Genomic DNA, 69415 nt, shown 5'->3' on the forward strand with positions numbered 1-69415 from the left:
CAAGTAAACGAGAAAATAAATCACGTAAACGGTGTTGTTCATAAAATCGTCCACCGGATGGACATTTCAACTTTTGCAGCAAAGTAAAGGAGAAAATACATTACACGTAAACGGTGAAGTTCATAAAATCGTCCACAAGATGGCACGTTTCAACTTTTGCAGCAAAGTAAATGAGAAAATAAATTACATGTAATCGGTGTAGTTCATTAAATCGTCCACCAGATGGATATTTCAACTTTGAACAGTAAAGTAAAAGAGAAAATAAATGACACGTAAACGGTGTACTTCATAAAATCGTCCACCAGATGACACGTTTCAACTTTTGCAGCAAAGTAAATGAGAAAATAAATCACACGGAAATGGTGGAGTTCATAAAATCGTCCACCAGATGGACGTGTCAACGTTGAACAGTGGAGTAAAGGAGAAAATAAATCACGTAAACGGTGTAGTTCCTGAAATCGTTAACCAGATGGACATTTCAACTTTGAACAATAAAGCGAAGGAGAAAATAAATAACACGTAAACGAGAAAATAAATCACACGTAAACAGTGTCATTCATAAAATCGTCCACCAGGTGCATATTTCAACTTTGAACAGGAAAGCAAAGGAGAAAATAAATCACACGTAAACGGTGTAGTTCCTGAAATCGTCAACCGGATGGACATTTTAACTTTGAACAGGAGAGTAAAGGAGAAAATAAATCACACGTAAACGGTGGAGTTCCTGAAATCGTCAACCGGATGGACATTTCAACTTTGAACAGTAAAGTGAAGGAGAAAATAAATAACACGTAAACGAGAAAATAAATCACACGTAAACGGTGTCGTTTCTGAAATCGTCAACCGGATGGACATTTCAACTTTGAACAGGAAAGTAAAGCAGAAAATAAATCACAAGTAAACGAGAAAATAAATCACGTAAACGGTGTTGTTCAGAAAATCATCCACCGGATGGACATTTCAACTTTGAACAGTAAAGTAAAGGAGAAAATAAATCACACGTAAACGGTGTAGTTCATAAAATCGTCCACCGAATGGACATTACAACTTTTGCAGCAAAGTAAATGAGAAAAGAAATCACACGTAAATGGTGTAGTTCATAAAATCGTCCACTGGATGGACAATTGAACTTTGAACAGTAAAGTAAAGGAGAAAATAAATCACACGTAAACGGTGTAGTTCATAAAATCGTCCACTGGATGGACAATTGAACTTTGAACAGTAAAGTAAAGGAGAAAATAAATCACACGTAAACGGTGTAGTTCATAAAATCGTCCACCAGATGGACATTTCAACTTTGAACAGTAAAGTGAAGGAGAAAATAAATTACACGTAAACGGTGTAGTTCATAAAATCGTCCACCAGATGGCACGTTTCAACTTTTGCAGCAAAGTAAATGAGAAAATAAATTACACGTAAACGGTGTAGTTCATAAAATCGTCCACCAGATGACACATTTCAACTTTTGCAGCAAAGTAAATGAGAAAATAAATCACACGGAAATGGTGTAGTTCATAAAATCGTCCACCAGATGGACGTGTCAATGTTGAACAGTGGAATAAAGGAGAAAATAAATCACACGTAAACGGTGTAGTTCCTGAAATCGTCCACCAGATGGATATTTCAACTTTTTACAGCAAAGTAAAGCAGAAAATAAATCACACGTAAACGGTGTAGTTCATGAAATCGTCACCGGATGGATATTTCAACTTTTTACAGCAAAGTAAAGCAGAAAATAAATCACACGTAAACGGTATAGTTCCTGAAATCGTCAACCGGATGGACATTTCAACTTTGAACAGGAAAGTAAAGGAGAAAATAAATAACAAGTAAACGAGGAAATAAATCACGTAAACGGTGTTGTTCAGAAAATCATCCACCGGATGGACATTTCAACTTTGAACAGTAAAGTAAAGGAGAAAATAAATCACACGTAAACGGTGTCGTTCATAAAATTGTCCACCGAATGGACATTTCAACTTTTGCAGCAAAGTAAATGAGAAAAGAAATCACATGTAAATGGTGTAGTTCATAAAATCGTCCACCAGATGGACATTTCAACTTTGAACAGTAAAGTAAATGAGAAAAGAAATTACACGTAAACGGTGTAGTTCATAAAGTCATTCACCAGATGGACGTTTCAACTATTGCAGCAAAGTAAATGAGAAAATAAATTACACGTAAACGGTGTAGTTCATAAAATCGTCCACCAGATGGACATTTCAACTTTGAACAGTAAAGTAAATGAGAAAATAAATCACACGTAAACGGTGTAGTTCATAAAATCGTCCACGAGATGGCACATTTCAACTTTTACAGCAAAGTAAATGAGAAAAGAAATCACACGTAAATGGTGTAGTTCATAAAATCGTCCACTGGATGGACAATCGAACTTTGAACAGTAAAGTAAAGGAGAAAATAAATCACACGTAAACGGTGTAGTTCATAAAATCGTCCACCAGATGGACATTTCAACTTTGAACAGTAAAGTAAAGGAGAAAATAAATTACACGTAAACGGTGCAGTTCATAAAATCATACACCAGATGGACATTTGAACTTTGAACAATAAAGTAAAGGAGAAAATAAATTACACGTAAACGGTGTAGTTCATAAAATCGTCCACAAGATGGACATTTCAACTTTGAACAGTAAAGTGAAGGAGAAAATAAATTACACGTAAACGGTGTAGTTCATAAAATCGTCCACCAGATGGCACGTTTCAACTTTTGCAGCAAAGTAAATGAGAAAATAAATTACACGTAAACGGTGTAGTTCATAAAATCGTCCACCAGATGACACATTTCAACTTTTGCAGCAAAGTAAATGAGAAAATAAATCACACGGAAATGGTGTAGTTCATAAAATCGTCCACCAGATGGACGTGTCAACGTTGAACAGTGGAATAAAGGAGAAAATAAATCACACGTAAACGGTGTAGTTCCTGAAATCGTCCACCAGATGGATATTTCAACTGTTTTACAGCTAAGTAAAGCAGAAAATAAATCACACGTAAACGGTGTAGTTCATGAAATCGTCCACCGGATGGATATTTCAACTTTTTACAGCAAAGTAAAGCAGAAAATAAATCACACGTAAACGGTATAGTTCCTGAAATCGTTAACCAGATGGACATTTCAACTTTGAACAGTAAAGTGAAGGAGAAAATAAATAACACGTAAACGAGAAAATAAATCACACGTAAACAGTGTCGTTCCTGAAATCGTCAACCGGATGGACATTTCAACTTTGAACAGGAAAGTAAAGGAGAAAATAAATCACACTTAAACGGTGGAGTTCCTGAAATCGTCAACCGGATGGACATTTCAACTTTGAACAGGAAAATAAAGGAGAAAATAAATAACAAGTAAACGAGGAAATAAATCACGTAAACGGTGTTGTTCAGAAAATCATCCACCGGATGGACATTTCAACTTTGAACAGTAAAGTAAAGGAGAAAATAAATCACACGTAAACGGTGTCGTTCATAAAATTGTCCACCGAATGGACATTTCAACTTTTGCAGCAAAGTAAATGAGAAAAGAAATCACATGTAAATGGTGTAGTTCATAAAATCGTCCACCAGATGGACATTTCAACTTTGAACAGTAAAGTAAATGAGAAAAGAAATTACACGTAAACGGTGTAGTTCATAAAGTCATTCACCAGATGGACGTTTCAACTATTGCAGCAAAGTAAATGAGAAAATAAATTACACGTAAACGGTGTAGTTCATAAAATCGTCCACCAGATGGACATTTCAACTTTGAACAGTAAAGTAAATGAGAAAATAAATCACACGTAAACGGTGTAGTTCATAAAATCGTCCACCAGATGGCACATTTCAACTTTTACAGCAAAGTAAATGAGAAAAGAAATCACACGTAAATGGTGTAGCTCATAAAATCGTCCACTAGATGGCACATTTCAACTTTTGCAGCAAAGTAAATGAGAAAAGAAATCACACATAAATGGTGTCGTTCATAAAATCGTCCACCAGATCGACATTTCAACTTTGAACAGAAAAGTAAAGGAGAAAATAAATTACACGTAAACGGTGTAGTTCATAAAATTGTCCACCAGATGGACATTTCAACTTTGAACAGAAAAGTAAAGGAGAAAATAAATTCCACGTAAACGGTGTAGTTCATAAAATCGTCCACCAGATGGACATTTCAACTTTGAACAGAAAAGTAAAGGAGAAAATAAATTCCACGTAAATGGTGTAGTTCATAAAATCGTCCACAAGATGGACATTTGAACTTTGAACAGTAAAGTAAAGGAGAAAATAAATTACACGTAAACGGTGTAGTTCATAAAATCGTCCATAAGATGGACATTTGAACTTTGAACAGTAAAGTAAAGGAGAAAATAAATTACACGTAAACGGTGTAGTTCATAAAATAGTCCACCAGATGGCACGTTTCAACTTTTGCAGCAAATTAAATGAGAAAATAAATCACACGTAAACGGTGTAGTTCATAAAATCGTCCACTAGATGGCACATTTCAACTTTTGCAGCAAAGTAAATGAGAAAATAAATCACACGTAAACGGTGTAGTTCATAAAATAGTCCACCAGATGGCACGTTTCAACTTTTGCAGCAAATTAAATGAGAAAATAAATCACACGTAAACGGTGTAGTTCATAAAATAGTCCACCAGATGGCACGTTTCAACTTTTGCAGCAAATTAAATGAGAAAATAAATCACACGTAAACGGTGTAGTTCATAAAATCGTCCACTAGATGGCACATTTCAACTTTTGCAGCAAATTAAATGAGAAAATAAATCACACGTAAACGGTGTAGTTCATAAAATCGTCCACCAGATGGCACATTTCAACTTTGAACAGCAAAGTGAAAGAGAAATTAAATCACTGCAGGATTTGGTGCTTTGTGGTGCTTTCCCCTCAAAACGTCATCATACTGTACCGAGGGTGGTTAACTGGTATGAACTGTAAATTGCAGCACTGTACTTTACGACAGAGAGCCGCAAAGCAGAATTTGGTGCTTCAGTGTTCACAGTGAAAAGCGCCCTCCAGTGGATGATGGGAGGAAGTGCATCTGAACAAAGCAATTTTCATAACTCGGTAATTATTATTATTATGACAACACAAGGGATCACGAACTTTAGAATTTACTTGTTCGAGTTTGAAGCTCGTTGATGTTTTCCTTTGGAATGTTATTTCAGTGTTCACAGTGTAAAGCGCCCTCCGGTGGATGATGGCAGGAAGTGCATCCGAACAAAGCAATTTTCATGCCTCGGTAATTATTTTTATTATCATTACACAATGCATCACGAACTTTAGAATTGACCTGTTCGGGTTTGGTGCGTTTTGGAACTTTTTCGTCGGATCTGTCGGCATACTGTGCAGCATACTGTGCAAATATTGTGTATTTTAGCTTCAACTTCTCAAAACGATACATTGCTCTGCGTTTGCCTATCCATGTAAAGAAGGAGGTGGTGTCACTCCCAGTAAATGAATGAAACATTGCTGCTGCTGGACCTTTTGATGGACCCAATCCAGCAGCAATTTCATGTGATGCAATGTATCTGTGATGCTTCCCTGTACCAAATGATGTCCATATATCATTTGCTGGAATATTATGCAGGTTTGACACAATGAGTACCACCACATCCGTATCTGATGCTCTGACCGTGATATTTTAATGTCCTTCATGTGCGACGTCCAAAAGATGCAGCACCATCCTCGTGTCTGCTTCCTCGTGTGAGCAAGGTTCAATGAGATTTTTGTCATCTCTCACTGGTGATGAAAGTACTTGATCATCATAAGTGCTGTAAACCACTTTGCCTTGGAAATCAGTGCTTGTAATCTCTTTTGCCAGCATGTGAAAGAGCTCTGTTTTGTTCTCACTGACACCAAGAAAGCTTTGCCAGTTCGTTGGCACCTTTGATGAAACATGAATTCTCCTTACGTGTTATCTCACTTATCACTGGAATAGCACGTGATGTTCCTTCACTTTCAACTGATGGTTGTTGCATCATGGATATACCTGTCCCATGAAAAGAATCTTTGGCAGTTGTTGACCTCGGGTTGTGATCAATATTGTCCACTGCTGCCACAGTAAAGATGTTCCTTGCAAGTTTGGGGGGACAAACCCCCTCCTTCCTTATCATACATGGCACAAACTTTGTTAGTTATCTCGGTAGAAATTCCTCGGACACCATCATATGAGACACATAATCCCATGCTGTAGAGATTATCAACCAGACCTTTGTTTGTCGTTTCTCCATGGATATGGTTTCGTGATAGATAAAATGCCATCAGATGTCGATCAGAAAGTTCTGTAGCATACTTCCTTATTTTGAAGTTAACGTCAAATGAGGCAGCCTAATGAAGGCCGTCACGTCCAGCAGGATTGTTGCAGAAGATGCACAGATCTGGTCCTTTATTCTCTGAACAGGATCTTCTTGTTTTCACAGGACTTTGCTCTGGTGATTCCACAGTTTTTCTCTTGTGTGCTCTCTGAAACTTTTCATTACTGACTTTATTTCTGCACGACTTATGCCGGGCAGCACTATTTTTCTGTAATGTGTCTGCTAAGTTTGTGAAAATATTTAAGTGTTGTATATTCACACCATCGGGGATGGCATCAAGTTCCTTAATTTTCAGAAGATTTTCACCAACATATTTGTACCCAGCAGCAACATCCTCTCTTGTAGATTTTGCAGCACACTGCAATGGTGCAAAAGATTATTTCCTGCAAAGTTTGATAGTTGGATTGTTGGTGTCCTTGGAGGAGCTTGGCACCTCAATATCTACAATCTTGTATTTCTGCATCTCTACTCTTCGACTTGATGTTTGCTTCTCATAACCTGAAAGAAAAAATAATAATTAGTAAACACTAAGCTGCAAAACCAAAACAGTGTGTTATGTACTAATGCAATGCATAGATTGTAATTTTTATTGTTTGGAATGACTTCTGACCTCAAATCTATGCATTTAGAGACCAAGATGTTGATTCTAGGATGTATAGTTCAAAACATATGGACGTTCAGATTAACTCGGTGGCCATTTTTAAAAACCTTCAACAACAGCCACCAGGGGGCACTGCTGACCTGGATCCACATCTAAAAATAATCAGTTTGGGGCAACTTCATGTATGTACCAAGTTTCATGCTTTTAACCCAAAGTGCACCATTTTTGGCTTCTCCACCCCATTAATAGGTTACCTGGAGTTTTGAGGACCCCAAGGTGAGCTGGGATTATTTTCAACAAAATAAATCAATTTTAACCCTTCATAGGTAACCTGCAGTTTTGAGGACCCCAAGGTAAACTGGGTTTTTCAAAACAAAACAAAAAACATTTTTAAAGGTACATTTTTTTTAAAAGCCATGTTTTTTTCTAAAAATAATTTAAAAATAGTCATTAACAGTAGATTAATGTCGTTTCAATCTTAAACTATGGCAAAGGATTTCAATTTCATATGCACATCATGTTATTGTCATAAAATGATGAGAAAATTATTTCCCAAGGTGGGCTCCGAAAGACCCCAGGTTACCCAGATGTTACTACAGGATGAAGGTTACCTGTTAAGCATTAAATAAATGATTTCTTGAACGACCTTTGTTTGGAATATCTTCTGTTTGCAGTTGATTTTTAGAAGTAGGTGTGCACACCTCCGTGACCCAACTGGTATTTTCTTCTTTGGGCCCAGGGTCATCCCCCTCGAATACCGCACAGCAATCCTCCTCGAGTACCGAACAGCCAGAAATATATAAATGAGCGATTGCTGCCATGGTCGTTACCACACCTGTGTTTGTGTTGTTGAGTCACAGGTACTCTGTGAATGTTGATAAACACACAAAAATCTACACACACCCACTTATACACACAAATCTATGTACACACGCGTCCAATAAGAGAACAACCAAAGAAACAGGAAAGGTGACACATCTCCTGTACATGGATGATCTAAACTCCTTATAAACAAGTCAAAATCACAGATCATCAACCTGGCTCTTTTGCTCAGCGGTTAGAGCACTGGTCTTAACTGGTCTTATCAACCAGTGGTCGTGAATTCAAATCCCATACGAGCCTGTGTTTTATTTCTTGGTGACGTCATGCAGCAGGAACGTTGAATGTCTCCATTTGTTAAATTTATTGATGGAATTCGTTCTCTATTTGTATTATACCAGCTCTTTCAAATGCTCAAGATCCCTCCAGAGACCGCCCTGATCTCATGCTTTGCATTGAGGGCCTCCATCCGTTGCTGGAACAGCAAAAACAGCACGTCCAAGCTTCAACGACAAGGTCTGAATCGAAACTTATGATCTGAGATCAGCCGTTGGAGAAAAGATTTGATTTGGAGCCGAATGGTTTCAACTCCGACGTGAACAGCCAGAATTCTTGGTGCTTATGACGCGCGCGGGATTGAAAGCAGAGAAGGCGCTTACCTGAAGCGAAAACACACGGCTTTATTCTCGAACCCACAACGAATAAACGAACACAAATAAATTCAAAAATAATGGTTTAATGGAAATAAATCAACGAGGTGAAAATTAAAGGTGAAGTGAAACAAAAAACGAATTTGAGACGTCTGACCAAAAATACATCAGTCCAGAGATGTCTCCACGAAACACAGATAAGGGGAAAGATAAAATAAAAGAAAATCCCCCCTTCATGCCGGCACTCAGCTTCACGTCCAGAATTGGCCTTTGGGAGCCTGGTAGTCGTTGAACCTCGAAGTCACCACGCCGGAAGCTCACAATATGGCGCTGAGTCGCTCTCTGCGACACCACGTTCAGGAGGTAATTTGTGCGGGAGGTCCTCTTTAGCTCTCCAGTCCATCCGAAATGCCAAGAGCCCCACAAACCACTGCAAAACCTCCTCCTCACGATATCTCTCTCTCTATCTCTCTCTCACCCTCACCTTCTCTAACCTCCTTCTCTCTCTCTCACCCTCACCTTCTCTCTCTCTCACCCTCACCTTCTCACACCTCTCTCTCTCTCTCTCTCTCTCTCTCTCTCTCTCTCTCTCTCTCTCTCTCTCTCTCTCTCTCTCTCTCTCTCTCTCTCAGTACCAGGTCCACACAAACCAAAGATTGCCAACCTTCCTGATTGATGAAGAAAAACCCAAGCGACACTCTTTGTCCCAACCTCCCTCAAACCTTCTGCCTGATGTCACCCCAACCATTCATTAACCTCAGGGGCGTGGCCTGCTGATTATGATTCCTGGGAGGCGGGGTTTTGTCTGCTTGGGAATGTTCAGGTCCTGTGGGCAGTTGGGTCGGTTGTTGTAAAAACGTGTTTCTTTATGGCCGGACTAGTGAATGTAAAAACGCAGGAAAAGGTCACAGGGTGCAATCACATGTTGGGAGAAACTAGCCTTCGGCCCTACCGAGTTAACACAACACCACCCCTGTGTGGTGACACGACAACAATCTTTAGCTCACAGTTTTCCCAACTTAAATTACATTGAGATGTCTTCTACCCATCCACGGACCATGCTCTACTATACATTCCTATCTTCACTTAGGATTACTCCAACGACCCCCACAAACGTAACAGTATATTCATGCTCCACCTCATAGATATTCATGTTTTGCCTCATGCATGTTTCTGCTCTGCCAATGTCACGCCATCTCCGCTGTAAGCAGGTGAGAGCGGCGCTGCCCTGTCTGGCGGGTGGTGTGGTTTTATGTGAAGAAGGCACAGTTTTTCCCGTCGCACTTGGAGTGTTTTAAGTTAAAGGAAAAAGTGATTAAAATTTCGCAAGGGTTGGTTAACCTGCCAGAAGCATTCTCTATTCAAGAATCGGGCTACGTAGGCCGTTCCAGGATACCCGCCACCTTGTGCTGCATACGAACAAATTAGACGACACATGTTTCAATGCTCTATCTCATTGAGTTTATTCGTACCATTTCAACTGGATCAGAGTAAAGCTTCATCTTCATCTTTTGCACTTTATCACACGTACACACCATATTCTTCTATCCACTCTTCCGGAATGCACGCTTCTGATCAATGGAGAGTGGCATTGGGAATAAACAAAGGAAATAACTAAACTGTGTCTTGCAGCCATGGCAATGTAATGAGCTGTGATTCTTCAACGGTGGATGGCAGAGAAACAGACGGTGCAATAAGTCTTTCATCCTTTATTTTCTGCCTTATCTATACTCTTCAACGGCAATAGGCCACTATAACTGCAGCCACTACGACCACCACTGGTACTCCATTACGACGACCAATATATTACTTCAAACATCATTACGACTAACCATCTGCACAACCATCTGCACAACTAACATTACGAGTACCACTTGAACTAGCAGAACGCGTTCGGGAGGTTAACCTTCGATGCGGTACTCGAGCATCAGCTTTCATCAAAGTATGTCAATGACGATTCTGAAAGATGTGATATCTACCAAACCAAACAATGGAGGCCATGATTCCAAACAAGACCGCAGCACAGACTCATGGGGTCATCAAGGAAGGCAGACATCTTAGTTTGTACCTTCGCACAAAATCTTCCTGAGGGACACACAGAAAACCAAGTATAAATGTCATCTCTCCGTGGTGGTACCCCGGCTCCGAACTCGAACCCCTCTATTAGAGGACAGCCCGGATCAAACCGTCTTTAGAATCCCCACCAACACAGTCCGGTCTCTCAAACCGCTCGTGCAGAACGACTCAAGGACCAGAGTGACCCAGGCTCCCTATCTCGGGACTGGACCCACAACACCGGCTCGATGACTCACCCAACCGCCTCGTTCTCGAATCCAGTCCCCAAGGAGCTTCACCACGTATCGGCTCATCTCAAGGGACAACACCTCGGCTCGTTCGTCCACCGTTCCGAACTGGTCGTCCATTTCCTGAGCAACCGTGGCAAACAGGACGATGACGGCGACGAGGCGTCCCCAGTTCTCCTCATCATCGGAGAACACCACTTCTGCGACACGGGTCACCGTTCCTGCCACCAAGCTCGCGTTACTCAAATCGTGGGGGTTCAGGTAAAGCCGTCCCGCCATTTCCCCAAAGGTCTCACGGTATTTTGAAAACACCTCGTCACCGATCCGGATGAGAATCGATCCTGCTTGGTTGAGGGTCTGCGGCTCGTCCGGTACCACACGGTGCATCACGTAGGCCTTGATCAACGCCGTGGTCTCTTTCATTAACAGATCGTCTTCCATGGAGAAACACTCAGAAGACCTTGTCACAGGAACACAAGCTCGAGCAGCCTCGATCGGTGAGGCCGACAAACCTTCGGGATTCTTCCTCTTCTTCACTTTCAGGTGTTCAATGGTTGTTGTTTAATGACTGTTATTTCCTTCCACGCAGTTAAATTACAATTCAACATAAATTAACACATAACACCAACTTGTTTGTATCAATCGATAAAATAATTATTATACAACAACTATCAGAGATTTTACTCACAACAAAGAGAGGCCTTGGTGGGCGGGGCTAATATTACACACGTGATTCTTCTTCTTCAACATTATCGACTTCTTCTGTTGTTGTTTCAGATCGTGTTTCCGTCGATGCAGATTTATCAACATTCACTGAAAACGTAAAGCATTAAATAATTGAAATAAAATTGGTTCATATTTGGGATGTATGTTCGTTCAAAGTATTTATATATACTGGTACGGGCCCGCGTAGGGGCGGGCCCGTAGGGGCGTGCCAGTATGTGCAGCCCTCTCTCGCCCCCCCCACTCTCATCCCCCTCCTCTCAACCCCCTCTCTCTCCCTCCTCTCTTGTCCCCTCTCTCTCCCCCTCCTCTCCCCCCTAGTCTCACCCTTCCTCTCTCCCCCCTCCTCTCTCTCCCCTCTCTCTCGTCCCCACTCTCATCACCCCCTGTCCCGCCCCCTCTCTCGCAGATATTGGTCGACAGATAAATGGCCGTAACTTGGGAACCGCTCGTCCGATTAATATTGTTGCGAATTCGCGCCCGCCGGCGTGCGAGCGGCCACGTAACTCGAATCGCGGCACGTCGCCCACCGGACGGACAATTCTGTCGTGACCCTCTCGGACTAACGCCGGGAACTAGTCACGGGTGGGCCTTTCGGCCTCACCACGATCGTGCCAATCGGCCCCCCGCGTGGGATAGGGTTGTTCGCCAAATTCGACCGACCTAAGTACCCACACGGAGGGTAGACCGGGCGATCGCACCTCGCCGCAGGTCGACCCCGGACAAGGGCCACTTAAGCGACCCGTTCCGTACTATCGGGATAACCGAGCGGTGTTATCGTCGGCCTCGACGGTTCCGATTAATTATCGGGCGTATTAAGCCCACTACCAACCCTTTACGTGAAGCAAGATGGAGATTCAATTAAAGAAAAGACGAAGCGAAACGGGAAAAACAGTTCAACATAATGTGCATTTATTCCGCGGCACACGGAGAGCACACATATACAATTACAAAAATTACGCACCAAAAGCAGATGTTACAAAAGAAACACAACAATGCAGATCTACTACTGACTACGCATGCACACGGCAACACTTACACAGTTTTACTTTACAGACGGCGCCGACAACACATATACTCAAAAGCAAAAGAAAAGGGCCACCCTCAAAGACAAGGGGGCAGACGGGGCCTGTGGGCCGCGAGACCGGGTGGAGCCCACCCGTGTTTTGTGATGAGCCGCAAATGTGGCGGCGGTGCCCAGACTCCGCGCTCCTTCGCGGGTTTCGTTGGCACTGCTTGGAGTGGGGTGGGAATGGGGCCCCCTTTTCGCACTATCTCAGCGCGGGGGGGAAAAAGGGGGGAATTGTTCATGCTCTGGGGAAAGAGGATAGCTGGCTTGCTTGGGTCCCGCGACGAGCGACTCCACTGCGACGTCCACGCACGTGGTCCATGGCCACGGTGACGCTTAGAATGGCGGTGATGTGATGTTTGCGGGAGCGAGCTGTGAAGGTAAAGGTCGTGGTTGTTGGCGTTGTTGTTGTTGTTGTGAAGCGGCGTTGCGGTTGGTGGTTGTGTGATGGCGGTTGAGACGTGGTTGGTTCAAAATATGGATAGAAAAGAAAAACGGATATCTTAAAGGGTCGCAACCCGAATGAATCACATTTATTACCTCTAAACAACGGGTTTGGGGCTAACTACACATGTACTTAAAGAGATATCTCACCTACGGGACCTGAATGGTGGTTTGCGAATTTCCTCAACCACAACAATATCAAACCTCGAAAAGGCACATCCGCGGGTCCCCAGCAATATTCCTGGCAAGTTTCAATCAGATCAGACCGTCAATCGTGCAAGAAATAAATAAATAAATAAACATTAATTGTGATGTCATTCGTGACGTCATAGCACCGTGTCTTGTTATGAGTCGACAGATAAATGGCCGTAACTTGGGAACCGCTCGTCCGATTGACATCAAACCTCGAAAAGGCACATCTGCGGGGCCTCGGCAATATTCCTGGCAAGTTTCACTCTGATCGGACCGGCGGTTGTCGAGAAACGGCGGTCGCAGACAAACAAACAGACAGACAGACACACACAGAGATTGCTGGAATTATAGATAGACTAGTACGGGCCCGTAGGGTCGGGCCCGTAGGTGCGAAACGACGACTGGATTGGGGCATTATTTCAATTAGATTGGACCAACCATATCATAAATGGCCATAACTTGGGAAACATACTCAGGTCCCCAGCATCAATTGTGACGTCATATCAAATGAAGAAGAATTGTGTTGCCCCCTCTCTCTTGCCCCCCTCGCTCCCCCCTCGTCTCGCCCTTCCTTTCACCCCCTCCTCTCTCGCCCCTCTCCCTCGCCCCCACTCGCATCCTCCCCTCTCCCGTCCCCCCCTCTCGCAGATATTGGTCGACAGATAAATGGCCGTAACTTGGGAACCGCTCGTCCGATAAATATCAAACCTCGAAAAGGCACATCCGCGGGTCCCCAGCAATATTCCTGGCAAGATTCAATCAGATCGGATAGTCAATCGTGCAAAAAACAATATTAATAATAAACAAATACCTAAACATTAATTGTGACGTCATTCGTGACGTCATTGCACCGTGTCTTGTCATGAGTCGACAGATAAATGGCCATAACTTGTGAACTGCTAATCCGATTAATATCAAACCTTGAAAAGGCACATCCGCGGGTCCCCAGCAATATTCCTGGCAAGTTTCAATCAGATTGGACCGTCACTCATGCAAAAAAATAATAATAATAATAATAATAAACAAACATTTATTGTGACGTGATTCGTAACGTCATAGCACCATGTCTTGTCATCGGTCGACAGAGAAGTGGCCGTAACTTGGGAACCGCTCGTCCGATCGATATCAAACCTCGAAAAGGCACATCCGTGGGTCCCCGGCAATATTCCTGGCAAGTTTCAATCCGATCGGACTGGAGGTCGTCCGGTTATTAATAATTTGGGAAAGAAATTGGCATGATAAGGTCAGAAGGTGGAACGACACCTTCAGCTGCCATATATACACCTTTTCAACACTGAAAAAGCAGTAAAATGGCCGTAACTTGGGAACCGCTCGTCCGATCGATATCAAACCTCGAAAAGGCACATCCGTGGGTCCCCGGCAATACTCCTGGCAAGTTTCAATGAGATCGGACCGGCGGTCGCCGAGAAACGGCGGTCGTAGACAGACAGACAGATAGACAGACAGACAAACAGACAGACACACACACACACAGAGATTGCTGGAATTATAGAAAGATAGTTATATATTTTTTAATCCGATGATAACCTTCTTATCTGGAATTTTCTTTTTCAACATCGTTATTGAAGTTATATTGTTGCGAATTTGGTAGCTTACTGCCCACAACAGCCAGGTCCTCCAGATCAGCTATATCGGTAAGTATGTGTTTCACGTTCGGGTCCCATCCTATGCTTAATGGGTGATTAATTGTACATGCGCTGTAAGTTATTTTGATTGGATTTAAATAACTAACAACCACAACAACGACACCTGCCCTCGCTTCCTTCCAACATCATTCACCTGCACCATTGCACGCGTGCGTGTCAGCACATACGTGGGCGCGGAGTCCAGTGTGCTAGGCAGGGTTTCTCTGGACGTTGGTGTGCTGGCTTCGCCCCAAATATGGGCAAAAGTGTTGCGCTCTGGCTTCGCCCCAAATATGGGCAAAAGTGTTGCGCTCTGGCTTCGGCCCAAATATGGACACAAGCGGTTCGCTCTGGCTTCGCCCAAAATATGGGCAAAAGCGTTTCGTTCTGGCTTGGCCCCAAATATGGGCAGAGAGCGTTCTCTCTGCCCATTGAGGGAGTGCGAGCGTAGGATAAGAGAAGCGTGCGTGGGCCAAACGAGAGTTTTGTTGAGCGTTGTCTTCTGGTCTCGAGAGAATTGAATTTTGAGAATTATCTGCTGGCCTTCGGACGTCTGGTGGTCTTCTGAAGCCAGTCGTCGCCTTCCTGGGGTCCTGCCAACAGAGCGTCTTCTCTTGTGGCCTGTGCGCCTGTGAGACTGTCCCACGAGGATCCCCTGCCTGGGTTTGGAGCGGCATTGCGTGGTGGGTTGGAGTCCTGCTACACCGGATCGTCGAAGACCGTACGAGGTGGGAAAGTCCAAGAATAGGCAAGCAGGTGAGAGCGGCACTGCCCTGTCTGGCGGGTGGTGTGGTTGGATGTGGAGAAGGCACAGTTTTTTCCGTTGCACTTGGAGTGTTTTAAGAGAAAGGAAAAATTATTTAAATTTTTACAAGGGTTGGTTAACCCACCTGTAGCATTCTCTATTCAAGAATCGGGATACGTAGGCCGTTCCAGGATACACGCCACCTTGTGCTGCATACGAACAAAGAAGTGGACACATCTTTCATTGTTCTATCTTATTGAGTTTATTCGTAGCATTTCAACTGGATCAGAGTGAAGCTTCTTTATCACACGTACATACTACATTCTTCTCTCCACTCTTCCCAAATGCATGCTTCTGATCAATGGAGAGTGGCATTGGGAATGAACAAAGGAAAGAATCAAACTGTGTCTAGCAGCCATGGCAATGCAATGAGCTGTTATTCTTCAACGGTGGAAGGTGGAGTAACAGACGATGCGAGTCGTCGTTTATCCTTCATCTTCTACCTCATCTTTACTCTACAACGGCAAAAGGCCAAAATAACCACCACTCGTACTCCATTATTTCAACCATCACGACTTCTAACATGACCACTACCAACTTATAACTACCACAACTAACATTACGACTACCGCTTGTACGAACATTACTTTTACCACCACCAAAACTACCACTCCAACGAACATTACAACCATCATCACTATTACTAACATTACCACTACCACTATTACTAACAAAAGGTGTTCGGGAGTTTAACCTTCCACGTGGTACTCGAGCATCAGATTACCTCAAAGTATCTCAATGATGATTCTGGAGGATGTATTATCCCACAAAGTAAACAATGGAGACCATGATTCGAAGCAAGACCGCAGCACAGACTCATTGGGTCATCAAGGAAGGCAGACATCTTGGTTTGTGCCTTCGCACAAAATCTTCCTGAGGGAAACACAGAAAGTCTTCAGTTGAGGTAAACTCCCGCCATTTAACCATTACATCCACGGGACACGTTTGAGAGATACAGGTGCACGACCAAGACTAAATGTCATCTCTCCGTGGTGGTACCCCAGCCCCGAACTCTAACCCCTCTATTAGAGGACAGCCCGGATCGAACCGTCTTTAGGATCCCCACCAACACAGTCCGGTCTCTCAAACCGCTCGCGCAGAAAGACTAAAAGACGAGAGCAACCCAGGCTCCCTATCTCGGGACTCGACCCACAACACCGGCTCGATGACTCACCCAACCGCCTCGTTCTCGAATCCAGTTCCCATGGTGCTTCACCACGTATCGGCTCATCTCAAGGGACAACACCTCGGCTCGTTCGTCCACCATTCCGAACTGGTCGTCCATTTCCTGAGCGACCGTGGCCAACAGGACGATGACGATGACGAGGCTTCCCCAGGTCACCTCCTCATCGGAGAACACGGCTTTCACTACACGGGTCACCGTTCCTGCCATCGAGCTCACGTTACTCAAATCGCAGCGGTTCGTGTACAGCCGTCTCGCGATTTCCCCAAAGGTCTCACGGTATTTGGAAAACACCTCGTCACCGAGCCGGATGAGAACCGATTCTGCTTGGTTGAGGGTCTGCGGCTCCTCCGGTACCACATGGTGCATCACGTAGGCCTTGATCAGCGCCGTGGTCTCTTTCATTAACAGATCGTCTTCCATGGTGAAACACTCAGAAGACCTTGTCACAGGAACACAAGCTCGAGCAGCCTCGATCGGTGAGGCCAACAAACCGTGGGGATTCTTCTTCCTCTTCACTTTAAGCTGTTCAATGGTTGTTGTTTAATGACTGATATTTCCTTCCACGCAGTTAAATTACAATTCAACATAAATTCACACTTAGCACGAACTGGTTTGTATTAATCGATAAAATAATTATTATACAACAACTCTCAGAGATTTTACTCACAACAAAGAGAGGCCTTGGTGGGCGGGGCTAATATCAAACACGTGATTCTTCTTCTTCAACATTATCGACTTCTTCTGTTTCAGATCGTGTTTCCGTCGAAGCAGATTTATCAACAAACACTGAAAACGTAAAGCATGAAATAATTTAAATAAAATTAGTTCATATTTGGGATGTATGTTCGTTCAAAGTGTTTATATATTTTCGTTTTTATTTTATTTTATCCGATTATTGGATTTGCTATCTATGCAAGATATCCCTTATTGTCGGGTTTTCCGTGTGTGTGTGTGTGTGTGTGTGTGTGTGTGTGTGTGTGTGTGTGTGTGTGTGTGTGTGTGTGTGTGTGTGTGTGTGTGTGTGTGTGTGTGTGTGTGTGTGTGTGTGTGTGTCTGCAGCGCGAGGCTCCACAGCACGAACCAGCGAACCCATTTTGATGAAACTTTGCCAACAGGTGCCATATGGGCTGGGAATGTGCGTTTGAATTTCATTGCCGAGCAACCACCCGTTGCTCTGCAGCAGCCGAAAAACCGCGTACAGTATTTTCAATACTTGTCCTTCAGTTTTGAATGTAGAGAAACAAGACTTCGGAATTAAACACTTCGAGATATTTAGAAAATTTCACTCGAGCCGATTTTTGATTGAGGTTTTCTTTTTCGAATGGTCGTCCTTCAAAAATCGGGTGTCTATTTAACATCATTTAAGGTGTGTATATAGTGTTTGTAAGGAACTACACCATCGTTCCACCTTCGATCTCTCCTCGATCCAAACGTTATTGACCAAAGTGAAAAGGATCCAAAATAAATGGAATCACCAGCATTTCTGTCTTTGTGGATTTCTAATAATATTGTTGCGAATTCTGGCCCGCCCGGCGTGCGATCGGCCACGTGACTCGAATGGCGACCGCGTCGCCCACCGGAACGGTCAATTCAGTCGTGACCCTCTTGGAACAACGCCGGGAGCTAGTCACGGGTGGGGGTTTCACCTCACCACAACTCAGTCCGCATTCTACCCGCGCGAAACAGGGTCCGATCGCGAATGGTCGATTTACCTAAGTACCCGTGTGGATAGCGTAGCGAGGAGTTGTACCATGCCACAGGTCGACTCCGGACACAAACAGCTTAAGCGGCTCGGTCCGTGCTACAGGGATAACCAAGCGGAGTTATCGTAAACCTTGACGGTTCGGATTAGTTACCGGGTGTTTTCAACCCACTATTAATCCCTTACGTGATGCAAGATGGAGATTCAATCAAAGGAAAGGACGCAGCGAAACGGGGAACAGTTGGACCAGCACATTTATTCCGCGCCACACGGCAGCACAGAAGGCACGTATATTACAGTCAAGCAAGAAAACACAATAAAAGCAAGCGAAGAGACACACGCAGATCTACAACCGAATAATGCAATTCACACGGAAACACTTAAAACAGTTCTACTTCACCAGACTGGCGCCACACACACACGTTTACACAGAACCCAAAAGAAATGGAAGTCGCGACTTACCTGAGCGTGTCGAGTCCTTGGCGACCGTAACTCCGAGTCCCTCCGGCGTGGTCCACTGCACTCGTGCCTCGCACCTGCATGTGTCGTCCGCCCAACAGGAACGAACGAATAGAACCTCAACCTCTTCCTCTGAACGAACCAAGAGCAAGGACTCTCCAACAACTCTCGACAATTCTCATTCAGGGACCAGGGACCAGCGACTCTCCACAACTCTCGACAATTCTCCTTCAGGGATAATGGAACAGGGACTCTCCACGCCCACCCTTTTGTAGGGTTGGGCTTCGCCCTTCGCTCCGCCCCGTGCCCCGCTCCGTTCTTGGCTCCTCCTTCCTTCGAGACGCTTCCAGAAAATGCCTCGAAGGGGGGCGTTCCTATCCCCCGGCCGCGTCACACCGCGCATCCGCCAATCGGGAGAGGACGCGCCACCCCCTCCCCCTTTCTCACCAAGCGCGGGGAAAATGGCAGGAAAACCCCACAGGCGTTGTTGGTTTTCTTCTCCACGCGCCGTACGACGAGGGAAGGAAGATTCGGGCGGGAGATATTTGCGCGGGCGTTTTGGGCGGGAGATATTTAAGCGAGAGTTTTGGGCGGGAGATGCCACTTCGCACCCTCGTTGCTGCTGCCACTCCGCTCCTTTCATCCGTAACGCGGTGATCGTGACCACACGGTACTCATTGAATGGCGAGTGGCGAAGATGGTGGTAGCGTAGTTGTGGAAGGTGGAGTCGTGGTGTGAATGGCGTGATTGTTGGTGTCGTGTCGTGAATGGCGTGATCATTGAGATGTTGGTTTTTGCGATGTTCGTGGTTGTTCTTGCACCAAAATAACGACAGCAAAAGAAAAACGGCTAACTGAAGTATCGCAGCCCGAATGAATCACATATATTCCCTCCAAACAACCGGTTTGGGCTAACTTCACATGAACTTACCGATATATCTCACCTGAGGACCCTTTATGGTGTAATGTGAATTTCCACAACCGTAACACTACCCCCTCCCCTTTTTACAGACTCGTCCCGAGTCGTCAAATTCTCGTGTACCATCATGTATAGTTCTCCCCTAATACGTTTTACCTTCGGATCCCTGAGTGCGACATTCATGGTATTCGTGTCCCCAAAATAAATAACCTGAGGGCTGGGTAACTTACGAACAAACACACTCATCTGGACGACTTAAATAAAATTGCCGGCGCTATGACATATATGCCGTGGGCGCACTCATATTTACAGTACATCTAAACAACTTCACCTTACAAATCTTACACGAAACCATGACCCAGGATCAATGGACTCTGCAAAGAGAAAAGCTGTTAGCAGGGAGCCAGGCTGCTGGCATGCAGTCTCTGGCTCATGAAACGCAGGTGTGGGGAACGTCGCCGGCTGCTCACATGCAGTCCAAGGCCTCCCCCTTTTAAATGGATGCTGTGAACAATGAACGACGCACGGGCCGCCACTACAGGACAGTTCTTGCGGCTTCAGGATGATCCCGGCGCACATGGAATGAACAAGGGGGGGGGGGCAAATCAAAACAGAACGGGGGCTGATGAACATGGGCAGTGGGCATGGCATGGCAAAGGTGGTTGCAGGCAAACAAAGCCGACAGAATCCTGGTCTAGCGGCCCACTACGAGAGCGAAGGGATGGATGGTGCGGAGGGGTAAACTTCCTATCTACCGTAAAATTTATCATCTTAAACTACCCCGGGCCTTTCAACAAGCCCCTCTCGCTTAATCTACTGGTTCTATCAACCCAGATTCCTGTCGCCTGTATTGGTGTCCTCACAATTTCGGGCCATGCCCCCCAATTTTCTTCCCGTGCCCTCACACGGTCTCACGGCTGGGACGCGTGGCTCCCTTGGCAGGAACTCCCCTCTGCCAATTCTCCAACAACGGCACCCCCGGGCACTACACTGCCTCCGAGCCTACCAGCTCCCTAAACACCGGGGAGTGCCATCCATGGCGAATCCTCTGAAACGCTCACGTGGCAGGCTGGCTTCCCGGGCCCCTCTCCGAGGGTCACCCGTGCCCACGACACTGCCCACGTGGCCAATGGCGCCCCGGGCCCCCTCATCATGCGGGCGCACCCGTGCCCACTACGCTATTCCAGCCCCCCCCCCATGGGCCCTTGGCCTACCGCGGCCGACTATCCTCGTGCCCAGGGTACCCACTCAGCGATACTCACCATTCGTAGCCACGCTCCCAGCCCGTCAACAGGGCTTCTGCACCCCTCCAAACGGGTATCGAGCCTACATTCCCACCAACAGCAAAAGACCTCCATTTTGTCAATTTAACTCACCCACTAACTCACTCTACACTGACCCCGGGGTCCCTTGGGCGGGAGTCACTCCTCCCCCAATCACTCATCGCACCATGCATTCCACATTCGCTCCATTCACACAGACCCGCTGGCCTCACTCACTCACCAAGTACATTTTCCTTCCACATTTCTCAACTCACTCATCGCTGAACTCTGCCATCCTTCTCACTAAATCCCCTAACTACCTCGTGCTCCCACGTCGTCCCTTACATTACAGCACATTCCATTTACACTACGTAGCTAAGCTACATCCCCTCTACACATTCAAAGTCTGTCTTTGTTTTCCAAACGCTCTAAAATCATTTCCCCAACCTAAATCTGAACTGAATCCCTCCACCTAATCCATTCCACGGGCTCCATGAGGACTTTCCCCTGCCCCATGAAACCAGTCGAGCGAAGCTAACCCATCCCCCTAACTAGTTCCATCCTGTGCCCTGGCAGGGGGGTCTTCCACCCCTTGCCCAAGGAATCCTGTTCACCCGAAAGCGAGGCTTGCTTTTTATTGTTTTTTTTAAATGCACATGCACCAGCGCGGCAACTCGCAACTCGCGCAACAGCGCGGCAATTCACAGCCGCGCACCTTTGGCGAGACGTCATGGCGGCCGTTCGCGTCCCTCGTCCCTCTTGGACGACACCATCCAGCAGGGATTCACCCTCCTGCCGGATTCCAACCACACGTGCAGCCACGACGTCACCCTCCGCATAAAAAAACACAAGCCCCACGTCTCGAGGGGTTCCCCACGCGAACACATGTGCCCTGCCCATTGGAGCTTAACACAAGCTTGCGAGGAGAACCCGTCCGGTCCAAATCCGTAATCCTGCCTAACCTTTGTCGATCCACGGGATCGGCAACATCCACCGCTGGCGTTCCCGGACCGGGTTTCACTCCCGCAGCCGCGCACGTGGCGGCCTCGTGCGTACCACAGCACGGACCTCGCGCTCGCTGCTGGGTAAACCCGGCGCGGTCCCCAATCCAACTATGGCCGCTACTCGGCCCCTGTCTCTCTGTCGCCGTCCTCGCCTCCATTCGACCCATGCACACCTGCGTGTCACGTCGCTCACACACCACGACATGACATTCACCCAGGGAGACGCGGCTGCATGTTCGCACATGCCCACCGTCATCTCCCTCACATACTGCTCTCTCACACACATGGTCTCTCTTGCACTCGGCCACTCACTCGCACACGCGGTGACACACGCGGTGCCTCATCTACACTCGGCGTGCTGGGAAGCATGCACTCCGGCACACTCGTGACCACACCACTCACACACGGGGGCGCACTCACACCTTTCACCACACACACCGGGACAATCACACTGGGGATTTGTGTCCCCACAAGGGTTCCCGGGGCCTCTATACCGCCCAAGCTGCATGTGCACCTGTCCACAGCACTCGTCCCCTCGAACTCGCTTGACACGACCGAACCCAACTGGTCGCGATCAGCTTCAAGGGAGAATAGCGTCTCCCTCCGTTCCCGAAGGAGGCTATCCAGCTGCTAGCACCGGGTCCCAAAACAGTCTGCCAGCTCCCCCTCATTATCCTCCACTAACTCCGTGTGTGTGTGCTCGTTTTTAACCCCGTCTTTGTCGTGCCGTCTCCTCTACCGTTTCTTTCTGGCTCCTTTTTCCTTCCCATTTGAGTCGTTCTTCCTCTCTGAGCCCCATTAGCTGTTCGTTCTCCCTCCAGAGCTCCTCAATCTCCGCTGACTCCAATCTTGCTCTCCGTTTAAGTTGTTCAATTTCAAACTCACATTGTTCTTGTTTTCTACCCCACACTTTCTCCTGCTCTTCATTTCCAATCTCATCGTTTCTTTCAATTGGCTTATTTCTTTCCTGTGTTTCATTCGCTGTTCTCTCGTATACTCTTCGTTGTTTCCTCTCCTATCCTTCCTTCTCCAGCTTCATGGTTTGCTTTAATTGGTTAATTTCCCTTTTGTGTTTCATTCGCTGTTCTCTCATTACCCTTCCTTGTTTCCTCTCCTGTCCTTCCTTCTCCAGTTTTATGGTTTGCTTCATTTGGTTAATTTCCCTTTTGTGTTTCATTCGCTGTTCTCTCATTACCTTCCTTGTTTCCTCTCCTGTCCTTCCTTCTCCAGTTTCATGGTTTGCTGCATTTGGTTAATTTCCCTTTTGTGTTTCATTCGCTGTTCTTTGTCTATCTCCTCGCACTCCAGCCTTGCCTTTTCTTCCAATTGGTCAACCTCGGCTTCATGTTCTTTTTGTTTTCTATCCCATTGTTCCTCTCGTTCTTCCCTCTCCAATCTTGTTGTCTCCTTCCTGCTTCATTCCTTGCTCCTTCACTTTCTCCTCGAACTCCAACCTAGTTTTTTCCTTTTGTCGTTCAGTTTCAAATTCATCCTCTTTCAGTTTTTGATTCCACTGTCTTTCCTGTTCCTCATTCTGCAATCTCGTTATTTCCTTCAATTGACGGATTTCTTTCTCCTGTCTCATTTCCTGTTCTTTGTGTTTTCTATTGCACTGTCTTTCTTGTTCCCCATTCTGCAATGTCGTGGTTTCCTTCAATTGGCTAGTTTGGCCCCAAATATTGGCAGAGAGCGTTCTCTCTGCCCAATGAGGGAGTGCGAGCGAGGGAGAAGAGAAGCGCGCGTGGGCCAAACGAGAGTTTTGTTGAGAGTTGTCTTCTGGTCTTGAGAGAGTTGAGTTTTGAGAATTATCTGCTGGTCTTCGGACGTCTGGTGGTCTTCTGAAGCCAGTCGTCGCCTTCCTGGGGTCCCGCCAACAGAGTTTCTTCTCTTGTGGCCTGTGTACCTACGAGCCTGTCCCACGAGGATCCCCTGCCTGGGCTTGGAGGGGCATTGTGTGGTGGGTTCGAGTCCTGCCACACCGGATCGTCGAAGACCGCACGAGGCGGGAAGGTCCAAGAATATGCTCTGACCTCCAGCTCACCTTTCCTCGAGCTGGAGGCCTCCAATAAAGACCTGACGGGGCCGTTTCTTTTTGGATAAACGTGTGTGTGTGTTTGTGGCACCAGTCTATTGAGTAAAACTGCATAAGTAGTTGTACATAAATTGCTATTCCTTCAGCATTTGGTTAACTTTGCCTTCTTGCGTGCTTCCCTGCCCCCATTATAAATAAATATCCCTTTTGTTAAATGCTCCAGCTCGTTTCAGTGTTTCTTTCTTTGGCTTGGCACGGTGTGTGTTGAGAAATAGCGAGGCCGTAAATTGTTCATTTGGTCCGACGGGCCTTGGCAATCTCCTCTCGGGTTACACACGGATCAGGCTCGTTCCGCTTGAGGCCCGTCGAGGGTGTGAATTCGCCGGTAGCTTTGTCCACGTGGGTAATCAGGTATATTGAAGTTTGGCAATTGACCCGACCCCAAGCGGTCGATTCATTGGCGATTCATGGACCAGTAAGGGACCCATGCCTTTCTGACTTATCCAAAAGGCACGACCTCAATTCCGGTGTGTTCGGTGGAGCCGACTCTACTGCTCCCTCTTGCGGTCGTGCTCGCCACCGATACCCGGCCCCGTAACAATATGTTGCTCGTAGTCATGTTAGAAGTCATGATGGTCGTAGTAACGGAGTACCAGTGGTGGTAGTAGTTTATGTAGTCATAGTGGTGATACACCTTTCACGATGAACAAAGAAGATGACACATCTTTCACGATGACTTGTGCAGGATAAAGTGGGAGAGGGTCAGGGTTGCCTGATGTCCGATAAGTGTTGTATTTGTACGATAATTCCACCTCTTGGACGATCGATTATAATTGCAACCGTTGACATGCCAAACGGTTAGCGTGTATATCTGAACTATCCACGATGTGTGTTTATCGTGACAAATCACGTGAGGTTTTCGACAAAACCAACAATTGGTAGCGGTGCCTCAAGTCGAGCTTTGTGAAGTTTCCCCCCAGAAAGTTTTGTGAACAACTCATCAATGCAGGAATGGGGAAAGTGTCTGAGGGGCTTCCAGATTGACTGTAACCTTGTGGTCTCCACATATCTGAACTGAGCCATCTCCTTTCATAAACGGGACGATCCCACTGGGATACCATATTATGTCGCGTCACCTCCGCTGCACGCAGGTGAGAGCGGCGCTGCCCTCTCTATCGGGTGGTGTGGTTTTATGTGGAGAAGGCACAGTTTTTTCCGTCGCACTTGGAGTGTTTTAAGATTAAGGAAAAGTGATTGAAACTTCTACAAGGGTTGGTCAACCTGCCTACAGCATTCTCTATTCAAGAATTGGGACACGTAGGCTGTTCCAGGATACCCCCCACCTTGTGCTGCATACGAACAAAGAAGACGACACATCTTTCAACGCTCTATCTCAGTGAGTTTATTCGTACCATTTCAACTGGATCAGAGTAAAGCTTCTTTATCACACGTACACACCAGATTCTTCTCTCCACTCTTCCCGAATGCACGTTTCTGATCTATGGAGAGTGGCATTGGGAATGAACAAAGGAAAGAATTAAACTGTGTCTAGCAGCCATGGCAATGTAATGAGCTGTGATTCTTCAACGGTGGATGGTGGAGCAACAGACGGTGTGAGACGTCGTTCATCCTTCATCTTCTGCCTTATCTTTACTCTTCAACGGCAATAGGCCACGATGACTACACCTACCACAACCACCAGTGGTACTCCAATACTTCGACCATCATGACTTCTAACATCACTACTTCCAACATATAACTACCACAACTAACATTACGACTACCACTTGTACAAATATTACTTTTTCCACCACCACAACTACGAACATTACTCCCACCATCACTATTACTAACATTACGTGTTCGGGAGTTAAACCTTCCAAGTGGTACTCGAGCATCAGATGACCTCAAAGTATCTCAATGATGATTCTGGAAGTCGTGATATCCCACAAACCAAACAATGGAGGCCTGGATTCCAAACAAGACCGCAGCACAGACTCATGGGGTCATCAAGGAAGGCAGAGATCTTCGTTTGTACCTTCGCACAAAATCTTCCTGAGGGAAACACAGAAAACCTTCATTTGAGGTAAACTCCCGCCATTTAACCATTACATCCACAGGACACGTTTGAGAGATACAGGTGCACGACCAAGACTAAATGTCATCTCTCCGTGGTGGTACCCCAGCCCCAAACTCTAACCGGCTCTATTAGAGGACAGTCCAGATCGAACCGTCTTTAGAATCCCCACCAACACCGTGCGGTCTCTCAAACCGGTGGTGCAGAACGATTAAAGGACAAGAGCGACTCAGGCTCCCTATCTAGGGACTGGACCCACAACACCGGCTCGATGACTCACCCAACCACCTCGTTCTCTAATCCAGTCCCCATGGTGCTTCACCACGTATCGGCTCATCTCAAGGGACAACACCTCGGCTCGTTCATCCACTGTTCTGAACTGGTCGTCCATTTCCTGAGCGATAGTGGCCAACAGGACGGTGACGTACACGAGGCTTCCCCATTTCACTACGCCATCGGAGAACACCGCTTCCGCGACATGGCGGGTCACCATTCCTGCCATCGAGCTCATGTTACTCAAATCGCAGCGGTTCGTGTAAAGCCGTCTCACAATTTCCCCAAAGGTCTCACGGAATTTGGAAAACACCTCGTCACCGAGCAGGACGAGAACCGATTCTGCTTGGTTGAGGATCTGCGGCTCCTCCGGTACCACATGGTGCATCACGTAGGCCTTGATCAACGCCGTGGTCTCTTTCATTAACAGATCGTCTTCCATGGTGAAACACTCAGAAGACCTTGTCACAGGAACACAAGCTCGAGCAGCCTCGATCGGTGAGGCCGACAAACCGTGGGGATTCTTCTTCTTCTTCTTCTTCTTCTTCTTCTTCACTTGCATCTTTTCAGTGGTTGTTGTTTAATGACTATTTCCTTCCACGCAGTGAAATTACAATTCAACATAAATTAACACTTCACACGAACTTGTTTGTATAAATCAATTAACACGAACTTGTTTGTATAAATCAAGAAAATAATTATTATACAACAAGGATCAGAGATTTTACTCAAACAAAGAGAGACCTTGGTGGGCGGGGCTCATATTAAACACGTGATTCTTCTTCTTCAACATTATCGACTTCTGTTGTTGTTTTCAGATCGTGTTTCCTTCGAAGTAAATTTAGCAACAAACATTGAAAACGTAAAGCATGAAATAATTTAAATAAAATTGGTTCATATTTGGGATTTATGTTCGTTCAAAGTATTTATGTATACCAGTTCGTGTCCGTACGTGCAAAAAAAAAAAAAATTTCAAACCGGGTGCCAGAAACAACAACAACACAGGTCGTTCCTTCGCTCTCGTAAACGACCACTGGATTGGGGCATTGTGTTTATCTATAAATGCGCATAAGAAATCGAGAAATTATTAGAATACGGTAAGTCAGCACTATCTGGAAGTCCGTACGTTGTAACCCGTAATAGGGAACGCGCTCTAACTTGGCCGTAACTTGGGAACCATTTGTCCGATTAATTTCAAACCTTTAGAAAGGCAAACAAACAGAGATTTCTGGAATTATACATAGATAAAAGATAGATACTGTGGGTGCAAAACGCCAAGCAACGTGTCCTGTCTTGGTAACTAAATGGCGCCCTTTCCCCATCGGCCACGCCTATGCAGCAACGTGTCTTGTCATTGGTTGGTAAATAAATGGCCATAACTTGGGAACCACTTGTCTGATTTATATCAAACCTTGAAAAGGCACATACTCAGGTCCCCAGCAATATACCTGGCAAGTTTCAATTAGATCAGACCAGTGGTTGTCGAGAAACAGTGGTCACAGACACACACACAGAATGCTGGAATTATAGACACTAGTACGTGCCCGAACGTGCGTGACCGTACGTGCAAAAAAAAAATTCAAACCGCGACTCAGAAACAACCACACAGGCCGTTCCTTCACTCTCGTAAACGACGACTGGATTGGGGCATTGTGTTTATCTATAAATGCACATAAGAAATCGAGAAATTATTGGAATACATTAAGTCATCACGATCCGGAAGTCCGTACGTTGTAACCTGTAATAGGGAACACTGCTGAGGTTCTCTTCCCCATCGGCCATGCTTACGCAGCAACGTATCTTGTCATTGGTTGGTCAATAAATGGCCGCAGCAACGTGTCTCGTCATTGGTTGGTAAATAAATGGCCATAACTTGGGAAGCACTTGTCCGATTAATATCAAACCTTGAGAAGGCACATCGTCAGGTCCCCAGCAATATACCTGGCAAGTTTCAATGAGATCGGACCAGTGGTTGTCGAGAAACAGCGGTCACAGACACACACAGACACACACACACACACACACACACACACACACACAGATTGCTGGAATTATAGATAGATGTACAGTTAACTACTTTCTCTGCAGTGTGACGCCATTTTCTGGGGTGGGAAAAAGTACCAAAACAGCAACAAAAAACATCTAAAGGGACTAAAAAAACACCCGTTGTATAAATATTGTCTCCCACTTGCTTATTTTCGATCGTAAGTTATCGCGTGTTTAAAATTTGCTTCCGGGTTTGGAGCATACCAGCTCACTCTGATGTTACCGAAATTTATGCACAGTCTAATTTTAAAACGATCCTAACTTGGGGCATTGTGTTTATCTATAAATGCGCATAAGAAATCGAGAAATTATTAGAACACACGAAGTGCGTACATTGTAACCCGTAATGGGGAACGCGGCTGAGGTTCTCTTCCCCCATCGGCCACGCCCACACAGCAACGTGTCCTGTCATTGGTTGGGAAGTAAATGGCCATAACTTGGGAAGCACTTGTCCGATTAATATCAAACCTCGAAAAGGCACATACTCAGGTCCCCAGCGATATACCTGGCAAGTTTCAATTTGATCGGTCCAGTGGTTGTCGAGAAACAGCAGTCAGAAACACACACACACACACACATACACACACACACACACAAACACACACACACACACACACACACATTGCTGGAATTATAGATAGACCAGTATGTGCCCGTAAAATAAAAATAAATAAATAAATAAATAAATATTCCAATCGCAAGCAAGAAACAACAACCACACAGGCCGTTTCTTTGCTCTCGTGTGCCCGTACGTGCGTGGCGCGGAAGTTCGCATATCACAGTTACGATGATTCGCAATTTAGGTTTTAATGGCCAATTATTCAATTCGCGCCAACATATTTTACCTTTTCGCAATGTCGTCGCAAGGAAAAACAAAAAGAGAAGAGAAGAGAAAAAAAAAATTTACTTCCTGGTTCGGAGCATACCAGCACTCTGATGTTACCGAAATTTATGCACCGTCTAATATGAAAACGATCACAACTTGGGGCATTGTGTTTATCTATAAATGCGCAAAAGAAATCGAGAAATTATTAGAATACACGAAGTCATCACTCTCCGGAAGCCCGTACGTTGTAACCCGTAATGGGGAACACGACTGAGCTTCCCTTCCCCATCGGCCACGCCCACGCAACAACGTGTCCTCTCATTGGTTTTTTTTTTGTTTTTGTATTCTTTGTCGAGGCTCGTATGAGAGCTAACACACAACACACATCAAGGGGGGCATTATTTTCGGTTGGGCATTATTGGTTGGTAAATAAATGGCCATAACTTGGGAAGCTCTTGTCCGATTAATATCAAACCTTGAAAAGGCACATACTCAGCTTCCCAGCAATGTAGTTGGCAAGTTTCAATTAGATCAGACCAGTGGTTGTCGAGAAACAGCGGTCTCACACACACATACACACACACACACACACACACATTGCTGGAATTTTAGATAGATGAAAGGTGGAGATAAAATAAGTACAGATGAATTATTCAACAGAGTGGACAGTGACAGAACCAGGTGCCATAGCCTGAGAGTAAGGAAGACGAGAGTTAAGACGGTAGTAAGGCAGGGGACTTTTACTCGGAGAGGAATTAATACATGGAATGGTCTCCCTGGAAAGGTAGTGGCAGCAGAAAAAGTAGAAAGTTTAAATTTGAATTAGATAGATACATGGAAGTTATGGAGAGAGAGGTATGGGGATGTTGAGAAGACTTCATGTAGTTTGAGTATTGATGGGTGATTGTGTACGGAGTGCTGTTGGTGAGTGTCTTGTTAAGGGGGTTGTGTGGTTGATATTGTGTGTTTTTAACCAAGCCCATGCCCCCTCCCCAAGGGGAAAAATCCGATTATAACATTCTTTTCTGCCATTTTCTTGTTCAACATCGTTGCTGAACTCTTGTCGAGACTAAATTCGGAGAGGGTCAGGATTACCAGATGTCCGATAAGTGTCCTATTTGTCCGTAAATTCAACCTCTTGTACGATCGATAATTGCAAATGTGCGATGTACCGTTCTTTGAGAACCAAGACTCGTGTCATCAAGAGGAAAAGAGAAACACGAGTTTATTTACTCACGTTTCTCTTTGCCTCTTTACGACATGTGTTTTGGTTCTCGAAGAACCAAAGAGTACTTTGCTTTTAGGAATGCTCCTTGTTGATCCTTCTTCCTTTGCCACCGCACCTCCTTCCGCAGTAGGCGATGTAGAGGCTCAAGAGCAGATGCGTAATCCGGCAAAAAAAACTTACCCAAGGAGCTCAGGAGCCCTAAGAAGGACTTCAGTTCTTTGACATTTCTTGGAGCAGGTGCCTCAGTGATCGCCATGATCTTCTCATCAGTGGACTGTATCAAGTTCACGGTTAACTTGTGGCCGAGGAATGTGACTTCAGCAGCGAGAAAAACGCATTTATGTCATCGTAATCACTATCCCACTTCTTGCAACTTCTTCAAGACACTCTTCAGGTTGTGAAGATGGTCGCTAACGGAATCTCCCGTGACGAACAAATCATCAAGGTAGATGCCGGATCCTGTAATCCCCAGCAGTAAATTTTCCATTGTGCGTTGGAACACAGATGGCGTCTTGACACGCCAAATGGTTATCGTATGTATCTGAACAATCCACGATGTGTGTTTGTTTTGTGGAAAACTTTTCGTGAATTTGTCACAATAAACTGCTGGCAGCTGTGGCTCAAGTCGAGCTTTGTGAAGGGTTTCCCCCCAAAAAAGTTTTGTGAACAACTCATCAATGCAGGAATGTGGTAAGTGTCTAAGGGGGCTGCCGGATTGACTGGAACCTTGTGGTCTCCTTTCATAACCGGGACGATCCCACCTGGGATACCATGTTAAAAATTTAACTTTAAAAAAATCACATGTTCATGTTCCACCCACGTTTTGCCTCATGCATATTCATGTCTTTCCTCATGCATATTCATGTCTTTCCTCATGCATATTCATATCTTTCCTCATGCATATTCATGTCTTGCCTATGCATGTTTATGTCTTGCCTCATGCATATTCAGGTCTTTCCTCATGCATATTCATTTCTTGCCTCATGCATGTTTATGCTCCGCCAATGTCACGTCATCTCCGCTACAAGCAGGTCAGAGCGGCGCTGCCCTCTCTGGCGGGTGGTGTGGTGGATGTGGAGAAGGCACAGTTTTTTCCGTCGCACTTGGAGTTTTTTAAGACAAAGGAAAAATGATAAAAAATTTTTTACAAGTGTTGGTTAACTTTCCTGTAGCATCCTCTATTCAAGAATTAGGACACGTAGGCCATTCCAGGATACCCGCCAACTTCTGCTGCATACGAACAAAGAAGACGACACATCTTTCAATGCTCTATCTCAGTGAGTTTATTCGTACCATTTCAACTGGATCAGAGTAAAGCTTCTTTATCAGACACACATACTACATTCTTCTCTCCACTCTTCCCGAATGCACACTTCTCATCAATGGAGAGTGGCATTGGGAATGAACAAAGGAAAGAATCAAACTGTGTCGAGCAGCCATGGCAATGTAAAGAGCTGTGATTCTTCAACGGTGGATGGTGGAGCAACAGACGGTGCGAGACGTCGTTCATCCTTCATCTTCGGCCTTATCGTTACTCTTCAACGGCAATAGGCCACAATAACCACCACTGGTACACCATTATTTCAACCATCATGACTTCTAACATGACGGCGACCAACATATAACTACAACTAACATTACGACTGCACTTGTATGAACATTACTTTTCCCACCACCAAAACTACCACTCCTCCGAACATTACAACCACCATCACTATTACTAACATTACCACTACCACTAATACTAACATAACGTGTTCGGGAGTTAAACCTTCCACGTGGTACTCGAGCATCAGATTACCTCAAAGTATGTCAATGATGATTCTGGAATTTGTGATATCTCACAAAGCAAACAATGGAGGCCTGGATTCCACACAAGACCGCAGCACAGACTCATGGGGTCATCAAGGAAGGCAGAGATCTTGGTTTGTGCCTTCGCACAAAATCTTCCTGAGGGAAACACAGAAAGTCTTCAGTTGAGGTAAACTCCCGCCATTTCACCATTACATCCACAGGACACATTTGAGAGATACAGGTGCACGACCAAGACTAAATGTCATCTCTGCGTGGTGGTACCCCAGCCCCGAACTCTAACCCCTCTATTGGAGGACAGTCCGGATCGAACCGTCTTTAGAATCCCCACCAACACAGTCCGGTCTCTCAAACCGCTCGTGCAGAACGACTCAAGGACCAGAGTAACCCTCTCGGGACTGGACCCACAACCGGCTCGATGACTCACCCAACCGCCTCGTTCTCGAATCCAGTCCCCAAGGTGGTTCACCACGAATCGGCTCATCTCAAGGGACAACACCTCGGCTCGTTCATCCACCGTTCCGAACTGGTCGCCCATTTCCTGAGCGACCGTGGCCAACAGGACGATGACGATGACGAGGCTTTCCCAGTTCACCTCCTCATCGGAGAACACGGCTTTCACTACACGGCGGGTCACCGTTCCTGCCATCGAGTTCGCGTTACTCAAATCGCCGCGGTACAGGTACAGCCGTCCCCACAATTCCCCAAAGGTCTCACGGTGTTTGGAAAACACTTCATCACCGATCCGGATGAGAATCGATTCTGCTTGGTTGAGGGTCTGCGGCTCGTCCGGTACCACACGGTGCATCACGTAGGCCTTGATCAGCGCCGTGGTCTCTTTCATTAACAGATCGTCTTCCATGGTGAAACACTCAGAAGACCTTGTCACAGGAACACAAGCTCGAGCAGCCTCGATCGGTGAGGCCGACAAACCGTGGGGATTCTTCTTCCTCTTCACTTTCAGCTGTTCAATGGTTGTTGTTTTATGACTGATATTTCCTTCCACGCAGTTAAATTACAATTCAACATAAATTAACACTAAACACGAACTTGTTTGTATCAATCGATAAAATAATTATTATACAACAACTCTCAGAGATTTTACTCACAACAAAGAGAGGCCTCTGTGGGCGGGGCTAATATTACACACGTGATTCTTCTTCTTCAACATTATCGACTTCTGTTGTTGTTTCAGATCGTGTTTCCATCGATCAGATTTATCAACATTCACTGAAAACATAAAGCATGAAATAGTTTAAATAAAATTGGTTCATATTTGGGATGTATGTTCGTTCAAAGTATTTTTGTATACTCGTGTGTGGCCGTACGTGCAAAAAAAACAACAGAAAAAACTATCAAACCGCAGGCCAGAAACAACAACCACACAGGCCGTTCCTTCGCTCTCGTAAACTACGACTGGATTGGGGCATTGTATTTATCTATAAATGCGCATAAGAAATCGAGAAATTATTCGAATACAGTGAGTCATCACTATCTGGAAGTCCGTACGTTGTAACCCGTCATGGGGAACGCGCTCAAACTTCGTCGCAACTTGGGAACCACTTGTCCGATTAATTTCAAACCTTTAGAAAGGCAAACAAACAGAGATTGCTGGAATTATAGGTAGATAGAAGATAGATACTGTGGGTGCAAAACGCCAAGCAACGTGCCCTGTCATTGATAACTAAGGCGCCCTTTCCCCATCGGCCACGCCTACACAGCAACGTGTCCTGTCATTGGTTGTTAAATAAATGGCCATAACTTGGGAACCACTTGTCCGATTAATATCAAACCTTGAAAAGGCACATACTCAAGTCCCCAGAAATATACCTGGCAAGTTTCAATAAGGTCGAACCAGTGGCTGTCGAGAAACAGCAGTCGCAGACACACACACACACACACACAAACACACACACACACACAAACACACACACACACACACACACACACACACACACACACACACACACACACACACTGCTGGAATTATAGATAAATATAGATATATTTAACCTCCGCCATCGAAGAAGGACGGAGGTTACTGTTTTCACCCCTGTCTGTTTGTTGGATTCGCTATATATGCGAGATATCCCTTATTGTCGGGTTTTCCGTGTGTGTGTGTGTGTGTGTGTGTGTGTGTGTGTGTGTGTGTGTGTGTGTGTGTGTGTGTGTGTGTGTGTGTCTGCAACGAGAGGCTCCACAGCACGAACCAGCGAACCGATTTCGATGAAACTTTGCCAACAGGTGCCATATGGTCTGGGAGTGTGCGCATTTGAATTTCGTTGCCGAGCAACCACCCGTTGCTGTGCAGCGGCCGAAAAACCGCGTACAGTATTTTCAATACTTGTCCTTCAGTTTTGAATGTAGAGAAACGAGACTTCGGAATTAAACACTTCGATATATTTTGATTGAGGTTTTATTTTTCAAATGGTAGTCCTTCAAAAATTGGGTCTGTATTTACCGTCATTTAAGGTGTGTATACAGTGTTTGTCATGAACTACACCGTCGTTCCACCTTTGATCTCTCCTCGATCCAAGCGTTATTGACCAAAGTGAAAAGGATCCAAAATAAATGGATTCACCGGAATTTCTGTCTTTGTGGATTTCTAATAATATGTTTATTTATTTGCCGAAAACGATTCCACGACCCACACACCACCTTCAATTATTTATTTATTTTCCGAAAACAATTCCACGATCCACACACCACCTTCAATTATTTATTTACTGAAAACGATTCCCCACCCACACACCACCTCCAATTATTTATTTATTTACCGAAAATGATTCCACGACCCACACTCCACCTCTAATTATGTATTTATTTACCGAAAATTCCCCACCCACACACCACCTACAATTATTTATTTATTTACCGAAAATGATTCCACGACCCACACTCCACCTCTAATTATTTATTTATTTACCGAAAACGATTCCCCACCCACACACCACCTACAATTATTTATTTTTTTCCTGAAAACGATTCCACGACCCACACACCACCTCCAATTATTTATTATTTAAAGTGGGAGTGGTGTAGGAAAGTGGGCGTGGCTTGTGAAAAATATTGTGTGGCTCAGGAGGTGTGGTCAAACAAGAGCATTGAGAGAAGTTTATCAGGTTTTCCGTGTGTGTGTGTGTGTGTGTGTGTGTGTGTGTGTGTGTGTGTGTGTGCCTGCAACGCGAGGCTCCACAGCACAAACCAGCAAACCGATTATTTTTGAAATGGTAGTCCTTCAAAAATAGGGTGTCTATTGACCGTCATTTTTTATGAGGAGTGCCAGTTGGCAAAATACGCAATAGGAAAAATTTTGCCAGGAAGAGGGATAATTGAATGTGAACCAATATGTCTTGGCAATGAATCTTCGTCGATGGATCGGTCAGAATGAAAAGCATCGTATCCAGTGCTTCGATCCTAGCGAATCCCTCGTCGCCTACTGGCTTGTTATCTTGCCAAAACGAAGTCTTGCAAGATATGTTAGTCAGTTTGTATGTTTTTTTTTTTTGTCTGTAATCACGTATAAAAAATTCTGCAGAGCACAGTTATCATCGGAAATTTTTGTAACTTCGCATATCAGAGGCCTATAGAGGTCCCTTTCAGTGCACAAAATTTTGAAGGTCAAGGTCAAAGGTCAAGGTCACTTTGGCGCAAATCAGGGGAGTCGACGAAACCCTTATTTTTTGAGTAATTTTGATCGGATCGTCTTCAACCTTCATGGGAATATAGTTCATGGTCTGTCGCTCAGCTGATTAATTTTTGGTGGCGATTGGCCTTCACCTTCATGGTTAGCGCCTCAGGTCAAACATATTTTACCCCAAGGTCAAATTTTCAAGTTTTAGGAAACATATCGTGTAGTACCTCAAATTGAACACCTCGATGAGTGCTTTCTAGATATGTCAAGCTTGAGACATTATGACGTTATTTGGTGACGTTATGAGGCAAAAGCATATTTTTCATGGTTACTCTGTAGAACGATTCTCATCGGAATCTCTCGGAGGAAGATATTCCTCAAGGAGTCGCTCCTGGTGGATAGCAGCTCTGTTCACCTCAGTGTGACCTTAAAGAAGTCACACGTGGTCACCTTTTGGCAAGATACGGGTCACCCTGCAGGTGACATTGTTTTTATTTGTTTGTTTGTGAACAGTATTACAGAAAAACCCCTGCACGGATTTCGACGAAACTTGGTGGGGGGATTAGGTATGGTCCAAGGATCATGCCATTAGATCTTGAACTTGGTCCAAAGTCCAATATGGCCGCGATGGTGGCCACTTTGAAAAAATATTTGAATTTTTGTTTTTGCATTTCTACATGTTTTAAGTGATATCCAAGCAAAAAAAAATTTGTTGGAGAAAAAAACAACAAATTTTGCACCTTTTTTTTCAAAAAAATTTCGATTTTATTTTTTGGGCATTTCCACATGAGCGTCGATCTAGTTTAGTTTATTCAATCGTGGCTCAGTGGAGTCTGATCCGTTTTGTCCTCCAATGAATAGGATATCAGGTTCACTTAAGTGACCCAGCAGAATTGGCGGCGGAGGTTTTGCACTCTACCGAGTGCTCCCCCTCTAGTTGAGGTTGTGAGACAAAGTGAGGCCTTGTGGAGTGGCTGGTCAGGTTGCTTATTGGATTACAAACAGGCTTAGTCGTGGGAAGCAAAGAGTCGCTGTGAGTGGGAGGATGTCTTGCTGGGAGGATGTAAGTAGCGGGGTACCTCAGGAATCAGTACTCGAACCATTACTTTTCATTATTTACATCAACGATTTGGATAATGTGATGAAGAGTAAGCTTTCAAAATTTGCAGATGACCCAATGGTGTGCATTTCTGGTCACCACAGTTCCAGAAGGACATAGATGCCATCGAGAAGATTCAGCGTAGGGCTAGTAGATTGATTCCGGGCCTTGATCGACTCAGCTATGAGGATCGGCTGAAGGAGACAGGTCTTTGTACACTAGAAAGGAGGTGGTTACGAGGTGGTATGATGGAGATGTTTAAGACAATGAAAGGTAGAGATAAAATAAGTGCAGATTAATTATTCAACAGAGTGGATCGTGACAGAACGAGGGGCCATAAACTGAGAGTAAAGAAGAGAAGAGTTAAGACAGTAGTAAGGAAGGGGGCTTTCACTCAGAGAGGAGTTAATGTATGCAATGGTCTCCCTGGAAAGGTGGTGGCAGCAGAATAAGTAGAAAAGTTTAAATTAGAATTAGATCGGTACCTGGAAGTTATGGAGAGAGAGGGGTATGGGGACGTTGATAAGACTTTATGTAGTTTGAGTATTGATGGGCGATTGTGTATGGAGTGCTGTTGGTGGGTGTCTTGTTCGGGGGGTTGTGTGGTTGATGTTGTGTGTTTTTAACCAAGCGCATGCCCCCGCCTCGAGGGGAAGAAGAAAAAATACAAAACCTACAAAAACACAAAAAACAAACAAACAAAATTTTTAATTTCATGAATGAAAAACATTTTTTTGTATTTTCTTCCTTCGATCTTGTGTGGATGGGTTGGAGTGGTGTTCGACCAGATATGATGGGCTGAATGACCTCCACCTGTGTTAGATTTCTTTGTAAATTTCCTTGTGAAAATACGATTAAACCTTCGTTTCTGCCATTTTCTTGTTCAACATCGTTGCTTAACCCTTGTCCAGACGAAAGTGGGGGAGGGTCAGGGTTGCCAGATGTCCAATAAGTAAGTGTCCTATTTGTCCGTAAATTCAACCTCTTGTACGATGTACGATCGATAATTGCAAATGTGCGATGTTCAGTTCTTCGAGAACCAAAACTCGTGTCATCAAGAGGAAAAGAGAAACGCGAGTTTATTTACTCACGTTTCTCTTTGCCTCTTCACGACATGTGTTTTGGTTCTCGAAGAACCAAAGAGTACTTTGCTTTTAGGAATGCTCCTTGTTGATCCTTCTTCCTTTGCCACCGCACCTCCTTCCGCAGTAGGCGATGTGGAGGCTGAAGAGCAGATGCTAAATCCGGCAAAAAAGTTTCCCGAGGAGTTCAGGAGCCCTAAGAAGAACTTCAGTTCTTTGACATTTCTTGGAGCAAGTGTGTCAGTAATCGCCATGATCTTCTCATCCGTGGACTGTGTCAAGTTCACGGTTAACTTGTGGCCGAGGAATGTGACTTCATCAGCGAGAAAAACGCATTCATGTCATCGTAATCACAATCCCACATCTTGCAACTTCTTCAAGACACTCTTAAGGTTGTGAAGATGGTCGCTAACGGAATCTCCCGTGACTAACAAATCATCAAGGTAGATCCCGGATCCTGTTATCCCCAGCAGTAAATTTCCCATTGTGTGTTGAAACACAGATGGCGTCGTTGACATGCCAAACGTTAACGTGTGTATCTGAACAATCCACGATGTCTGTTGGTTTTGTGGAAAACTTCACGTGAATTTGTCACAATAAACTGCTGGAAGCTGTGCCTCAAGTCGAGCTTTGTGAAGGGTTTCCCCCCCAAAAAAGATTTGTGAACAACTCATCAATGCAGGAATGGGGTAAGTGTCTAAGGGGGCTGCCGATTGACTGGAACCTTGTGGTCTCCTTTCATAACCGGGACAATCCCACCTGGGATACCATGTTAAAAATTTAACCTTAAAAAAATCACATGTTCATGTTCCACCCACGTCTTGCCTCATGCATATTCATGTCTTTCCTCATGCATGTTTATGCCTTGCCTCATGCATGTTTATGTCTTGCCTCATGCATATTCATGTTTTTCCTCATGCATGTTTATGTCTTTCCTCATGCATATTCATGTCTTGCCTCATGCATATTCATGTCTTTCCTCATGCATGTTAATGTCTTTCCTCATGCATATTCATGTCTTGCCTCATGCATATTCATGTTTTGCCTCATGCATGTTTATGCTCCACCAATGTCGCGTCATCTCCGCTGCAAGCAGTTGAGAGCGGCGCTGCCCTGTCTGGCGGGTGGTGTGGTTGTATGTGGAGAAGGCACAGTTTTTTCCGTCGCATTTGGAGTGTTTTCAGTTGAAGGAAAAATGATTTAAATTTTTACAAGGGTTGGTTAACCTGCCTGTAGCATTCTCTATTCAGAATCAGGACACGTAGGCTGTTCCAGGATACCCACCACCTTGTGCTGCATACGAACAAAGAAGACATCTTTCATTGCTCTATCTCAGTGAGTTTATTCGAACAATTTCAACTGGATCAGAGTCAAGCTTCTTTATCACATGTACATACTACATTCTTCTTTCCACTCTTCCCGAATGCACGCTTCTGATCAATGGAGAGTGGCATTGGGAATGAACAAAGGAAATAATTAAACTGTTTCCAGCAGCCATGGCAATGTAATGAGCTGTCATTCTTCAATGGTGGATGGTGGAGCAACAGACGATGTGAGACGTCGTTCATCCTTCATCTTCTGCCTTATCTTTACTCTTTAATGGCAATAGGCCACGATGACTACAGCTACTACAACCACGACTGGTACTCCATTACTTCCACAATCATGACTTCTAACATAACCACTACCAACATTTAACTACCACAACTAATATTATGACTACCACTTGTACGAACATTACTTTTATCACCACCAAAACTACCACTCCTACGAACATTACTACCACCATCACTATTACAAAACATTACTCCCACCATCACTATTACTAACATTACGTGTTCTGGAGTTAAACCTTCCTCGTGGTTCTCGAGCATCAGATTACCTCAAAGTATCTCAATGATGATTCTGGAATTTGTGATATCTCACAAACCAAACAATGAAGGCCAGGATTCCAAACAAGACCGCAGCACAGACCCATGGGGTCATCAAGGAATGCAGAGATCTTGGTTTGTGCCTTCGCACAAAATCTTCCTGAGGGAAACACAGAAAGTCTTCAGTTGAGGTAAACTCCCGCCATTTCACCATTACATCCACAGGACACGTTTGAGAGATACAGGTGCACGACCAAGTCTAAATGTCATCGCTCCGTGGTGGTACCCCAGCCCCAAACTCTAACCCTGCTATTGTTACGAATCTGGAAACCATGCACACTCAACATTCAGGTCCCAAAGTTAGTTATGCCGGTAAGTACGTGTGAGATAGGTCCCTTTCCTTTTTGTCTCGTGGGAGACTCGAAAATGTGCGTTGTGACGTCTTTAGTTCGGTTTATTACATTCTCATCAACAACAATTACTACGACATCCACTACAACAACGCCACGGCCCCGCACTCAACCGGTCGCCATTGCCCACGTGTTTTTGGCTGAACGCGTGGGCGGAGCCTCCATCGCCTCAGATCGAGGCTCCGTCCGAAGGAAGGGCATGGACTGTTTCCTCCAGCCAAGGAGCGAAGGGCGAGCATGACACGCGCGTCCCAGACAATCGGGAGGTCAGCACGAGTCATCCGACAACCCCTCGTCCAATCAGGAGGTGAGTGGGAGGAGAAGAGACCACTCTCACCTCAGAAGGGTAGAGTGGTTGGCTGAAGTGTTGGTCAGACAAGGGTGCGTTCTGCAGGATCGTGGTGATTGCAGTCTGCAGTCTTGGTGGCGAGTGAGGCTTGGTCTGGGTCGTGGGTTCGAGTCCGACCGTGGTGGTTTGCGTTGGAGCGCTTGAGCTGGGATCCCCATTCCTGTCACAGACTCTGAGCTCCACAAGTGCGGGTCCGGTGAAACCGCACGAGGCGGGAAGGTACCCGAATAGGCCCCTGCCCTAAGCTCGCCTTCCCGTCGAGCTGATAGGCCGAAATAAAGACCCGACGGGTCCCAGTTATTTTGCGCGCGTGTGTGTGTGTGTGTGTGTGTGTGTGTGTGTGTGTGTGTGTGTGTGTGTGTACGTGCGTGCGTGCGTGCGTGCGTGTGTTTGTGTGGCGCCAGTCTGATAAGTGGAATTGTGGAAGTGCTTTTCTTTGCTTGTACATTGCATGCCTTTCATTCGTGATAACTCTGCTCTGTGTTTCCCTCCCCGATTATTATTTGTCAAATAAAACCCTGTTAAATGTACCAGCTCGTTTTCTGTGCTTTCCTTCATTGGCCGAGCAAGGTGCGTATTGAGAAATAGTAAGGCCGTTCGTGCCGCAGGTTGTTCATTCGGTCCGGCATGGCTTTGGTAACTTCCGCTCAGTTACGCCGGATCCGAGTTGGTGATAGTGACTCGATTCAGACAGAGTCGGCCGAGGGTGTGCTTTCCCCGGTAGTTGGACGACGTGGGTATTTAGGTACATTGAAATTAGGCAATTAACCCGACCAACGCCGTCGAAATATTGGCGACCACTGTCTGCAAAGGGACCCGTGACCTTTGGAGTTATCCAAGGGTTACGACCTAAATTCCGGGTGTTCTGTGGGAGATGACTCTACTGCTCCCCCCTGGTGGTCGTTTATCGCCACCGAAACCCCGGCCCACAACACTATGAGAGGACAACCCGGATCGAACCGTCTTCAGGATCCCCAACAACACAGTCCGGTCTCTCAAACCACTTGCGCAGAATGACTAAAGGACGAGAGCGACCCAGGCTCCCTATCTCCGGACTGGACCCACAACACCGACTCGATGACTCACCCAACCACCTTGTTCTCGAATCCAGACCCCATGGTGCTTCACCACGTATCGGCTCATCTCAAGGGACAACACCTCGGCTCGTTCTTCCACCGTTCCGAACTGGTCGTCCATTCTCTGAGCGGCCATGGCCAACAGGACGATGACGTTGATGAGGCGTTCCCAGGTCACCTCACAAAGGGAGAACACCACTTCCGCCATACGGGTCACCGTTCCTGCCACCGAGCTCACGTTACTCAAAACGTGGGGGTTCGGGTACAGCCGTCCCAACATTACCCAATAGGTCTCACGGTGTTTGGAAAACACCTCGTCACCGAGCCGGATGAGAATTGATCCTGCTTGGTTGAGGGTCTGCGGCTCGTCCGGTACCACACGGTGCATCACGTAGGTCTTGATCAGCGCCGTGGTCTCTTTCATTAACAGATCATCTTCCATGGTGAAACACTCAGAAGACCTTGTCACAGGAACACAAGCTCGAGCAGCCTCCATCGGTGAGGCCGACAGACCGTGGGGATTCTTCTTCCTCTTCACTTTCAGCTGTTCAATGGTTGTTGTTTAATGACTGATATTTCCTTCCACGCAGTTAAATTGCAATTCAACATAAATTAACACATAACACGAACTTAGTTGTATAAATCGATAATTATTAAACAACTCTCAGAGATTTTACTCACAACAAAGAGAGGCCTTGGTGGGCGGGGCTAATATTACCACGTGATTCTTCTTCTTCAAAATCATCGACTTCTGTTGTTGTTTCAGATCGTGTTTCCATCGAAGCAGATTTATCAACAAACACTGAAAACATAAATCATGAAATAATTTAAATAAAATTAGTTCATATTTGGGATGTTTGTTGTTCATAGTATATATATATATATATATATATATATATATATATATATATATATATATATATATATATATATATATATTCTTTATATCCGATTATAACCTTCTTGTTCAACATTTTTCTTGTTCAACATCGTTGTTGAAGTTATATTGTTTCGAATTTGGAAGCTTACTGCACACAACAGCCAGGTCCTCGAGATCAGCTATATCGGTAAGTATGTGTTTCTAGTTAGGGTCCCATCCTATGTTTAATGGGTGATTAATTGTACGTGCGCTGTGAGTTATTTTGAGAGTTAGGATTTAAATTACCAACAACCACAACAACGACACCTGCCCTCGCTTCCTTCCACCATCATCCACCAGCACCATTGCACGCGTGCGTGTCAGCACGTACGTGGGTGGAGTCCAGTGTGCCCTCGGCACTCTGGGTTTCTCTGGATGTTGGTGTGCTGGCTTCGCTCCAAATATGGGCACAAGCATTGTGGTCTGGCTGAGCCCCAAATATGGGCACAAGCGGTTTGCTCTGGCTTAGCCCCAAATATGGGCACAAGCGGTTTGCTCTGGCTTAGCCCCAAATATGGGCACAAGCGGTTTGCTCTGGCTAAGCCCCAAACATGGGCACAAGCATTTCGTTCTGGCTTGGCTCCAAATATGGGCATACAGCATTCTCTCTGCCCAATGAGGGAGTGCGAGCGATGGATAAGAGAAGCGCGCATGGGCCAAACGAGAGTTGTTGTTGAGAGCTGTCTTCTGGTCTTCAGAGAGTTGAGTTTTGAGAATTGTCTGCTGGTCTTCGGTCTTCGGGGGTCCTGAAGAGTTGTGGAGCGCCTTCAAGACCACCGTCCTTGATGTTGCCGGTGGATGCCTTGGAGCTCACCGCAAGGCAAAGAAGAATTTTGTCTCTCAAGGGACACTGGACACTCAAGGGACACCTACCTCACGCGGTCGAATTATTGGCGATTCATGGTCCAGTCAGGGATCCATGCCTTTCAGACTTATCCAAAAGGCACGACCTCAATTCCAGTGTGTTCGGTGGATCCGACTCGACTGCTCCCTCCAGCGGTCGTGTTCGCCACCGATACCCAACACCGCAACAATTGGTGTTCAGGAGCGGGGTTCGAACCCCTCGGCCTCTACGAAATTAACAGGATTCGGATCAGGGGTGGAGGGAGCACCCCCCTCCCCCCACCCCCGTTTCCCCCAAATTGCGAGCGAGTAAAATATATTTCTCAATTCGCAACAAGGCAAGCCAAGATGAGATGGCTCAGGTGGGTTTAGGTGTAAGTGTAGTGGAACCCCTGGTCCAGGATGAAACCACCGTGCAGGTTGACCATTCCCCGCGATCAGATCCAAAGGTCGTAATGGGCACGGTCGGGCGCCGGCGAACAAGCGCGCCCTCCGTCAAATTTCCCTCTCGACCCTTGGAGGATCGGCTCTGCTGGAGCCATCGGGCATGAAACAGTTGGTACTGATGATGCAAGCGATGGGAAACAAAATGGATGACATGAAGGGAGACACGCAAACAATAAAAAATAAACCTTGCCAAAAGGTGACCACGTGTGACTTCTTTAAGGTCACACTGAGGTGAACAGAGCTGCTATCCACCAGGAGTGACTCCTTGAGGAATATCTGCCTACAAGAGATTCCGATGAGAATCGTTCAAGAGTAACCATGAAAAATATGCGTTTGTCTGATAACGTCACCAAATGACGTCATAATGTCTCAAGCTTGACATATCCAGAAAGCACTCATCGAGGTGTTCAATTTGAAGTACTACACGATATGGTTCCTAAAACTTGAAAATTTGACCTTGGAGTCAAATATTTTTGACCTTATGCGCTAACCATGAAGGTCAAGGCCAATCGCCACCAAAAATTAATCAGCTGAGCGCCAGACCATGAACTATATTCCCATGAAGTTTGAAGACGATCCGATCAAAATTACTCAAAAAATAAGGGTTTCGTCGACTCCCCTGATTTGCGACAAAGTGACCTTGACCTTTGACCTTGACCTTAAAAGTTTTTTGTGCTGAAAGGGACCTCTATAGGCCTCTGATATGCGAAGTTACAAAAATTTCCAATGATAAATGTGCTCTGCAGAGTGATTTTACGTGATTACAGACAAAAAAAACAAAAAAACAGACAAGCTGACGAACATATTGTTACGGTTGTGGAAATTCGCATTACACCATAAAGGGCCCTCAGGTGAGATATCTCTGTAAGTTCATGTGTAGTTAGCCCCAAACCCGTTGTTTTGAGGGAATAAATGTGATTCATTCGGGCTGCGACGCTTTGAGTCAGTCGTTTTTCTTTCTCTATCTTGTATTTCAAATAAAACCCAACGAGGACGCTCGGTGGGCTTTTGGCGCTATTCTTCTCCACGCTTGGTGTGAGGGGAGAGAAGCGAGGGGAGGACAGCTGGCGCTTGATTGGTGGATGCGCGGTGTGACGCGGCGAGAGAGGAGGAACGCCCCTCTTCGAGACCTTTCTCGAAGCGCCTCGAAGCGGGGTGGAGCAAAGAACGGGCGGATCAACAGGGCGGAGCTCCGAGGATATAAAAGTCAGAGACGGGCGAAGCAGTTTTGTAGATGCTCTTGCTTGGTGGATGCTCTTGCTCAGTGGATATACTTGCTTCGTGGTTGCTCTCGTCTTCCGGCTCGCTCGTCCTGTTGGCCGCTGGCCGGGTCTTTTGTGGGGCAGTTGCAAGACCCTGCTGGCGGGAAGGAGCGTCCGCCATTCCCCTCTCCCGACTTCGGGCATCCACGTTCCCCCCCCCCCTATCCACGCTGGGATAGCGCCGAACACTCGGTCCGTGGCGTCGAGTGGCCAACACGTGCAGGCGCGAGGCACGCCGGAGAGGCCTCGCCTACCACACTCGGACACGGCGTCGCGGCCAGGCGGGACCACGTCGACGGACGTCGGAGAGGGACTCGACACGCTCATGGAAGTTGCGACTTCCATTTCTTTTGGGTTCTGTGTAAACGTGTGTGTGTGGCGCCAGTCTGGTGAAGTAAAATTATATGTGTTCTGTGTGGTAAATCATATTCGGTTTTTTGTAGCTCTGCATCGTTCCTTGCTTGTGTTTCTTTACGGTGATTGTAAATACGTGTATTGCTTTTATTGTCTCCCTGTGACTGTAATATACGTGCCTTCCGTGCTTCCGTATTAAATGTGCTTGTCCGATTGTTCCCCGTTTCGCTGCGTCCTTTCCTTCGTTTGAATCTCCATCTTGCTTCACGTCAGGAGTTCGAAGTGGGCTTAATACGCCCGATAAGTAATGGGAACCGTCGAGGCCGACGATAACACCACTCGGTTATCCCGACAGTAAGGAACGGACCGCTTAAGCGGCCCGTGTCCGGAGTCGACCTGCGGCGAGGTGCGATCGCCCGGTTTACCATCCTCGTGGGTACTTAGCTAGGTCGAGTTTGGCGAACAACCCTATCCCACGCCGGTGGCCGATTGGCACGATCGTGGTGAGGACGAAAGGCCCACCCATGACTAGCTCCCGGCGTTAGTCCGAGAGGGTCACGACAGAATTGTCCGTCCGGTGGGCGACGTGCCGCGATTCGAGTCACGTGGCCGATCGCACGCCGGCGGGCGCGAATTCGCAACAATATCTTGCAAAAACTTAGTTTTGGCAAGATAAAAAACTTACCAAGTAACAGATCTTGCAAAAACTTCGTTTTCGCAAGATAATAAAACCTCGTTTCAAGTACACGGCCCCGGCCAGGATGTGGCAAGCATCCTCCCTTGGGCAAAGGAGCAATATTTAGCGGGATGGGTTTAGCTTTGACCGGCCTCATCGAGGCATGAGCCATCCTCCATGGGACCCGTGGACGAGTTAGTGGGAAAGTAGATTTTGATTTAGAATGGATTTGGGAGACATGGACGGACATGGAATGTGTAGTGGGGACGTAGCATTGCTACCGAGATTAAATGGAACATGCATTAGAATAAGGGATGAAGAGGAGCACGAGCTAGTTCGGGGGACGGAGTTGTTAGAGTGTGGAGTGCATTCAAAAAAAAGTGAAAGAAGCATGTTGAGTGAATGTGGGTCAGCGGGCCGGAGTGTGTGAGTGAAGTGAATGTGGAATGCATGAATGTGAATGTGGAAGTGAATGTGGAATGCGAATGAATGATTGGGGGAGGAGTGAATCCCACCCAAAGTATCCCGGGGTCAGTGTAATGTTAGTTAGTGGGTTAGTTAAATTTACCAAAAGGAGGTCGTTCTGCGTTGGTGGTGTATGAAGGCACGAAACCCATTTGGAGGGGTGCAAGAGTTCATTGACCGAATGGGAGCGTGGCTGTTGTAATGAGCGAAATGAGTGGAAGGCACCGCAGGCACCGGACGAGTCGGCCAGAGTGGGCCAAGGGTCCAAGGACCAGGATAGTGTAGTGGGCATGGGCGACCCTCGGACAGGGACACGGAGCACCAAAATGCCACGTGGGCATGGAGGGGGGGCAATGCCAGGAAGGGCAACCCCCCCCCCCCGCTTTCAGAGAGCAGGTAGGCTCGGAGACAGCCTCAGGGCCCAGGGGTGCCATAGTTAGAGTCCAGCAGGAGCGTGGCTCACTTGCCAAGTGAGCTACGCTGCCCAGCCATGAAATTGTGCAAGGGCACGAGTGAAAATTTGTGGGCAGGGCCCAAATTAATAATGGACACCAACACAGGCGACGGGAATCATGGTTATTAGAACCTACAGTTTAAAGAGCCAGGCGTATGGAAAAGCCCCGGGGTAGTTTAAAGTTAATAAATGCCGGGATAGTAAGGAAATGTACCCCTTCGCTCTCCGTAGGCCTCTGGACCCACCTTGGTAAGATGGCTGAATTATGTAGGAGGCTATTCTGGGGCTTCATTGGGCCTCGAGACAGGACGCTCGTCTCTCCCTTAGTCTCCTCCAAAAAAAGGAAGTTAGGGGTTGGGAGTAGATGGACAGGATAGGTGAGCCGGATAAAGATGATAACGGGGGTTAGGGAGACGAAATTATAGAGAAAAATAAATAAAATAAAATAAAAAGGGCTTAAATTTTGTTGTTTCATTGTTGCAAATTAAGGGAGTGGGTATGGAAAAAGACAGGCAAAGGCGATAGGTTGGGGGGAGACGGTAGGTTATGTCCGAGCCCGTTTTCGGAGCAGCCGGCACCACTGCACTCCTTCCAGAACCTCACGGGACCAGACCAGAGGCTGGCCAAGCCATATGCCAACCTGTGTTTGTGCTTCATTTGCTGGTCCGCATTTGCCATGTCTCTTTGCCTGCCTTTTGCTTTGACCCCATGCCTGTTGCCCTTATTTGCATTTGCCCCTGTGTCAACCACTCCACCATGTGCGCCAGGATCATCCAGCAAATGTTTTGCAAGGACTGCCCTGCAGGCAGCCCCATCATTCATCATTTCGTGTGTTTGCATCATCTCCATTTCCATCCAGTTCATTCAAAGGAGCCAGGAACTGCATTGAGCAGCCGGCTACCTCCCTGTTCTTGCATAAAGGCCACTTCAAATGGCCTGTGGGACGGCGCATGGCCTACCGTGTTAGGGTGAGTTGCCTCCAGCAGCTGGGGTATGAAAGGAACAAAGAAGAAGGTTCACTGAAAGGAACACCCAAGGGGGACCTTTTGAGCAGGCCCTGAGGACGACTGACCTTCAGCTGCTGTGCACTCACCCACATAAAATGACTTGACTTGCTGTGCTTCTTTCCCACAGATAACAGGTCCTGGGCCATGGTTAATGTGAATAGTTAAAACTGAAAATAAATTGTAACCCACCTGTTGTTTGTCTTAGCGTCAGCAATGTATTGAAGTTGTCTGTGTGAGTCTGATAGTTTAGTCACGTCGTGCACGAGGTAATTTATTTTTAGGACATGTCTGAAAAAAATGTCGCACTCAGGGATCCGTAGGTAAATCGTACGAGGGGAAAACTTACACATGCTGGTCACATGCAAATCTGATGACTCGGGACGAGTCTGTAAAAAGGGGAGGGGGTAGTGTTGCGAATTTGGAAGCTTACTGCACACAACAGCCAGGTCCTATAGATCAGCTATGTTGGTATGTGTTCCTCGTTAGGTTCCCGTCCTATGTTTAATGGGTGATTAATTGTACGTGCGCTGAGTTATTTTGAAAGATAGGATTTAAATTACCAACAACCACAACAATGACACCTGCCCTCACTTCCTTCCACCATCATCCACCGGCACTATTACACACGTGCGTGTCAGCACGTACGTGGGCGGAGTACAGTGTGCTTGGCGGGGTTTCTATAGAGGTTGGTGTGCTGGCTTCACCCCAAATATGGGCACAAGCGTTGCGCTCTGGCTTCGGCCCAAATATGGGCACAAGCTTTGCGCTCTGGCTTCGCCCCAAATATAGGCAAAAGCGTTTCGTTCTGGCTTGGCTCCAAATATGGGCAGAGAGCGTTCTCTCTGCCCAATGAGGGAGTGCGAGCAGGGGATAAGAGAAGCGCGCGTGGGCCAAACGAGAGTTTTGTTGAGAGTTGTCTTCTGGTCTTGAGAGAGTTGAGTTTTGAGAATTATCTGCTGGCCTTCGGACGTCTGGTGGTCTTCTGAAGCCAGTCGTCGCCTTCCTGGGGTCCCGCCAACAGAGCGTCTTCTCTTGTGGCCTGTGCGCCTGCGAGACTGTCCCACGAGGATCCCCTGCCTGGGCTTGGAGCGGCATTGCGTGGTGGGTTTGAGTCCTGCTCCACCGGATCGTCGAAGACCGCACAAGGTGGGAAGGTCCAAGAATAGGCAAGCAGGTGAGAGCGGCACTGCCCTGTCTGGTGGGTGGTGTGGTTGGATGTGGAGAAGGCACAGTTTTTTCCGTCGCACTTGGAGTGTTTTAAGAGAAAGGAAAATTTTTTAAATTTTTACAAGGGTTGGTTAATCTGCCTGTAGCATCCTCTATTCAAGAATCGGGACACCTTGGCCGTTCCAAGATACCCGCCACCTTGTGCTGCATTCGAACAAAGAAGACGACACATCTTTCAATGCTCTATCTCATTGAGTTTATTTCAACTGGATCAGGGTAAAGCTTCTTTGTCACACGTACATACTACATTCTTCTCTCCACTCTTCCCGAATGCACGCTTCTGATCAATGGAGAGTGGCATTGGAAATGAACAAAGGAAAGAATCAAACTGTGTCTTGCAGCCATGGAAATGTAATCAGCTGTTATTCTTCAATGGTGGATGGTGGAGTAACAGACGGTGTGAGACGTCGTTCATCCTTCATCTTCTGCCTTATCTTTACTCTTCAACGGCAATAGCCCAAAATAAACACCACTGGTACTCCATTATTTCAACCATCATGACTTCTAACATGACAACTACCAACTTATAACTACCACAACTCACATTACGACAACCGCTTGTACGAACATTACTTTTACCACCACGAAAACTCCCACTCCTACGAACATTACAACCACCATCACTTTTACTAACATTACCACTACCACTATTGCAAACATAACGTGTTCGGGAGTTAAATCTTCCACGTGGTACTCGAGCATCACATTACCTCAAAGTATCTCAATGATGATTCTGGAGGATGTGATATCCCACAAACCAAACAATGGAGGCCTGGATTCCAAACAAGACCGCAGCACAGACTCATTGGGTCATCAAGGAAGGCAGAGATCTTGTTTTGTCCCTTCGCACAAAATCTTCCTGAGGGAAACACAGAAAACCTTCAGTCGAGGTAAACTCCCGCCATTTAACCATTACATCCACAGGACACGTTTGAGAGATACAGGTGCACGACCAAGTCTAAATGTCATCTCTGCGTGGTGGTACCCCAGCCCCGAACTCTAACCCCTCTATTGGAGGACAGTTCGGATCGAACCGTCTTTAGAATCCCCACCAACACAGTCCGGTCTATCAAACCGCTCGTGCAGAACGACTAAAGGACTAGAGCGACCCAGGCTCCCCATCTCGGTACTGGACCCACAACACCGGCTCGATGACTCACCCAACCACCTCGTTCTCGAATCCAGTCCCCAAGGAGTTTCACCACGTTTCGGCTCATTTCAAGGGACAACACCTCGGTTCGTTCATCCACCGTTCCGAACTGGTCGTCCATTCCCTGAGCGGCCATGGCCAACAGGACGATGACGATGACGATGCTTCCCCAGGTCACCTCACCACAGGACAACACCACTTCCACTACACGGGTCGCCGTTCCTGCCACCGAGCTCGCGTCACTCAAATCGTGGGGGTTCGGGAACAGTTGTCCCACAATTTTCCCAAAGGTCTCACGGTATTTTGAAAACACCTCGTCACCGATCCGGATGAGAATCGATTCTGCTTGGTTGAGGGTCTGCGGCACGTCCGGTACCACACGGTGCATCACGTAGGCCTTGATCAGCGCCGTGGTCTCTTTCATTAACAGATCGTCTTCCATGGAGAAACACTCAGAAGACCTTGTCACAGGAACACAAGCTCGAGCAGCCTCGATCGGTGAGGCTGACAAACCGTCGGGAAACTTCTTCCTCTTCACTTTCTTCGTTTCAGTGGTTGTTGTTTTATGACTGATATTTCCTTCCACGCAGTTAAATTACAATTCAACATAAATTAACACTTCACACGAACTGATTTGTATAAATCAATGAAATAATTATTATACAACAACTCTCAGAGATTTTACTCACAACAAAGAGAGACCTTGGTGGGCGGGGCTAATATTACACGCCTGATTCTTCTTCTTCAACATTATCGACTTCTTCTGTTGTTTTTTTCAGATCGTGTTTCCTTCGAAGTAAATTTATCAACATTCACTGAAAACGTAAAGCATGAAATAATTTAAATAAAATTGGTTCATATTTGGGATGGATGTTCGTTCAAAGTATTTATGTATACTCGTGCGTGCCCGTACGTGCAAAAAAAAAAAACTTTCAAACCGCCTGCCACAAACAACAACTACACAGGCCGTTCCTTCGCTCTCGCCTGCCCGTACGTGCGTGGCCGTACGTGCAAAAAAAACAACTTTCAAACAACCACACAGGCCGTTCCTTCGCTCTCGTAAATGACTGGATTGGGGCATTGTGTTTATCGATAAATGCGCATCAGAAATCGAGAAATTATTTGAATACAGTAAGTCATCACCATCCGGAAGTCCGTACGTTGTAACCCGTAATGGGGAACGCACTCTACCTTGGCTATAACTTGGGAACCACTTGTCCGATTAATTTCAAACCTTTAGAAAGGCAAACAAACAGAGCTTGCTGGAATTATAGACAGATAAAAGATAAATACTGTGGGTGCAAAACGCCAAGCAACGTGTCCTGTCTTGGTAACTAAACGGCACCCTTTCCCCATCGGCCATGCCTACGCAGCAACGTGTCTTGTCATTGGTTGATAAATAAATGGCCATAACTTGGGAACCACTTGTCCGATTAATAGCCAACGCAGTGAGCTTCATACTTAACGCGTGCACATGAGTGAATAGGAAACAACAACAACAACAACACAATACCCCGGGCTATTTGGAATCTGTGTCGTTGGCTATGACCTTTTGCTTCCGGTTGTTTTTAAACGCTGTGCGGTGTATAAACACGATTGGGTTTTATTTCTATCTTGTGAATATTACTGAACGCGTACACATGAGAGAATAGGAAACAACAAAAACAACACAATACCCTGCCAATTGTGAATCCGTGTCGTTGCCTTTGACCCTTTTGCTTCCGTTTTTGTTTTGTTTCTGGTTTTTTTTTGTTTCCGGTTTTTGTCATGGGGAATGATGCATGCCGGGAGAAAAAGGCATCGTCGGAGACATGAAATACCCAAATAATATCAGACATGGTGTATATTTCCTCCACTGATTTTAATAAAGATATCTCCCTACATCATCAAAAAATAATTTTTAATCTGGTTTACGTTATTTGATCGCTGATCCCGAATCCAGGCCGAAGTAACCGGAAATTGCGTATACAGTTGTGAACAAGTTGTAGGTAAAGTCAGAAGCGAATGTAAGAAGAATTCTACGTTCACTTCTGGTATTAATTTTTTTAGATGAGATCCTGTTCTAGGCGGTGTAGTTGTTGTTGTGAAGGTAATGTTGAGGTGATATATTTTTTTTTCAGATGAGATCCTGTTATAGGTGGTGTAGTTGTTGTTGTGAAGGTAATGTTGAGGTAATATTAATTTTTTAATATTCAAGGCGGTGTGAAGGCGGTGTGAAGCCTGTTCTGTTCAAGGCGGTGTGAAGGTAATGCCTGTTCAAGGCGGTGTGAAGGTAATGTGGAGGAAAATTTTTTTTTTTTTTGGATGAGATCTTGTTCTCGGCGGTGTAGTTGTTGTTGTGAAGGTAATGTTGAGGTAATTTTCTTTTTTCAGATGAGATCCTGTTCTCGGTGGTGTAGTTGTTGTTGTGAAGGTAATGTTGAGGTAATATTAATTTTTTAGATGAGATCCTGTTCTCGTCGGTGTTGTTGTGAACGTAATGTTGCGGTAATATTAATTTTTTTAGATGTGATCCTGTTCTTGGCGGTGTAGTTGTTGTTGTGAAGGTAATGTTGAGCAATTTTTTTTCAAATGAGATCCTGTTCTAGGCGGTGTAGTTGTTGTTGTGAAGGTAATGTTGAGGTAATATTTATTTTTGCAGATGAGATCCTGTTCTCGGCGGTGCAGTTGTCGTTGTGAAGGTAATGTTGAGGTAATATTTATTTTTTCATCGCAAAAAGACTTTAATTTGATATATTTAAGAAGCGAATGCAAGAAGAATTCTACGTTCGCTTCAAGGCTTTGCCTATTCCAAATTATCAAACCTTGAAAAGGCACATACTCATGTCCCCAGCAATATACCTGGCAAGTTTCAATTAGATCGGACCAGTGGTTGTCAAGAAACAGTGGTCACAGACACACACACACACACACACACACACACACACACACACACACACACACACACACACACACACACACACACACACACACACACACACACATTGCTGGAATTGTAGATAGATGTACAGTTAACTACTTTCTCTGCAGTGTGACGCCATTTTTTGGGGGGGGGGGGGCGAAGTACCAAAACGGCAACAAAAAACATCTTAAGGTACCAAAAAAACACCCGTTGTTTAAATTTTGTCTCCAACTTGCTAATTTTCGATCGTAAGTTATCTCGTGTTTAAAATTCACTTCCTGGTTCGGAGCATACCAGCTCACTCTGATGTTACCTCTGATGTTTATGTTACCAATGTTTATGCTCCTCATCTCCGCTGCAAGCAGGTGAGAGCGGCGCTGCCCTGTCTGGAGGGTGGTGTGGTTGGACGTGGAGACGGCACAGTTTTTTCCGTCGCACTTGAGGTGTTTTAAGATAAAGGAAAGGTGATTTAAATTTTTACAAGGGTTGGTTAACCTGCCTGTAGCATTCTCTATTCAAGAATCGGGACACGTCGGCCGTTCAGGATACCCACCACCTTGTGCTGCATACGAACAAAGAAGACGACACATCTTTCAATGGTCTATCTCAGTGAGTTTATTTCAACTGGATGAGAGTAAAGCTTCTTTGTCACTCGTACATACCACATTCTTCTCTCCACTCTTCCCGAATGCACGCTTCTGATCAATGGAGAGTGGCATTGGGAATGAACAAAGGAAATAATTAAACTGTGTCTAGCAGCCATGGCAATGTAATGAGCTGTCATTCTTCAACGGTGGATGGTGGAGCAACAGACGGTGCGAGATGTCGTTCATCCTTCATCTTCTGCCTTATCTTTACTCTTCAATGGCAATAGGCCACGATGACTACAGCTACTACAACCACCACTGGTACTCCATTACTTCCACCATCATGACTTCTAACATGACCACAACCAACATATAACTACCACAACTAACATTACGACAACCGCTTGTACGAACATTACTTTTACCACCAACAAAACTACCACTCTTACGAACATTACCACCACCATCACTATTACAAACATTACTTCCACCATCACTATTACTAACATAACGTGTTCAGGAGTTAAACCTTCCACGTGGGACTCGAGTATCAGATTACCTCAAAGTATCTCAATGATGATTCGGGAAGATGTGATAACTCACAAACCAAACAATGGAGGCCAGGATTCCAAAGAAGACCGCAGCACAGACCCATGGGGTCATCAAGGAACGCATGAGATCTTGGTTCGTACCTTCGCACAAAATCTTCCTGAGGGAAACACAGAAAGCCGTCAGTTGAGGTAAACTCCCGCCATTTAACCATTACATCCATAGGACACATTTGAGAGATACACGTGCACGACCAAGTCTAAATGTCATCGCTCCGTGGTGGCACCCCAGCCCCAAATTCTAACCCTGCTATTGTTACGAATCTGGAAACCATGCGCACTCACCATTCAGGTCCCAAAGTTAGTTATGCCGGTAAGTACGTGTGAGATAGGTCCCTTTCCTTTTTGTCTCGTGGGAGACTCGAAAACGTGCGTTGTGACGTCTTTAGTTAGGTTTATTACATCCTCATCAACAACAATTACTACGACATCCACTACAACAATGCCACGGCCCCGCACTCGACCGGTCGCCATTGCCCACGTGTTTTTGGCTGAAGGCGTGGGCGGAGCCTCCATCGCCTCAGATCGAGGCTCCGTCCCAAGGAATGGCATGGACCGTTTCTTCCAGCCAATGAGCGAAGGGCGAGCATGACACGCACGCCCCAGCCAATCGGGAGGTGACCCCGAGTCATCCGACAACCCCTCGTCCAATCAGGAGGTGAGTGGGAGGAGAAGAGACCACTCCCACCTCAGAAGGGTAGAGTGGTTGCCTGGACCAGTGTTGGGCAGACAAGGGTGCATTCTGCAGGATCGTGGCGATTGCGGTCTTGGTGGCGAGTGCGGCTTGGTCTGGGTCATGGGTTTGAGCCCCACCGTGGTGGTTTGCGTTGGAGCGCTCAAGCTGGGATCCCCGTTCCCGTCACGGACTCCGAGCTCCACAAGTGCGGGCCCGGTGAAACCGCACGAGGCGGGGAGGTACCCGAATAGGCCCCTGCCCTCAGCTCGCCTTCCCTCCGAGCTGAAAGGCCGAGATGAAGACCCGACGGGTCCCAGTTATGTGTGTGTGTGTGTGTGTGTGTGTGTGTGTGTGTGTGTGTGTGTGTGTGTGTGTGTGTGTGTGTGTGTGTGTGTGTGCGTGTGTGTGTGTGTGTGTGTGTGGCGCCAGTTTGATAAGTGGAATTGTGTAAGTGCTTTTCTTTGCTTTACATTGCCTGCATTTTATTCGTGATAACTCTGCTCTGTGTTCCCCTTCCGATTATTATTTTTAAAAATAAAACCATGTTAAATGTACCAGCTCGTTTTCTGGGCTTTCCTTCATTGGCCGAGCAAGGTGCGTATTGAGAAATAGTAAGGCCGTTCGTGCCATAGGTTGTTCATTCGGTCTGGCGCGGCTTTGGTAACTTCCGCTCGGTTACGCCAGATCTGAGTCGGTGATAGCGACTCGATTCGGACAGAGTCGGCCGAGGGTGTTGTTTTCCCTGGTAGTTGGACGACGTGGGTATTTTGGTACATTGAAATTAGGCAATGAAACCGACCCCAGACTGTCGAAATATTGGCGACCACGGTCCGTTAAGGGACCTGTGACCATTGAAGTTATCCAAGGGTTACGACCTAAATTCCGGGTGTTTGGTGGGAGACGACTCCACTGCTTCCCCTGGTGGTAGTTTATCGCCGGATCGAACAGTCCGGATCGAACAGTCTTCAGAATCCCCACCAGCACAGTCCGGTCTCTCAAACTGCTCGTGCAGATCGACTAAAAGACTAGAGCAGGGGTCTCCAACCTTTTTGGGCGGAGGGCCACAAAACCAAAGTGGTGAGGGGCGGAGGGCCGTACCCCAAAAAGGACGCTAAATTCCGAAAAAAAACCTATCGATAATTCCAGCAATCTGTGTGTGTGTGTCTGTCTGTCAATCTACGACCGCCATTTCTCGACGACCGCCGGTCCGATCTGATTGAAACTTGCCAGGAATATTGCCGGCGACCCGCGGATGTGCCTTTTCAAGGTTTGATATCAATCGGACGAGTGGTTCCCAAGTTACGGCCATTTTATTGCTTTTTTCAGTGTTGGAAAGGTGTATTTATCGCAGCTGAAGTGTCGTTCCACCTTCTCATGCCATTTTTTCCCAAATTAATAATAATAATAATCATAGCACAATAATTGGCAGTAATAAAAAGAATAACGTGATACAATGACCAATGTCTGTCAACCAATGACGACCTATATATTGTCTGTCAACCAATAATGACGAATAACGTCTGTCAACCAATGACAGGACACGGTGCTATGACGTCACAATTAATGTTTATTTATTTATTTTTGCACGATTGACGTCACAATTCTTCTTCTTCTTCGTTTGGTATGACGTCAAAATCGACGCTGGGGACCTGAATATGTGCCTCTTCAAGGTTTGATGTTAATCGGATGAGCGGTTCCCAAGTTACGGCCATTTATCTATCAACCAATGACAAGACACGGTGCTATGTCGTCACGAATGACGTCACAATTAATGTTGAATCTCTTTTTTTTGCACGATTGACGTTACAATTCTTCTTCTTCTTCGTTTGGTATGATGTCACAATCGACGCTGGGGACCTGAGTATGTGCCTATTCAATGTTTGATATTAATCGGACAAGCGGTTCCCAAGTTACGGCCATTTATCTGTCAACCAATGACAGGACACGGTGCGATGACATAACGAATGACGTCACGAATATGACATCACAATTAATGTTAATTTATTTTCCCCCACGATTGACGTCGCAATTCTTCTTCTTCTTGTTTGGTATGTTTCCCAAGGTTTAAAAACTGTCTTTTCCCAAGGTTTGAATTAATTGTTGTGTTTGGTAGACATTTGTGAATGCATTTACAGAGAGAGGGGCGAGAGAGGAGGGGAGAGAGGGGGCGAGATGGGGGGGGAGAGGAGGGCAAGAGAGGGGTGTGAGAGAGGGGCGAGAGAGGGGAGGGAGAGAGGGGGTGAGAGAGAGGGGCATCACAATTCAAGAGAGGGGGAGAGAGGAGGGGGGAGAGAGGAGGACGGGAGAGGGGGTGAGAGTGGGGGCGAGAGAGAGGGCGAGAGAGGAGGGGGAGAGAGGAGGGGCAAGACTATGGGGGAGAGAGGGGGGCCACAGAGGGCGGCGAGAGAGGGGAGGCGAGAGAGAGGGGGCGTCACAATTCTTCTTCTTCTTCGTTTGATATGATGTCACAATTGATGCAGGGGACCTGAGTATGTTTCCCAGGTGTTTCCCAAGTTATGGCCATTTATGATACGGTTGGTCTGATCTAATTGAAACAATGCCCCAATCCAGTCGTCGTTTACGAGAGCGAAGGAACGAAGCGGCACATACAGGCACGCACCTTCGGGTCTGCACTAGTATAATTAATATGCGGAAATTTAAACAAAAATTAGTGCTTAATATATTTTTCGAGCCAACGAATATGATCAATGAATAATCGTGTAAAAAACACGTGTCTAATATGAATCAAAATCATTATAAAAATTACAGAACGCTTTGATCATTGACGCTGACAAATTGGCAGCATCACGGGCCGCATTGCAATGTAAACTTAATATGGCACTGCGGGCCGCATAAATCCGTCTTAGGGGCCGCATGTGGCCCGCGGGCCGCAGATTGGAGACCCCTGGACGAAAGCAACCCAGGCTCCCTATCTCGGGACTGGACCCACAACACCGGCTCGATGACTCACCCAACCACCTTGTTCTCGAATCCAGTCCCCATGGTTCTTCACCACGTATCGGCTCATCTCAAGGGACAACACCTCGGCTCGTTCGTCCACCGTTCCAAACTGGTCGTCCATTACCTGAGCGACCGTGGCCAACAGGACGATGACGGTGACGAGGCGTTCCCAGGTCACCTCCTCATCATCGGAGAACACCACTTCCACTACACGGGTCACCGTTCCTGCCACAGAGCTCGCGTTACTCAAATCGTGGGGGTTCGGGTACAGCCGTCTCCACATTACCCAAAAGGTCTTACGGTGTTTGGAAAACATTTCGTCACCCATCCGGATGAGAATCGATCCTGCTTGGTTGAGGGTCCGCGGCTCCTCCGGTACCACACGGTGCATCACGTAGGCCTTGATCAACGCCGTGGTCTCTTTCATTAACAGATCGTCTTCCATGGTGAAACACTCAGAAGACCTTGTCACAGGAACACCAGCTCGAGCAGCCTCGATCGGTGAGGACAACAAACCGTCGGGATTCTTCCTCTTCTTCACTTTCATCTTTTCAATGGTTGTTGTTTTATGACCTGCGTTTTATATTTCCTCACACGCAGTAAAATTACAATTCAACATAAATTTACACTTCAGACGAACCAGTTTGTATAAATTGATTAAATATTTATTAAAACAACAGCTCTCAGCGATCGATCCCTCACAACAAAGCGAGGCCTCGGTGGGCGGGGCTCATATAATGCGAGTGATTCTTCTTCTTCAACTTTATTTAGACTTCTGTTGTTGTTGTTGTTGTTGTTGTTTCAGACCGTGTTTCCTTCGAAGCAAATTTATCAACAAACACTGAAAACGTAAAGCATGAAATAATTTAAATAAAATTGGTTCATATTTGGGATGTATGTTCGTTCAAAGTATTTATATATTTATATTTTAAAATCCGATTACAACCTTCTTTTCTGCCATTTTCTTGTTCAACATCGTTGCTGAACACTTGTGCACACAAAAGTGGGAGAGGGTCAGGATTACCACATGTCCGATAATTAATTCAACCTCTTGTACGTTGCACGATCGATAATTACAAAATGTATGATGTTCAGTTCTTCGAGTACCAAAGATGGCGCCGTTGACACGTCACAAACGGTTAGCGTGTGTGATCTGAACAATCCACGATTGTGTCTATTGTGACAAATTCACGTGAAGTTTTCCCCAAAACCACCTGCTGGTAGGCCTGACTCAAGTCGAGCTTTATGAAGAGTTCCCCCCCAAAAAATGTTTTGTGAACAACTCTTCAATGCAGGAATGGGATAAGTGTCTGAGGGGGCTTCAAGATTGACTGGAACCTAATGGTCTCCACATGTCCGATAGCTGCCCAACGAGAAGATTGTACAGGTTCTATGATCCCGACCTTGAGCAACCAATCCACCTCCTGATGTACCTTCCCTCTACAGAGAAGATGGTACCGTGCGGGCTTTCACAAACTTAGGAATTCCATTTGGGTCAATATCGAACTCGACATCAGTTCCTTTCAGTTTTCCCAGCTCCAAAGCAAAAAGGTCTCCATCGTCCTTGCGGAGTTTCCTCGATTGATCACTGGCATCGAGGTTGTTCACCTCCTGCCAATTCAACCGGGTTTCCCGGAGACAATCCCGTCCCAGCAGACTGGGTCCTGAACCTCTCTCCACCATTACGGTCAACTCTGTCTTCTGTCTTCTGTGTGCCATACCTTACAGTGACTTCGCATTCTCCCACAATATCCACAGGTTCACCAGTATATGTGTGCGTCGTAAGGTCTGACTGGGGCAGACTGTGGGTCTGTGTGGGTCGCCTGCCCTCCACTTCTCTTGGAACAGAGCCTGACTAATCAGTGATACCGAAGACCCTGTATCTATTTCCATCTGTACTTTGCTTCCCTGTACCTCCAACCTCACAATCTCCTTGGCTATTAGACACAACCTTGAACGGGTCGCCACTCCGACGCAGGATACCAGCAAGCTGGAACTCAATCCGCCGACCTCAGAAGGATGACAGGCTGAGTCAACCCCACCTGATATTAATTCAACACCTGAGCACTTCAGGTGCTAAATGTAATTGGCACCTCAATTATTACAAAACTCTTTAATTGGTACATCCTAATAAATTAAATGAGGCAATTCTATGTGTGTGTGTGTGTGTGTGTGTGTGTGTGTGTGTGTGTGTGTGTGTGTGTGTGTGTGTGTGTATGAGAGCATATCTCACAAGCATATGATCAGATGAGCCAATTGGAGCAGAGGAATAGCAGGAGACATTGATGGGGAAGTTTGTCATCACCAGGTCCAGAAGGGAGGACTTCCCATTGGGAGAAAACCCGGTTGGAAAGTTCGCCGATTGAATCAGTGCCATAGAGTCACAGAAGTCCTTTGTTGAGGTGTCATGGCTGATGAGAGAGAGAGAGGTACCAATTTTTAATCGCCACGTATGAGGAAGAGAGAGTTGGGATGAGTGGTTAAAAGTTCCAAGACGAGGAATACCAGATAGTGTCGACGACATGATTCGCAACAAAGAAGGGATCGCAGCTGATATTGAGTAGTTTTGAGTCGCAGAAGAGGAGCCAAGGGTCTGTGACGACCATTGCGTTCGCACTTTGCATGGTCTTGATGCTCGACGTGAACGCACCGCTGGTTTCCAGGCATGCACCCTGGAACAATGGCCGGTGAGAAGGTAAATCGGATGACACCAAGGTAGATCGAAATGATGGAGAAGATAACGTAGGCGAGGAAATCCATGGCAACCATTTCTTGAACTCCGAGGAACACCGACAGCGCCATCACGAGTCCGAACGATGGTCATGAACATAAATTTTAAAAAACAACATTTATCACGAAATGTTTTGTTGGGAATAATTTCCCAGACTGTTATGCAGACACATTTTTTTCTTGCATCAAACCCAACAGATCATTTGTATGTAAAAGACATACCTGCACAGACACCTATTGCGCCTTCGAGTCGCCAGGGAACGGAGTGTGATCCTTGGAGCGAGACGTCTGATTCTTATGGCTGCTGGCACCTTTATAGTCGTGGCAGTGCACAGGTATTTGTTTCATCCGCAAAATACCCCCCAATGAATTGTAATTAGATTCGTTTTCACAATGGAGGACAAGACGATGGTGTCACTGAGTGAAACCCTCTCTCAGCTCAGTGTCTGGAGCTTAAAATCTGAAAAAAGAAGAAAAAACAGGAAAGTGGGATCAACATGGGGAACAAGCAATGTGCAGTCCTGTCAGGGTTCTTCTTATTCTTCCTCACAAGCACCTTTTAAAAGTCCAGTGGTTATGGTACATCGTTGCTTTAGAACTGCTCTTTCAATGTTGCTATGGAGACCAGGAAACAGGTACTTTGACAAATTCTGGCCTGAATGTTAATTAATTCCAGGCTTTTTAAAGAGGAGCAATTGTGGAGATTAATTTGTTGAAAAATGATTTCAATATTTTAAAATAAAAACTTTTTTTGCTGTTTCAGTGAAATTTACTCCTGTTCTCATTGAGTGAGCCAGCGATGTTGAAGGATCTTATCGTGGACAGTCTTTTTTTGTGACTGAAAAATACCATCCTGGGTGCGCAAGGTTGACCACAGGTCACTCAGACTAACGGTGTGTCTCGTGGCACAACCTCGTGACTCCGTTGGTGTCAGTACACTCTGACGGCACAACCCCGTGACTCCGTTGGTGTCAGTACACTCTGGCGGCACAACCCCGTGACTCCGTTGGTGTCAGTACACTCTGGCGGCACAACCCCGTGACTCCGTTGGTGTCAGTACACTCTGGGGGCACAACCCCATGACTCCGTTGGTGTCACTACACTCTGGCAGCACAACTCCGTGACTCCGTTGGTGTCAGTACACTCTGGTGGCACAACCCCGTGACTCCGTTGGTGTCAGTACACTCTGCTGGCACAACCCCGTGACTCCGTTGGTGTCAGTACACTCTGGCAGCACAACCCCGTGACTCCGTTGGTGTCAGTGCACTCTGGCGGCACAACCCCGTGACTCCGTTGGTGTCACTGCACTGTGGCGGCACAACCCCGTGACTCCGTTGGTGTCACTACACTCTGGCGGCACAACCCCGTGACTCCGTTGGTGTCACTACACTGGCTGCTCCCTTCCTGGAGGCCTTCCTACCTGATGAGCAGGGGTGCTTTAGGCCTGGCTGCAGTACCCATGATCAGGTTCAAGCCCTCTCCACCATCATCAAGGCTGGCTTCCAGAGAAAACAAAAGATGGCGACTGCTTTGGTGGACCTGTCATCAGCCTATGACACCGTACGGCACCGAGGGATCCTCATCAAAGTCTCGAAAGTCTTCTGTTGCTGGAAGACAACCAATCTGCTGTCACTATTCCTTGGGGGAGAGAACGGGTTACCAGAACACCACCATTGTCCAACAGGCTTTTAAATCCGCACCACTCCACGCATGTGCAGATACAACATGACAATACATCACATCAGATAATTCTGGCAATCCCAAAAAATACAGCACTTCACCTTCAATTGTCAGTTTAAATCTCCGAACATTTTCCATGACCTCCATTTCAACTCACGCATCATTTTTCATGTAAGCGTAACATCACCAAGCACGTGCACAGAGAGAGAGAGAGAGAGAGAGAGAGAGAGAGAGAGAGAGAGAGAGAGAGAGAGAGAGAGAGAGAGAGAGAGAGAGAGAGAGAGAGAAAGAGAGAGAGAGAGAGAGAGAGAGAGAGAGAGAGAGAGAGAGAGAGAGAGAGAGAGAGAGAGAGAGAGAAAGAGAGAGAGAGAGAGAGAGACTGAGCAAAGTGACGCACACACGTCACTTCCGGGTTCCAACTTCCGAGCACGTGGACCGTGGATGTGGACGCGTCAAGTTAGGATGACGGTGAAGGTTATGGTAAGGGCTTCGTCATTGAGGTGATTGTTTGTTTGTTTCTTTATGACATCACAGTGGCTTCATCATTGAGGTGATTGTTTTATTTTAATGACATCACAGGGGCTTCATCATTGAGGTGATTGTTTTTTTTAATGACATCACAGGGGCTTCGTCATTGTGGTGATTGTTTTTTTTAATGACATCACAGTGGATTCATCATTGAGGTGATTGTTTGTTTGTTTTTTTATGACATCACAGTGGCTTTGTCATTGAGGTGATTGTTTTTTTTTATGACATCACAGGGGCTTCGTCATTGAGGTGATTGTTTGTTTGTTTTTTTATGACATCACAGTGGCTTCGTCATTGAGGTGATTGTTTGTTTGTTTTTTAATGAAATCACAGTGGATTCGTCATTGAGGTGATTGTTTTTTTTAATGACATCACAGTGGCTTCATCATTGAGGTAATTGTTTGTTTTTTTATGACATCACATGGGCTTCGTCATTGAGGTGATTGTTTTTTTTTTTTTTAATGACATCACAGTGGCTTCATCATTGAGGTGATTGTTTGTTTGTTTTTTAATGAAATCACAGTGGCTTCGGCATTGAGGTGATTGTTTTTTTTAATGACATCACAGTGGCTTCATCATTGAGGTGATTGTTTTTTTTTTATGACATCACAGGGGCTTCGTCATTGAGGTGATTGTTTGTTTGTTTTTTTTATGACATCACAGTGGCTTCGTCATTGAGGTGATTGTTTGTTTTTTAATGAAATCACAGTGGATTCGTCATTGAGGTGATTGTTTTTTTTTTTTTTAATGACATCACAGTGGCTTCATCATTGAGGTGATTGTTTGTTTATTTTTTTATGACATCACATGGGCTTCATCATTGAGGTGATTGTTTGTTTGTTTTTTTTGACATCACAGGGGCTTCGTCATTGAGGTGATTGTTTTTTTTAATGACATCACAGTGGATTCGTCATTGAGGTGATTGTTTGTTTGTTTCTTTATGACATCACAGTGGCTTCATCATTGAGGTGATTGTTTTATTTTTATGACATCACAGTGGCTTCGTCATTGAGGTGATTGTTTTTTTTATGACATCACATGGGCTTCGTCATTGAGGTGATTGTTGTTTTTTTATGACATCACAGTGGCTTCGTCATTGAGGTGATTGTTTGTTTGTTTTTTAATGAAATCACAGTGGCTTCGTCATTGAGGATATTTTTTTTATGACATCACAGTGGATTTGTCATTGAGGTGATTGTTTTTTTTAATGACATCACAGTGGCTTCATCATTGAGGTGATTGTTTGTTTGTTTTTTTATGACATCACACGGGCTTCGTCATTGAGGTGATTGTTTTTTTTTAATGACATCACAGTGTGCAGGTGAATGAAATGAGTTCAGAAAGTGGTGTTATGTTGATCGACGACAAAAAATAACCGAATTAGAGAATAAACAAGGAGAACAATTGATTTTTCTACACATGATTCACTCAATAAATAAGGTATCAAATCCTCCAAATATGGTTTCTTATCCATTTCCTCGATAATTTTTTTTATTAATTCATCTTTTAAAGCAACACTTTGAAATATGCCTCTGACTAATCGGGAGTTGATGTTCTCTGTGTTTTTTTTCTGCATTTTTTTGTGACATTTCATTCGAGCTCACCCGTCCTCAACGTGACGTCACACAGTGATGAAAGTTATCACGTAATCTCACATTTATTTCCTCTTTCCGAAAATATAAAAATTTTCCCCTTTAATATTTGACATAAAGATGATTTGATCGTTTTCGTCTAAGGCGGTGTATAATATCGCACAACACGCTTCAATGTTTTTTTATTTTTTAAAGGTTGCTTATATAGCTAAGGTGTTATTATATAACTCTCATGGATTGATGCGTTCATAAAGGGGGAAAATGAGCAAAGCAGTGGTCGTGTACAGGAAGGAGGAAAAATCGGAAATCACGGCAATGGCGGTTCGAGAATGAGGTGAATTAATTATCTTTCAGGTGGACGGTTGCAATTTGAAATGTCGCTGTGCATTGTGGGTCAATGCAGGTTTAAAAAAAAATAATAATAATAACGTGGTTCGCGAGAATCGTGAGATAATTTTTCTGAAGATACGATAATTTTGAGGTTCCAACACGATACGTATTTCCATTTTTCAAACCTGGCCAACCGTTTAATATTCAAACCGCCGCGCATGCGCAGTGGGTTCCGTTTATCAACCCGCAAAGCAGGCCGGGAAATACGTTTTTATTCCATTCCAGTGGCTGGAGATCATGGCCCACAGGTCGGACGTCCTGTCGTTCAAGCTTCTCCTAATCGGGGAACCAAACGTGGGGAAAACATCGATCATACACAGATTCTACCAAAATGTCTCCAACACCACGTTCATCTGTTCCCTCGGTACAACAGGCGTGTGCGGTGTCGGCCGTCCATTCATGTAACCGTCTTTTGTTTCGCTTCGTTGTCCGTCGCTCCTGCTCTATATTCGCTCGATTTAGCCACTCATTGTCCCCTGAAGCCTGGTGTTGCCTTCGCGGTTCGGGTGGTGGTTTGGGATCCCAGGTTCTGAGTTTGAATTAACACCAGGGGGGTTGACTCAGCCTGTCAACCTTCCATGTCGGTAAAATAAGTACCAGTGTACTGAAAATAGGGGCACTGCATCAACGGCACAGCTGCACCCATAACCAATGATGCAACCAGCAGCCAAAAAGTCTGCACACAAAAGGGGGGGATGTCCTCTGAGGATGCACTGTTTAAACTTGCTGGATATGTAATTTTTAATCTTGCTGGGTATGTAATTTTTAATCTTGCTGAGTATGTCATGTTTAATCTTGCTGGGAATGTAATTTTTAATCTTGCTGGGTATGTAATTTTTAATCTTGCTGAGTATGTCATGTTTAATCTTGCTGGGAATGTAATTTTTAATCTTGCTGGGTATGTAATGTTTAATCGTGCTGGGTATGTAATGTTTAATCTTGCTGGGTATGTAATGTTTAATCGTGCTGGGTATGTAATGTTTAATCTTGCTGGGTATGTCATGTTTAATCTTGCTGGGTATGCACTGTTTAATCTTGCTGGGTTTGTAATGTTTAATATTGCTGGGTAGGCAATGTTTAATCTTGCTGGGTATGTAATGTTTCATCTTGCTGGGTATGTGATGTTAAATCTTACTGGGAATGTAATGTTTAATCTTGCTCGGAATGTCATGTTTAATCTTGCTGGGTATGTAATGTTTAATCTTGCTGGGTATGCACTGTTTAATCTTGCTGGGTTTGTAATGTTTAATCTTGCTGGGTATGCACTGTTTAATCTTGCTGGGTTTGTAATGTTTAATCTTGCTGGGTATGTAATGTTTAATCTTGCTGGGAATGTAATGTTTAATATTGCTGGCAATGTAATGTTTTATCTTGCTGGGAATGCAATGTTTAATGTTGGTGGGTTTGTAATGTTTAATCTTGCTGGGTTTGTAATGTTTAATCTTGCGGGGTATGTAATGTTTAATCTTGCTGGGTATGTAATGTTTCATCTTGCTGGGTATGCACTGTTTAATCTTGCTTGGTTTGTAATGTTTAATATTGCTGGGTATGCACTGTTTAATCTTGCTGGGTTTGTAATGTTTAATCTTGCTGGGTATGTAATGTTTAATCTTGCTGGGAATGTAATGTTTAATATTGCTGGCAATGTAATGTTTTATCTTGCTGGGAATGCAATGTTTAATGCTGGTGGGTATGTAATGTTTAATCTTGCTGGGTATGTAATGTTTAATCTTGCTGGGTATGTAATGTTTAATTTTGCTGGGTATGCAATGTTTAATCTTGCTGGGTATGTAATGTTTAATCTTGCTGGGAATGTAATTTTTAATCTTGATGGGTATGTAATGCTTCATTTTGCTGGGTGTGCAATGTTTAATCGTGCTGGGTACGTAATGTTTAATGTTGCTGGGAATGTAATTTTTAATCTTGCTGGGTGTGTAAAGTTTAATCTTGCTGGGAATGTAATTTTTAATCTTGCTGGGTATGCACTGTTTAATCTTACTGAGTATGTAATGTTTAATCTTGCTGGGTATGTAATGTTTAATCTTGCTGGAAATGTAATGTTTAATCGTGCTGGGTACGTAATGTTTAATGTTGCTGGGAATGTAATTTTTAATCTTGCTGGGTATGCACTGTTTAATCCTACTGAGTATGTAATGTTTAATCGTGCTGGGTACGTAAAGTTTAATCTTGCTGGGAATGTAATTTTTCATCTTGCTGGGTGTGTAAAGTTTAATCTTGCTGGGAATGTAATTTTTAATCTTGCTGGGTATGCACTGTTTAATCTTACTGAGTATGTAATGTTTAATCTTGCTGGGTATGTAATGTTTAATCTTGCTGGAAATGTAATGTTTAATCTTGCTGGGAATGTAATTTTTAATCTTGATGGGTATGCACTGTTTAAACTTACTGAGTATGTAATGTTTAATCGTGCTGGGTACGTAAAGTTTAATCTTGCTGGGAATGTAATTTTTAATCTTGCTGGGTATGCACTGTTTAATCTTACTGAGTATGTAATGTTTAATCTTACTGAGTATGTAATGTTTAATCTTGCTGGGTATGTAATGTTTAATCTTGCTGGGTATGTAATGTTTAATCTTGCTGGGTATGTAATGTTTAATCTTGCTGGAAATGTAATGTTTAATTGTGCTGGGTACGTAAAGTTTAATCTTGCTGGGAATGTAATGTTTAATCTTGTTGGGTATCTGATGTTTCATCTTGCTGGGTATATAATGTTTAATCTTGCTGGGTATCTGATGTTTCATCTTGCTGGGTATGCAACGTTTGCTATACAAGCCGTGATTGTGAGTATTATTGGACGATGTGGTTTGTAAGATTCCCGTGACAATGGTTCTCCTTTCCCTTTCCGTAGGTGTTGGTTGCAGGGTGGTGATGGTGGAGATTGGTGGAAAGAGGATAAAGTTAGAGATCTGGTGAGTATCAGTGTGAGAGGTGAGATGTTGATTTGTCCTGACTTCGTGCAGGGATCTTAACAGGAAGAGATGTTGTGAAAGGAATTGCTGATTTGAAATACAGAGAGCGAAGATGGAGACAAGGCAATTCCGCTCCATCCCTGAACTGAATCTCTGCATCAATGAATACTCTGTTCCAGGTCTGCCATGCGGACTCCTACCCGCTCTTTCATCGCAGCCACTTGTATCCGTCTCACTGGGGAAACGCCTAGGTACCAATCTTACAAACTGTCATGACTGTGAACCCTTGGAGGATGAGACGAGAGAGGTAGACCAAGAATCACCTGCATGGCCATTATAAAGCGGTGGCCTGGACCGAGCAGTGTGGAACGTTGAAGCTTGCGGACATGCTAACACCTTGATCCATGGTATCCAACCTCCTGGATGAAGGTAACACCTGACCTACTAACTATTAATCTAAATCTCTTGATGAGTGATCACCTGTCCTTCCATCCACTACCTCAGTTATGTTGAAAAGCTCTTTCTTTTACTTGGATTTGTGCCCTCGGCTCCTCTTTTTGTCAGTGTACAACTGGGACTGAGGAGTAACAGGTGTACCCAATAAGCAAGGGAATGAAGGATCAGCAAAAGAAGAGAAAGAGGAGGGGATGAAACAGGAAGATGTAAGTGTTTTGGCTTAGTTAGGGTTAATGGGGGTAGAAAAGATCACGAGTAGGGCTGGAGGTGTTGATGTGCACCACCTGCGTTTGAAGCCGAAGACGTTAGTGTGGGATTGAACCCTCTCAGGAAGATTGTTCCACAGACTGGAGAAAAGAAGAACGAATAGTGCAGGTGTGTGGTGAGTGTCGATTTTTGGGAATGTAACCAGGAGGAGGTTACTGGAAGAACGCACACGTACTCATGGACTTGCTTGGGAGGGTCCGAGGAGTCAGAGAGCAGAGGGAGGTAGATCCGAGCAGAAGTGGTAAAAACCAGAGAGGACATCGACCTGCTATCTTTTGCCTACGTAATGGCTTATCCACGAGGTAGAGCCCTGTTCTTCCTCATCTTAGTTATAACTTGGAGCCTTCAATCTTGGAATCAATCGAG

General features: G+C 45.4%; 8 protein-coding genes across 17 annotated transcripts in view; 1 reads left to right on the forward strand and 7 right to left on the reverse strand.

Moving 5' to 3' along the window:
* Positions 1 to 9848: 9848 nt before the first annotated feature.
* On the reverse strand, positions 9849 to 11604 carry LOC147006527 (apoptosis regulator Bcl-2-like). The gene is made up of 2 exons (XM_085868626.1): positions 10723 to 11604; positions 9849 to 10495 (listed from the first exon to the last, which is right to left on the reverse strand). Exons 1-2 carry the CDS (start codon positions 11152 to 11154, stop codon positions 10439 to 10441), a joined length of 489 nt encoding a protein of 162 aa, XP_085724752.1. The 5' UTR covers positions 11155 to 11604; the 3' UTR covers positions 9849 to 10438.
* A 2863-nt stretch (positions 11605 to 14467) lies between these two features.
* LOC147006528 (apoptosis regulator Bcl-2-like) lies at positions 14468 to 17347 on the reverse strand. Of its 5 annotated transcripts, none has more exons than XR_015054787.1 (3): positions 16767 to 17347; positions 16317 to 16461; positions 14468 to 15741 (listed from the first exon to the last, which is right to left on the reverse strand). XR_015054787.1 is itself a non-coding variant. In XM_085868634.1 (2 exons), the coding sequence occupies exons 1-2, from the start codon at positions 17196 to 17198 to the stop codon at positions 16420 to 16422; spliced, it is 474 nt and encodes a 157-aa protein (XP_085724760.1). In that variant the 5' UTR covers positions 17199 to 17347; the 3' UTR covers positions 15755 to 16419. The 5 variants fall into 5 exon arrangements, 2 of the variants coding, with proteins under 2 accessions (XP_085724760.1, XP_085724759.1); XR_015054786.1 differs by lacking the exon at positions 14468 to 15741 and adding an exon at positions 15754 to 16047; XR_015054785.1 differs by lacking the exon at positions 14468 to 15741 and adding an exon at positions 15755 to 16047 and having other exon boundaries at positions 16317 to 16465.
* An 8186-nt stretch (positions 17348 to 25533) lies between these two features.
* Positions 25534 to 28021, reverse strand: LOC147006529 (uncharacterized). Of its 4 annotated transcripts, none has more exons than XR_015054783.1 (3): positions 26513 to 27215; positions 26032 to 26210; positions 25534 to 25654 (listed from the first exon to the last, which is right to left on the reverse strand). XR_015054783.1 is itself a non-coding variant. In XM_085868632.1 (3 exons), exons 1-2 carry the CDS (start codon positions 27065 to 27067, stop codon positions 26154 to 26156), a joined length of 612 nt encoding a protein of 203 aa, XP_085724758.1. In that variant the 5' UTR covers positions 27068 to 27218; the 3' UTR covers positions 25534 to 25654; positions 26110 to 26153. The 4 variants fall into 4 exon arrangements, 1 of the variants encoding a protein (XP_085724758.1); XR_015054782.1 differs by having other exon boundaries at positions 26010 to 26210; XM_085868632.1 differs by having other exon boundaries at positions 26110 to 26210; positions 26513 to 27218.
* Positions 28022 to 31864: 3843 nt separating this feature from the next.
* On the reverse strand, positions 31865 to 33552 carry LOC147006530 (bcl-2-related protein A1-like). Of its 2 annotated transcripts, none has more exons than XM_085868625.1 (2): positions 32845 to 33552; positions 31865 to 32551 (listed from the first exon to the last, which is right to left on the reverse strand). In XM_085868625.1, exons 1-2 carry the CDS (start codon positions 33277 to 33279, stop codon positions 32510 to 32512), a joined length of 477 nt encoding a protein of 158 aa, XP_085724751.1. In that variant the 5' UTR covers positions 33280 to 33552; the 3' UTR covers positions 31865 to 32509. The 2 variants fall into 2 exon arrangements, with proteins under 2 accessions (XP_085724751.1, XP_085724750.1); XM_085868624.1 differs by having other exon boundaries at positions 31865 to 32555; positions 32845 to 33545.
* A 6006-nt stretch (positions 33553 to 39558) lies between these two features.
* Positions 39559 to 42607, reverse strand: LOC147006531 (uncharacterized). The gene is made up of 2 exons (XM_085868629.1): positions 41949 to 42607; positions 39559 to 40263 (listed from the first exon to the last, which is right to left on the reverse strand). Exons 1-2 carry the CDS (start codon positions 42432 to 42434, stop codon positions 40126 to 40128), a joined length of 624 nt encoding a protein of 207 aa, XP_085724755.1. The 5' UTR covers positions 42435 to 42607; the 3' UTR covers positions 39559 to 40125.
* Positions 42608 to 49771: 7164 nt separating this feature from the next.
* On the reverse strand, positions 49772 to 51421 carry LOC147006532 (uncharacterized). Its single transcript, XM_085868635.1, has 2 exons — positions 50753 to 51421; positions 49772 to 50451 (listed from the first exon to the last, which is right to left on the reverse strand). The coding sequence occupies exons 1-2, from the start codon at positions 51182 to 51184 to the stop codon at positions 50395 to 50397; spliced, it is 489 nt and encodes a 162-aa protein (XP_085724761.1). The 5' UTR covers positions 51185 to 51421; the 3' UTR covers positions 49772 to 50394.
* Positions 51422 to 54235: 2814 nt separating this feature from the next.
* Positions 54236 to 59221, reverse strand: LOC147006533 (induced myeloid leukemia cell differentiation protein Mcl-1-like). 2 transcript variants are annotated; one of them, XM_085868628.1, is made up of 4 exons: positions 58777 to 59221; positions 58487 to 58701; positions 54791 to 54940; positions 54236 to 54342 (listed from the first exon to the last, which is right to left on the reverse strand). In XM_085868628.1, exons 1-4 carry the CDS (start codon positions 59021 to 59023, stop codon positions 54265 to 54267), a joined length of 690 nt encoding a protein of 229 aa, XP_085724754.1. In that variant the 5' UTR covers positions 59024 to 59221; the 3' UTR covers positions 54236 to 54264. The 2 variants fall into 2 exon arrangements, with proteins under 2 accessions (XP_085724754.1, XP_085724753.1); XM_085868627.1 differs by having other exon boundaries at positions 58487 to 59214.
* Positions 59222 to 65544: 6323 nt separating this feature from the next.
* Positions 65545 to 69415, forward strand: part of LOC147006534 (ras-related protein Rab-10-like) — a 14409-nt gene continuing 10538 nt past the window's right edge. Inside the window, exons 1-2 of the mRNA XM_085868631.1 lie at positions 65545 to 65760; positions 68266 to 68326. Coding sequence (XP_085724757.1) covers positions 65634 to 65760; positions 68266 to 68326 — 188 coding nt within the window. The 5' untranslated portion in view covers positions 65545 to 65633. The remainder of the gene's footprint in view (positions 65761 to 68265; positions 68327 to 69415) is intronic.

This window comes from Eptatretus burgeri, unplaced genomic scaffold (genome assembly GCF_056783735.1).
Source record: "Eptatretus burgeri isolate ZD-2024b unplaced genomic scaffold, Ebu_testis_v1 Ebu_testis_scaffold_3168, whole genome shotgun sequence".
In the NCBI taxonomy this organism is placed as follows: Eukaryota; Metazoa; Chordata; class Myxini; order Myxiniformes; family Myxinidae; genus Eptatretus; species Eptatretus burgeri.

Bases quoted from the DNA above. Each gene is read 5' to 3' on its own strand.
- LOC147006531 (XM_085868629.1), bottom strand. From the start codon at position 42,434: ATGGAGGCTGCTCGAGCTTGTGTTCCTGTGACAAGGTCTTCTGAGTGT. The intron at 40,264-41,948 runs GTGAGTCATCGA...TGTTTCCCTCAG, and splicing joins TTCGAGAACAAGGTGGTTGG to GAAGATTTTGTGCGAAGGCA.
- LOC147006527 (XM_085868626.1), bottom strand. From the start codon at position 11,154: ATGGAAGACGATCTGTTAATGAAAGAGACCACGGCGTTGATCAAGGCC. The intron at 10,496-10,722 runs GTGAGTCATCGA...TGTGTCCCTCAG, and splicing joins TTCGAGAACGAGGCGGTTGG to GAAGATTTTGTGCGAAGGTA.
- LOC147006533 (XM_085868627.1), bottom strand. From the start codon at position 59,023: ATGAAAGTGAAGAAGAGGAAGAATCCCGACGGTTTGTTGTCCTCACCG. The intron at 54,941-58,486 runs GTGAGTCATCGA...TGTTTCCCTCAG, and splicing joins TTCGAGAACAAGGTGGTTGG to GAAGATTTTGTGCGAAGGTA. The intron at 54,343-54,790 runs GTAATCTGATAC...TCCATTGATCAG, and splicing joins CATCATTGAGATACTTTGAG to AAGCGTGCATTCGGGAAGAG.
- LOC147006529 (XM_085868632.1), bottom strand. From the start codon at position 27,067: ATGCAAGTGAAGAAGAAGAAGAAGAAGAAGAAGAAGAAGAATCCCCAC. The intron at 26,211-26,512 runs GTGAGTCATCGA...TGTTTCCCTCAG, and splicing joins TTAGAGAACGAGGTGGTTGG to GAAGATTTTGTGCGAAGGTA.
- LOC147006532 (XM_085868635.1), bottom strand. From the start codon at position 51,184: ATGGAAGACGATCTGTTAATGAAAGAGACCACGGCGCTGATCAAGGCC. The intron at 50,452-50,752 runs GTGAGTCATCGA...TGTTTCCCTCAG, and splicing joins TTCGAGAACGAGGTGGTTGG to GAAGATTTTGTGCGAAGGGA.
- LOC147006528 (XM_085868633.1), bottom strand. From the start codon at position 17,198: ATGGAAGACGATCTGTTAATGAAAGAGACCACGGCGCTGATCAAGGCC. The intron at 16,466-16,766 runs GTGAGTCATCGA...TGTTTCCCTCAG, and splicing joins TTCGAGAACGAGGCGGTTGG to GAAGATTTTGTGCGAAGGCA.
- LOC147006530 (XM_085868624.1), bottom strand. From the start codon at position 33,279: ATGGAAGACGATCTGTTAATGAAAGAGACCACGGCGCTGATCAAGGCC. The intron at 32,556-32,844 runs GTGAGTCATCGA...TGTTTCCCTCAG, and splicing joins TTCGAGAACGAGGCGGTTGG to GAAGATTTTGTGCGAAGGCA.